General features: G+C 39.9%; 2 long non-coding RNA genes across 2 annotated transcripts; both read left to right on the forward strand.

The window, feature by feature from the left end:
• The first annotated feature begins 296 nt into the window (after window positions 1–296).
• Window positions 297–18148, forward strand: LOC129006433 (uncharacterized). Its single transcript, XR_008491997.1, has 3 exons — window positions 297–497; window positions 13554–13694; window positions 17808–18148. It is a non-coding gene; the product is annotated as an uncharacterized LOC129006433 (long non-coding RNA).
• Window positions 18149–20528: 2380 nt separating this feature from the next.
• LOC129006432 (uncharacterized) lies at window positions 20529–33013 on the forward strand. Its single transcript, XR_008491996.2, has 3 exons — window positions 20529–22394; window positions 27333–27387; window positions 29354–33013. It is a non-coding gene; the product is annotated as an uncharacterized LOC129006432 (long non-coding RNA).
• Window positions 33014–72089: the final 39076 nt, after the last annotated feature.

The raw sequence follows: 72089 nt of genomic DNA on the forward strand, positions 1-72089 counted from the left end.
TACTCATCCTTTAGGTTTTTCATTTAACACCTTTTAGGCATGGTAAAATCTGCTTGGTTTATCTTATTGTACTTTGAATCTTTCTTTTCAGAATACACTCCAATCTGCTAGACTGGAGTTTCCTGAGGGCAAGGACTATGTCTGCTTCATTTACCTTTGTATTCGTAACAGCAAAATGCTTGGCCCGATAAAATATTGGTTTGAATTGAATTTAGGATTCCTCTTTAAATGAGAGAGATAGCTTGTTGTCTGGGGCAGTCCTGGTTAATGCTGGCATTGTTTGTCCAAACTATTTCACGTTTCCATGGAAACAGAACCGGCAGTTCATGTAGGCACCACTACCTGTCAGTGCCAGGTACTCAAAGAGAGTTTAAAATCCCATTTCCTGGTCTCCAGTTGGTTTTCTCCTGCAGTGCCAGAACTTCTGCTGCAGGAGAAAGGACCCTCCATCGAAAGAGCAGCGGGAGCTGTCACTAAGAGGCTTTCAATCTAGACAAGTAAGGAGAAAAGGAGTAGAGCAGCTTCATGCATCAAACAGTACCTCCCCTTAGGTGGCATGATCTTGGGGGAAGCCTCTTTGGACAGGGAGGGAGAGAACAAATCCACTTCATGCTCCCTGGGGCCTTATTGTTGAGTTCCAGTGATAGCTAACATCAATTATGCTGTAACTACTTAATAACACCTTTGAAAACAGGGATTGCTGGCTTTGGAAAAACCCTGGAGCTTTCTTTATCTCCTGTTGTTGGAAAAGATCAACACTAAAATGAAGATTACAAGTCCAGAAGCAGTTTCATGGTTATATAACTGCTTCTAGGCATGAGAGGTAGATCCTGTACACATTTTAGGTAAATTGAAAAGCTGTGGGATGTTGCAGCTGAAGAGATCCTCAAGATTGTGACCCCCAGTCTGCATCATGGAGGCAGGTGTTGTGAAATGACCAAGCTAATTTGCTCATGTACAACCGTTAGGTCCTTTTTGGGAAATGTGTGATGTCTCTAAGGATTAGAGGCTGGTGAAGGTTATTATGGGCCTTCTGCTCACAATTTTCTACTAGGTTATGATGGAAGTAAGTTTCAGGCCAAATTTTGCCATATATAGTGACATTTAGTAGCAAGCAGGTCCCCAAATGATCAGCTCTGATCTTTGAGGTTCTCTGACTATATTTGGTATGCAAGGTCCATGAGAGGAAAATGTGGCAATATGTAGCTAATGTTATTTTTTAAAAAAATTTTTAATTTGTAACTCACATAGTTATTTTTTGAAAAATAAAAATTACATATATTTATTATGTGTAATATGATGTTTTCAAACATGTATATATTGTGGAATGGCTAAATCAGACTAATTAACATATTCATTACATCACAGACATAATTTTTAAATGGTAAGAATACTTAAATCTACTCTCTTATCAATTTTCAAGAATATAATACATTGTTATTAACTATAGTCACCATGTGTATGATAGATCTCTTGAACTTATTCCTCCTAACTGAAATTTTGTATCCTTTGACCAATATATCCCTAATCAAACCCTCCCTTTCCTCAATAACCACCATTCTGTTCTCTGCTTCTTTTTTAGATTCCACATGTAAGTGAGATAATGTATTTATCTCGCTATTCCTAGCTTATTTCATTTAACATGATGTCCTCAGGTTCACCTATGTTGTTGCAAATAACTGGATTTTTTTCTTTTTAAAGGCTGAATTCCATTGTGTATATGTACCATGTTTTCTTTATCCATTTATTTATTAATGGGCATTTAGGTTGAATCCATATCTTGGCTATTATGAATAGTGCTGCAATGAATATGGGAGTACAGATATCTCTCTGATGTATTGATTTCATATTCCATGGATATATACCCAGTAGTGGGATTGCTGGATCATAGTATTAGTACTATTTTTAATTTTTTGAGGAACCTTCATACTAGTTTCCATAATTGCTGTATCAATTTACATTCCCACCAACAGCACAAAGGGTTCCCTTTTCTCCACATCCTCACCAGCGCTTGTTATCTTTTGTCTTATTGATATTAGCCATTTTAACAGGTGTGAGATCATATTTCATTGTGGTTTTTAATTTGTATTTTGCTGATGATTAGTGATGTTGAGCACCTTTTCATATACCATTGGCCATTGGACATTTGTATGTCTTTCTTTAAGAAATGTTTATTCAGTTCCTTTACCCACTTTTAGCCAGTTTGTTTCCTTATTATTGAGTTCCTTATGTATTTTGTATATTAACCCCTTATCAGATATATGGTTTGCAATTTTTCCCCCCATTTCATAGGTTGTCTCTTCATGCTATTGATTGTTTCCTTGGCTGTGCAGAAGCATTTTACTTTAACAAAATTCCATTTGTCAATTTTCACTTTTGTTGGCTGTTTGTTGGGGGTCATATCCAAAAAAATCACTGCCAAGGCCAGTGTCTTGGAGGTGCCTATGTTTTCTTCCAGTAGTTTTACAATTTTAGGTCTTATGTTTGAGTCTGCAATCCATTTTGAGTTGATTTTTGTATATGGTGTGAGATAAGGGTCTAATTTTATTCTTCTGCTTGTGGATATCTAGTTGTCCCAACATCATTTATTGAAGAGACGGTCTTTTCCCCATTGTGTGTTCTTGGTACCTTTGTCAAAAATAAATTGACTGTAAATGGGTGGATTCAGCTAACCTTATAGTTGGATAGAGACAGCAAGAATCCCCTGAATCAGTAGCTGTTCTGTCTGCAGTCAAGCTTGGGGCACATTTCAAAAGATACAGACTAGTGCTTGTGCTAGATTTTTGGTTTTATCCTACTTGTGCAAAGAACAGAAAGAGCCTTTAAATACTTTAGCCAATGCACACATCTTGAGGACCATTTATCTCCCTAGTGAAAAACCATTGCTGATGTAGGGTCTCAGAAAACAATACCCCAAAATGAAGACCTCAGAAGCAGCTCTCTCTGACCTCCTGCCCACCTGTCTCTGGCCTCTTATTCTCCCCCGAGGCTAGCCACAGAAACTAGAATCCCTCTTCCTTAAGGTGGGTCATAGAAACCAGAACCCTTTGCCCCCAAAGCCAGCCATAAAACCTAAAAATACTGCTCTAACTTCCTTCCTGTATTTTTGTGTAAAAATTGGCACAAAGAAATCATCTGACCTACCTTGTTTGCCTGTGGGTCATAAGACCCCCATTCCAGAAAGGGTCCTACCCCACACCCAGAAGGAAGGAATGCTGTACAGAGAGGCCATGAAGAATCTAAACAGACAGGTCTTGCGGGGTTTCCCCGCTCAGTTTTCTAGCATTAGATTATACTCTTTTTGTTCAATCATAATTTCTACCTGCTGGCTATAATTTGTCGAACCTAAGCATAAAAATGGAAAGTTACTTTGTATCTTTGGGTCTTCTTTCTGAAGGCTATTGTGTCACATAAAATTATAATCAAATAATGGTATGTCTTTTCTCCCATTAATCTCCATTTGTCAGTGATTTTCAGAGAAACTTCACAGGGCAAAGGGGAAGTTTTCTCTTGGCCCTTGCACTAACATTCAGCATGTTCTTTATCCCAGGCTATGGGAGAGTGAGGGAGGAGAGCGTGGCAAGCCAAAGCTGTCTTGTTATGCAGATAAAAATCTCTCTTGTAATCTTGGAGCTGCCCTTAGCTGGAATAGACAGAGCCACTGTTTCTCTGTCAGACCTTTAAAAGTGCCAGACCTTCTGAGTTAATCTTCACTAGACCTAGATAAGGCAGTTGAAAGGGGCTTCAGAGAAAGCCTGTTTGCTTCTGCTGTTTGTTTCACTAATGTAGATTTTCTCTGCAGATCTTTGAACAGGACAGCTATTCAAAGCTGTTCCTGTGGCCTGCAGTCTCTCTGACTAGCTATCTAAAAATATGCCAAAGAAGTATATTTTGAGGTAAAATAGTCTGATTTCCTTCACTGGGATACACTGGAAGAACCCCTTTTTCAAAAATTTCCAGCCACGGACAAGCCATGGATGCTTGAAGTTCCACTGAAGGTAGCTCATTCTTCTGGTCTAGCTTTATTATCAAGCGCAGTCCACTTCAAAAACAAATCAGTGAATAAAATTGAGGCAAAGTGGGGAGAGAACTCCACAAAGGTGGTCACCTCAAGGGAATTGGAAGGAGAAATGTTTGAAGGGAGTAACAGAAGATGGTTTTTAAACATTTTTGCAGTATTATCTTACTGAAAATTTAGCTTCAACCTAGAGAAATCTATAACATCCGATTTTTGCCCACGCACTGGTGTATCCAGTTTACCTTTGTACCTGTAGGCCTGTGAATGATGCTCAGCTCCTGGCGGTGGAGAGTCAGTGGCTTCTCCAAAGCTATTCTCAAGCTCCTTGAAACTGCTGATCAGGGTCACAGCACTTCTTGGGTAGGAGCCCATACCTTGGCTTTTCTGACATGTGGAGGCAGTGAGTACTCCTCTGCAGGACTGCTATGGTGCTCAACCCCAGGGGCCAAGCCCTCTACAGTGCTCAAGGGCTCAAGGGGATGCTGTGCACTTAGAATACACCTGGACGCTGGCCCTGCCTTCCCTGGGAGCTGTTCCTGGCCAGGTTGACACCCTTCTCTTTCCTTTCAAAGGCTGCTTGAACTTTCCTCTCCTCTGGCCACTAGGTGTGTTTCCTGCATAGTCAGGAGGGTGTGGAGAGGCCTGTGCTGTCGTAGCTTTCTCTCTCTGTCTCTTTTTTTTTTTTGTCACCCAGGCTGGAGTGTAGTGGTGCAACCGTAGTTCACTGTACAGCCTTGAACTACTGGCTCAAGTGATCCTCCCATCTCAGCCTCAGCAGTAGCTAGTGCACCACCATGCGCCACCATGCCTGCCTAATTTTTAAATTTTTCTGTAGAGAAGGGGTCTCCCTATGTTACCCAGTCTGGTCTCAAACTCCTGGCCTCAGATGATCCTCCTGCCTTGGCCTCCTAAAAGTGCTAGGAGTATAGGCGTGAGCCACTGTGCCCAGCCCTGTCCTAGCTCTCTTGATCCCTGAAGTGGGGATTCTTTCTGAACCCCAGGGACACCGTCCGAAGCTGTTTGAGGGGCCAGACTGGGCAAGAATCAAAAAAACAACACACTCTATTCAGGAAAACCCTCTCTGGAGCATCTTGTTTTCCTCTACCTGGTAAACTTTTACTTATCCTTCATGACCCAGCTCAGATGTTACCTTCCTCATGACATTTTCGCCATTTCCACTGGCAGGGTTACAAGGCGAGGATCGGTCTCTTTTTTTCCGGGCATCCTTAGTGCACTGCTCGTTCTCTATAGTAAGAATAGTCACACTTATTGGTCACATCCTCTGTGTCAGGCATCTTCCCAGTGCTTACGTGCATAATCTCATTTCATCAACTCCAGAATGCTCTGAGGTGATGTGATTTTTCAGGTGAGGACACAGCCTCAGGAAGGTCAGTTTGTCTGAGGTTACCCAGCCAGTAAGCAGTAGATCTAGGATTCAAACCCAGGTTAATCTGACTCCAGAAGACACAGACTGCTTTTTCTCTGTGCTACACGAACCCACTGTGGCTTCTGCATCACTCTACATTGTAACCTAGTAGTTGCAGTCAACACAAGACCAGATCTCTGAGGTTAGAAACCATGTTCACTATCTTTGAATCTCCATAACTTAGCTTGCTGCTTGACCCACACAGAAGACACTGAGTAAATGCCCAAAGCGTCACTAATTAGCAATTCAACTGCATTAAGCAAATACCCAGGGGAAGGATGTAGTCTGAGAGGGCCTGCTACTCTTCATTGAGTGTGGGATGACTTTCATGTTGCTAAATCCAACTGCCAATGCTTCATCTCAACTTATTTGACCCATTTGCATTTGGAAACATTGTTGGTTCCCTCCTTTTAATACTTTCTCTATTTGAAGTGTGCATGCCTTTTTTCGCCTCCCTCATTGTCACTTCTTTGCTGACTTGGTGGCCCCATCTTCTCCCCTGTCCTATTGCTGGAGGGCCCTGAGCCTTGTCCTTGGTCCTTGGTCCTCTCCTTGCTTGCTCACTCACTTGGGGATTTCAGTTTACCTTATGTCTTTAATAAACACTATTTGTCTGGCCAGCTGCGGTGGCTCACACCTGTAATCCCAGCACTTTGGGAGGTCGAGGCAGGCAGATCATGAGGTCAGGAGATTGAGACCATCCAGGCTAACATGGTGAAACCCCGTCTCTACTAAAAGTACAAAAAATTAGCTGGGTGTGGTTGTGGGTGTCTGTGGTCCCAGCTACTCGGGAGGCTGAGGCAGGAGAATGGCATGAACCCAGGAGGCGGAGCTTGCAGTGAGCCGAGATTGCCCCACTGCACTCCAGCCTGGGCGACAGAGAGAGAATCCATCTCAAAAACAAACAAACAAAAAACAACAAAAACAAAACAAAGCAAAACAAAAAACCCCACCATTTGTCCATAGAATTTATATTTCCAGCCCCAATGTCTTTCCTGAATCGTGACACATATAACCAACTGCCTGGTACACATCTCCCCTCAGATGTCTAATAGCCATCTCAGTTACAATATGTTCAAAGCTGAATTTCTGATTCCACCTCCTGCTCCCCACCCCAGCCCTGGATAAAGAAAAACTGCTCCTTTGCTGACTCCCCAATTCCTGCAGTCTTTCTCAACTCTACTCTTTCTCCTGCACCTCTCATCTAATTCACTAGGAAATGCTAAAGAATCTGATCACTTCCCATCACTTCTCCACTGCTAAACTGCAATTATCTCTCACATGGGTTAAGAGAGAATAGCTTTCTAAATATTCTCCCCTTAGCTCACCACTCAAAACTCCATAAAGTTTTCTGAACACAGTAGCAAGAGTGATCTTTTAAAATATAAACCAGAGCATGTTGTTTCTCTGTTTAAAATCCAGTTACACTAAAAGTAAAAGCTAAAGGGCTTACAATGGCCCACTGCCACCCATCCTCATTGTTCTCCTTACCTCCCTGACCTCATCTTCTAGTGTCCCCATCTCTTTCCCAGCTACATGGGCCTCTTGCTTCTTCCCCAGTGCCAGTAGTGCCCTGGCCATGAGTCTTTACCCTCACTATATCCTTTGCATTTCTTTACACCCAACATATATACTTGGCCCAATCTCCCACCTTCTTTGTAACTTTTCTAGAATGTTACTTTCTCAATAAGGCTTACCAGGACCACCCACTTAATTTTGCCAACTACCTTCACACCTGCATTAATCCGTTTTCATGCTGCTGATAAAGACATACTCGAGATTGTGTAATTTATAAAGAAAAAGAGGTTTGATGGACCCACAGTTCCACGTGGCTGGGGAGGCCTCACAATCATGGTAGAAGGTGAAAGGCACATCTTACATGGTGGCAGGGAAGAGAGAGAATATGTGCAGGGGAACTCCCCTTTATAAAACCATCAGATCTTGTAAGACTTATTCACTGTCACAAGAATAGCATGGGAAAGACGTGATCTTATGATTCAATTACCTCCCATAGGGTCCCTCACATGACACGTGGGAATTATCAGAGCTACAATTCAAGATGAGATTTAGATGGGGACACAGCCAAACCATATCATTCTGCCCTGTCCCCTCCCAAATCCCATGTCCTCACATTTCAAAACCAATTATGCCTTCCCAACAGTCCCCCAAAGTCTTAACACATTTCAGCATTAACTCAAAAGTCCACAGTCCAAAGTCTCATCTGAGACAAGGCAAGTCCCTTCCACTTATGAGCCTGTAACATCAACAGCAAGTTAATTACTTCCTAGATACAAGAGGGTACAGGCATTGGGTAAATATAGCTGTTCCAAATGGGAGAAACTGGCCAAAATGAAGTGGCTACTGGCCCCATGCACATCTGAAATACAGCAGGGCAGTCAAATCTTAAAGCTCCAAAATGATCTCCTTTGACTCCCTGTCTCACATCCAGGTCATGCTGATGCAAGAGGTGGACTCCCATAGTCTTGGGCAGCTCTGCCCATGTGGCTTTGCAGGTTATAGACTCCCTCCTGGCTGCTTTCACAGGCTGGTGTTGTCTGCAACTTTACCCTGGGCACAGTGAAAGCTGTTGATGGATCTACCATTCTTGAGTCTGAAGGACCATGGCCCTCTTCTCACAGCTCCACTAGACAGTGCCCCACTGGGGATTTTGTGTGGGGTCTCCAACCCCACATTTCCTTTCTGCACTGCCCTAGCAAAGGTTCTCCGTGAGGGCCCCACCCTGCAGCAAACTTTAGCCCAGGCATCTGGGCATTTCCATACATTCTCTGAAATCTAGGCGGAAGTTCCCAAACCTCAATTCTTGGCTTCTGTGCACCCATAGGCTCAACACCACATGGAAGCTGCCAAGGCTTGGGGCTTTCACCCTCTGAAGGCCATGGCCCCTTTTGGCCATGGCTAGAGCAGCTTGGATGCAGGGCACCAAGTCCCTAGGCTGCACACAGCAAGGGGTCCTGGGCCTGGACCATGAAACCATTTTTTCCTCCTAAGCCTCTGGACCTGTGATGGGAAGGGCTGCCACAAAGGTGTCTGACATGCCCTGGAGACATTTTCCCCATTGTCTTGGTGATTAACATTTGGCTCCTTGTTACTTACGCAAATTTCTGCAGTTGGCTTGAATTTCTCCTCAGAAAATGTTTTTTTTTTTTCTATCACGTCATCAGGCTGCAAATTTTCCAGACTTTCATGCTCTGTGTTTCTTTTAAAACTGAATGCTTTAAATAGCACCCAAGTCACCTCTTGAATTCTTTGCTGCTTAGAAATTTCTTCCACCAGATATCCTAAATTATCTCTCTTAAATTCAAAGTTCCACAGATCTCTAGGTCAGGGGCAAAATTCCACCAGTCTCTTTGCTAAAACATAGAAAGAGTTACCTTTACTCCAGTTCCCAACAAGTTCCTCACCTCCATCTGAGACCACCTCAGCCTAAATTTCATTGACTATATCATTATCAGCATTTTGGTCAAAGCCATTCAACAAGTGTCTAGGAAGTTCCAAACTTTCCCACATTTTCCTGTCTTCTTCTGAACCCTCCAAAGTGTTCCAACCTCTGCCTGTTACCCAGTTCCAAAGTCACTTCCACATTTTGGGGTATGTTTACAGCAGTACCCCACTACCTGGTACCAATTTACTGTATTAGTCTGTTCTCATGCTGCTAATAGAGACATACCAGAGACTGGGTAATTTATAAAGGGAAGATGCTTAATTGGCTCACAGTTCCATGTGGCTGGGGAGGCCTCACAATCATGGCAGAAGGTGAAAGGCACATCTTACATGACGGCAGGGAAGAGACAGAATATGTGCAGGGGAACTCTTCTTTACAAAATTATCAGATCTCGTGAGACTTATTCACTGTCATGAGAACAGCAAGGGAAAGGCCTGACCCCATGATTCAATTACCTCCCACTGGGTCCCTCCCACAACATGTGGAAATTATGGAAGCTACAATTCAAGATGAGATTTGAGTGAGGACACTGCTAAGCCGTATCAACACCCCACCTTTAATCTCCCTTGCTTTTTGTTTTTTCTTTTTTCCAGAACACCTAAATATTTTTAACACATATCATTTCATGGCTCCTATTTCTAGTGGGGTGGTTACTGGGGATAGTCATTCACTTATACACTCATTCATTCACACATTTTTCAAATATGTAGTAGGTACCTACTAGTCAGGCTCTAGTGATATAGAGATGAATACATTGTGATTCCTATCATAAAAAAGTTTTATTTTGGTTGTTAAGAAGTATATAAACAGGCCGTGGGTGGTGGCTCATTCCTGTAATCCTAGCACTTTGGGAGGCTAAGGCAGGAGGATAACTTGAGCCTAGGAGTTCGAGATCAGCCTCGGCAACATAGTGAGACTCCGTCTCTACAAAAACTAATAAAAGAATCAGCCAGGCATGGTGGCCTATGCCTATAGTCTAGCTACTTGGGAGGCTGAGGTGGGAGGATCACTTGAGCCTAGGAGGTCAAGGCTGCAATGAGCCATGATCACGCCACTGTACTACAGCCTGGCTGTCACTCTTAAAAAAAAATAAATAAATAAATAAAAAGAAAAATGTGTGGTCTGGGTGCAGTGGCTCATGCCTGTAATCCCAGCACTTTGGGAGGCTGAGGCAGGGGATCACATGAAGCCAGGAGTTCAGGACCACCTGGTCAATGTGGCAAAACCCCATCTCTAGTAAAAATACAAAAATTAGCCAGGTATGGTGGTGCCTGTCTGTAGTCCAGCTACTTGGAAGGGTGAGGCAGGAGAATCACTTGAACCTGGGAGGTGGAGGTAGCAGTGAGCTGAGATCACATCACTGTACATCAGCCTGGGCGACAGAGTGAGACCTTGTTTAAAAAACAAAAAAACAAACAAAAAACTCTGAACCGGTAATTAGAGTCTGAGAAGTTTCCATTGTAGTGGAAATAGCAGAAAAGGCACTGTACAAGAGTAGCTCTTGTGTATTCCTTAGTGAATACTGAAGAATTAATGAACACCAAATTTAGCACAGGTAGAAACTGAGCCAAAGAGTGTTTGTTTCCATTCATGTATATTAGAAGTCTTAAGTTCATGCAAAGCCTCCCAAAGTTTCTATAAAACAATGCTTGAAACCTCAATCCAAAAGAGGCAACATTTTTATTTTTATTTTTATTTTATTTTATTATTATTATACTTTAAGTTTTAGGGTACATGTGCACAATATGCAGGCTAGTTACATATGTATACATGTGCCATGCTGGTGTGCTGCACCCATTAACTCGTCATTTAGCATTAGGTATATCACCTAATGCTGTCCCTCGCCCCTCCCCCCACCCCACAACAGTCCCCGGTGTGTGATGTTCCCCTTCCTGTGTCCATGTGTTCTCATTGTTCAATTCCCACCTATGAGTGAGAATATGCAGTGTTTGGTTTTTTGTTCTTGCGATAGTTTACTGAGAATGATGATTTCCGGTTTCATCCATGTCCCTACAAAGGACATGAACTCATCATTTTTTATGGCTGCATAGTATTCCATGGTGTATATGTGCCACATTTTCTTAATCCAGTCTATCATTGTTGGACATTTGGATTGGTTCCAAGTCTTTGCTATTGTGAATAGTGCCGTAATGAACATACGTATGCATGTGTCTTTATAGCAGCATGATTTATAGTCCTTTGGGTATATACCCAGTAATGGGATGGCTGGGTCAAATGGTATATCTAGTTCTAGATCCCTGAGGAATCGCCACACTGACTTCCACAAGGGTTGAACTAGTTTACAGTCCCACCAACAGTGTAAAAGTGTTCCTATTTCTCCACATCCTCTCTAGCACCTGTTGTTTCCTGACTTTTTAATGATTGCCATTCTAACTGGTGTGAGATGGTATTTCATTGTGGTTTTGATTTGCATTTCTCTGATGGCCAGTGATGGTGAGCATTTTTTCATGTGTTTTTTGGCTGCATAAATTTCTTCTTTTGAGAAGTGTCTGTTCATGTCCTTCACCCACTTTTTGATGGGGTTGTTTGTTTTTTTCTTGTAAATTTGTTGGAGTTCATTGTAGATTCTGGATATTAGCCCTTTGTCAGATGAGTAGGTTGCGAAAATTTTCTCCCATTTCGTAGGTTGAAAAGAGGCAACATTCTTAAACGGACATATCTTCATGCTGAAGTCTTCAGAATTCTGAAACCTCATCTAGTAAACTAAAAGCTGACATTATTTGAAATAAATACTCCTGTTGAAACTTGGGTTTGAAATATTCTGTTGCATCCCAGATCTGTTGATCATCTGTTGTGCCTGAATTTCTTTAGGGACAATATTTAACTTTTGTGTTAAGTGGTTCTTAAATGGCACTGTGAGGAGGGTAGTGTCACATCAGCACACTACAAAGTGCCTCTGTCTCCCCAGTGACATTTTGTTCTTTGTGAGACCTCTGAAGTATTGCTTAATGGAAATTGTTGTCACCATAGGATGGGTAAAGTATTTTGTCACAGATTTAGAACTGGCTTAGAGACAGGAAACAAAGTGAATCAGTAGAAATGCACATTTGTTTGGAAGGAAAAGGGTAAACACAGTCCTCAGGGATTGGTTTGGCTCAATCTTATTTAAAACATTTATAAATGATCCAGAGAAGGGCTCACACAGTGAAATCTCCAAAGTCTGCAGCTAATGCTGAACTACTCTGGATGTGGAAAATCTAAGTGGATGAGTACCAATGCAGGGAAAATTTAGGAGGCTGTTCTAATACGTAGGAAAGCAGTAGACATAGACTTTTATTATTTTTAGAGGAGTTTCACTCTGTCACCCAGGCTGGAGTGCAATGGCACAGTCTTAACTCACTGCAACCTCCACCTCCCGGGTTCAAGTGATTCTCCTGCCTCAGCCTCCCAAGTAGCTGGAAATACAGGTGCGTGCCACCACTTCTGGCTAATTTTTGTATTTTTAGTAGAGACGAGGTTTTACCATGTTGGCCAGGCTGGTCTCGAACTCCTGACCTCAGGTGATCTGCCTGCCTGGGCATCCCAAAGTGCTGGGATTACGGGCATGAGTCACTGTACCTGGACGACATGGACCTCTTAAGTGTGGACATGTGCAGTGTAATGCATATAGAACAGAAAAATTCAAAATATTTTAAAAGGATGAGAGGATGAGTCTAAAATATGACACAGGAAAAAGACTCCAGGGTGGAGCAAATCTGCCATCATAGAGATTCACAAATGTAATTGTTTTCTCTGTGAAGACAGGAAACCATGATAATCAGTATGACATTAGATTTTCCCAAACTTCAGCTCTTGGCCATGCATTCATTAAATTCATATTAAATTCATATAATTTATATGTTCATTAAATTAAACTCATATAATTAAAATTTATATAACCAAATAAATATATAATATAAGTAAATTCATATAATTTATATGTTTGGAGAGCACCTACTATACAAGACACCTTGGGCCACTGTGCTAGATACTGAAGAAGCCTCCAAGGGACATGACCTGAAAAGTAGGCAGTGAGAGTGATGGGAGGAGACAAGTGAGGATCTTTGACATTTGGGAACCTAGCGGTCAGCCTGGAGTGAGAAGTGGGCAAGGATCTCAGACACTCCTGGGAGCAGCTGCCACCAGGAAACTTCTAGCGATTGTGTCCAGGGAAAGGTTGCCTTTTTTGTTTATTCTAAAACATTTTAGCCAGCTAGAAGTGCCTATCATGCTATTGTGTGCTCTTAGTCTCTGCGCTATATGCTTTACATATTTCGTTTGGATAATGTTGCACTTTATCTGAGCCTGTGTTTCTGGAAAGCAGCACCTGTTAAGAATTTTGCCCATTCTTTTGTATCCAGGGAAATGGCTAACTGCAAAAGAATACCTTGTCCTCACATCTTGCCAAGGTAGAAACTGTCTCCATCCCTCCTCATGATTCAAGGATAGCTTCTTTGTCTACCCAACTCTACAAAAGCCCAGAACCCCTTCCCTTTCTTTCACAAAATGAACATTCTCCTCATTGCAACAGCCTAAATAAAATCATCTCCTTAATTGTCTGGTGAATTTTGTTTTTCACAATTTCAAGTAATCAATTATAATAGAATATGTATTTGATCACGTGTACTTTGTGCTTTTGCCATCAGGTACTGTGCTGGGCTGCAGATGTAAAGCACTGAGCAAGGCAGACTCTCTCCTGGCCCCCCAGCTCACAGGCTAGTAGGAGCATCAGATGATCAAACAAGGAATTATGAGACAGTGGATTGAGTGTTGTGATGGGTACAGAGGTGAAATAAATGAATTACTGATTGTAAAACAAAAAAGAATGTAACCCAGTATTGAAAAATGCAGTGTTTGAGTTGCCGTTAAATGCTTCTTTGACGTACATCTTGAAATATAGAAATTGCTTTTATTGAGGAACAATAAGACTCATTATATAGGGCCTGACTCAGCTGTGGGGAGGCTGGGCCATGCTTCTGTTCTGGCTGCTCAGAGGACTCCCAGAATGGCTGGAAAATGGCCAAATGGATTCCCTGGTTGAAGGTAGAAAAGGGAAGAATATGACTGACACATAAACCTGAGTTTATCTGAATTTTTGATGTTTGGCACAGGGCAGTAAGAACTTGCTAATGGTCTATTGAGAAGACAAAATGGCAAGCCAAGGCCTTGGAACAAGAAAGCTTTAGAAATATTTTCTTCGATCCTATTTTGTCTGGTGGATTACCATGGCAATGGGCTATTGGGAGGAGACAGTTAGTTCTACTAACACATTATTTTGTATGTGAAAACTTTGCTCAGAATGGTATTTGGTCTAGGACTTTGCCTGACTTCCATAGTGTGGGGAACTTAGTGTTTGAATAACATTGCCTAAGATTCTGGTGTTCAAGTGTTTTCTAAATTTTAAAACCTTACCTCAGGACCTTGAAATAGGCAATGATATGTGGAGATACAGATCCTGGCTGCTATGAGCATTTAAAAATAATAAATATGGTTAAATAATAATGCTTTAAAATAATAACAAATATTGTTTATTAAGATGATGAATAAAAATGATTAATATAAAATGATCAGTTGTAAAAATTCAGAGAAAATAAATAACAAGAATGAAATAGTATTTATTAGTATCTCCTCCCTAACAAGGTAGTTATTATTTTACCCTCATTTTACACATGAATCAGATAAGACTAAGGTTCACCACTCAGGTCCGTTTGACTGCAAAACTCACACTCTTATACTGTTTCCAATTCTTGACTGTCATATGAATTCTGGTCATTACCTTGAAACTGACTACTATAAAAGAGAAGTTGCCCCAAACCTGGTGTGGGAAGGAATCTTTTTACATGATGTAATTTGCAACCTCATTCTGAGAAGAAATTAACATTCCTGACAAAATGCTTAAGTAATATTCTGGAAAACATAAATGGACCAAAGTCTTGTTCTAGGAAACCAGTCACTTATCCACCCCACTGAATGACATTCAACAATCTAGTGACTTTTAACAAACATTCTCTTCTTTTTGTATTTTCCTATCAAATGTTCTTATGAAGAATGTATTAATATTTCTGATTGGCTTACTAGAGGCCTTTGCCCTTGAAGCAAGATTGTAACAAACTTTGACAGTGCCCATAACTAAAATGTCTGAAGGGTTTTTGTGAACACTCTAGAATGGTGTATTTGCTGTAGAATCAAACTTTCTTATCAATCCAGTGGATGTGGATCCCCTCACTGCCTACTGCTTACCAACCACCTCCTCCCTTGCTTCTTCATCATTTCTTCCACTCCTCAGTATTTCTGTTCCTTGTTGGTCTGGACTGGAGACACATTGAGATAGCCTAGGCCCACCCAGTTGGAGCCCTGTTTTGGAGTGTCTTTTTCCTTAGATGGTTGTGAGTCACTTCTCAAAGGCCAAGCGGAATTTTTCAGGAAAAATGTCATGGGAGGGATGCCTCATGAGGATAAGCTTAACTGTCCAAGATTTATCCTGAAAAGAGGGAAGGATGCATTGGGAGATAAACACCTAGCTGTTCTAAGAGGTCATTTATTCACAGTCTGATCTGGCTATCAATAGAGACTGTTTCACTGAATCCTGGAACACAAGAGAGAGTAGTTAGTTACCTTTGCAGCTTAAGAATGCTTAAGCCAAGTAAGAGAAAATACCACTTCCTCTGGTGGACAGTAAGTCAAGGGAAATATTATGAGTTTAAAAATGTTTTTATATATTCACAAATAAAAGAACCATGATTAAGAGACTCTGAAATGCTTGGAGAAACGCTGTTCCTGTTAAGATTATAGTTAGGGGCAAATCACCTCCCAAATGAATTGTTGAAGATGCTATTGGCCTGAATGGACCATTGATCCAATCCAGAAAAGTTATCATTTCTTTTTGTTTTGGCTGGAAGGCTTAGCTTTTAACATTTTGACAACAATTATAGAGAAAGAGCAATATTACTTATTTAGCATCCTGCTGAATTTCCTTATGATAAGGGGAAGTGGGACAGGTTGGCCATGAAGAGGGCCCAAATAGCACTACACACCATCACCTGAGGTCATCATCATCAAGAAAGTTGACTAGTACAGTGGCTCTGAGTTCAGACTTGAAAATCTGAGTTCACACAGCTCTGCCGTATACCAGACATGAGTTTTTCAGCAAGGCACTCACCCTCAGCCTCAGTTTCTTCTTATGCACAATAGGAGATATAATAGTACCTTCTTCATAGGGTTTCTGAGGTTAACAAGTCCTCTTTTGCTTTTCTTTGCATCATTTTCTCCTTATTTTGGTAATAGTTTTCCTTTGGGGAATAACTTTTCCTTAACTTTAGTCCCAATAGTTCAAGTAAGGCTGACCTCATATTCCTGCTCAAAGGGTCAGCAGATGACCCAAGACTGGCAATTCGAGAGTTCTTCTCACAATGATGGGCACGTGACCTGGCCAAGGCTAGTCAAAGGCAATTCTGGGACTTTTGCCGAGGTTGTTGAGGAAACCTCTCTAGGGTTGTATCTTAGCTTGCTCAGGCTACTGTAACACAACACCATAGACTGGGTGATTTAAACAACAGAAATGTATTTCCCACAGTTCTGGAGGCTGAGAAGTCTGAGATCAAGGTGCAAGCATGGTTGGTTTCTGGTAAGGGCTCTCTTCCTGGCCACTTTCTCACTGTGTCCTCATGTGGTAGAGAAAGAGAGCTCTCTGGTGCTTCCTTCTCTTATAAGGACACCCACCTCATTGGATTCAGGCCCCACCCATGTAACCTCATTTAACCTTAATCACCTCATAACTATCCCATCTCCAAACACAGTGATGTTGTAGGTGAGGGATTTAACATATTAATTTTTGGAGGACACAATTCAGTCCATAGCAGCTTGTTATATTGATAGAATGAATATAGAATATAAGTATGGAGCTAACAGCATTCGTCTCTTAGTAACATAGGGATAGCCTGAGAATAAAGCAACTTAGAAGGAAGTAGAGCTGTGAGAAAAGCAATGTCTTAATGACACTGTCAAAGCTGAGAATTCAGCCATGTCTTTAGCCAGCTGTACCCCAAGACTTCCAGACACATAAACCTATTATAAAATTTTTGAGCTGAATTTTTCCCACTTGAAACCAAAAAATTCTTGACTAATGGTGGGTTACTGAGAAGATAAAATGAGATTACACATATAAAATGCTTAACACAGCACTTGGAGGAGAATAAGTGCCCGATAAATAATAATAGCCATTATTATTATTATCTGTGATTGCATCAAGGATACAGTCAAAGGGTTTTGGATTTTCTAAGACATCTAATAGAAACACAGAACATCTTATCTGAAAACCGTTGTGAGAGTAATTTAAAGAACTTGGAGTTTGTGGAAATTCAGTTTTGAAGGGCACAGGGTTGTTAGATTACTCTCAGCAAAAAAGAAACAACCACGGGCACACACAATTCATAACTTTTAGATGATGTGATTCATCTTTTCAATGAGTTGAAGGAAAAGCCAGTGGAGATATCTTAAAGGAGAGAGCTGAAGTTACAGAAGTTGATTGCTTTCATTCTTCAAATCAATTCAACAAAGTATGATGAGTAGAAAAGAGAGGAAGAAAAATGCATAATGTTGCACCAAGCAATTTGGTTATTTGAACAAACAGAAAAAACTAGTGGTCTGACATTTTGGTTTTATACTTGGTAAATAGTATATTGGTAGAAAAACAACAACAACCCTGACATCAGTTCTGTCAAATTTGTGATTAACTTTAATCGGCATTAGTAGGTTTACTGGTTTAATGTCAGTAAATGAAAATTCTTACTGTTTTGCTTAAGGAAACATTTTTCATCCAGGTGTTTTTAAAAAGAACCTATTTGTAGTCCATTTTAAATTTAAACTGATCTCTCTCTCCCTCTCTCTCTCTCTCATTGCAGGTGAGGTGAAACTTTCAGAAAAGATTGTAGAATTTTCATCTAGAGTTTGGGTAACTCTAAAATGCTTCAGAGGTATTAACAATATTGCAGTCTTCACCAAGTGAGGAAAACCTACAAAAAAATGTGTGTGTAGGTGCAATGAAAAATTTTCAAGTCAATGTAAATGTGTTATAAGAGTGGAGAACCTGGAATTTTTGGAAGTAACTCAGCCCTAATACTTTCTGTCAAAATATAGAAGGACAACAGCTTTAGAAAATAAATACAAAACCTCAAACTTCTGTCACTTTGAAGAATAAGAAAATATGAAACATAAAAATAAAATATCTGGAAAATACAGAGACATTTTGTTTTGCATCTTCATTTTTTTATTATTGACAAATTAAAAATTTCTGTTTTGTATTAAGCACAATGTTTGCTGTCATAAAACGTTTAAGCAGTGTAATCTGGGTTTATTTTTTGGAGCTGCCATCAGGGAGGACAGATTCCTTTTTTAAAAGTTACATTTCATTTTTTAAACCTTGAGCTAAAAAGCCTTTGGAGAATTGGGGGCACTGTCAGTGAGGTGCCTAACTCCTAGGGAATAGAAATAGAATGGCCCGGATGAAATATTTTTGTAACCTTCTCAAAATTCAAAAGTGTAACTATATGAATTTACTTTCTATTTAGTCCAGTAGAAAAAAAGTGAAAGTTTGCCTTAAGGTTCAGAGTCTTGTGCTAAATTTGTTCAAAATTTGATGTGAAATAGTTACCAAATGGATACTTCCCCCACACTTATCTACTTATGGTATCTGGTATTAAAAATAAAACCAAGGGAAGAAAAAGGCTGCTAGTAATGGCAATGAAAACAGCTCATTCATTGGCTTTATTCCTTAGGCAAGGATTTCCAGAGCACATTGATAGGTCTTAAGGATGTTAGATAGTGGGCATAGAGTGTTGAGGAAGACAGGCACCATCCTTACCCTCATGGAGCCTCTAGTTTAGTAGGGGAGGCAGGCCAAAGGTGCAAAGGCCTGCAGGAGGCAGGAAAGGGAACTAAATTTGTGAAATGGTGTGAATTGATGGGAAGTGTGACAAACCAAAAAGAGAATGCACTGATTAAAGTTTTTCAAAAGAAATACTGTGTGGACCATGGAATGCATCTGTAAGCAGATTAGTCCTACATACCATTTGAATTCTCTACATTAAAGGAATAATTGCACAAATAACCATGCTAACCATGCAGGAAATAAGGACTATAAGGCATAGTCCAAGATGTTATGAGAAAGTATAGTCATGATTCCTGACTGTAATTCCTGAGGAAGTTACATTTTACCAGAGACCCAAAAGATTTGATTAGTAGACTTAGGCAGTAGGGACTGGGGACAAAAGATTTAAGGTGACTCTAACAGTAGAGGGCACAGGATATCTGAAACTTCCATGTGATTGGAACCCAGTGAGTGAGGGGGGAAAGTAGCAAGGGATGAGCTGAAGTTTTAGGAGCCAGATAATGTAAGATTGAATAGGCTATGTTGAGAATTTAAACTTACTCTAAAACTAATGGGAATTTCTTAAAGGATTGTAAAAAAAGGGAGGATTCGATCATATATATATATATACACACACATACATACATATATATATTACAAGCACGTTCTTTTTGAGGTGTGGAGAATTCAATAGAGGAAGAGGTCAAGATAGGATGTGGAGAGAACAGTTAGGAAGCTGTTGCAGCAGTTCAGGTGAAATGGGCTGGGCTTGGGTCAGGTGGTTGACTGTTGAAATACAGAGACATTTTATCATTTGGGATTTGGAGTAGCTGTAAGTGAAACTCCAAATTACAGTGGCTTGGACAGATATTTATTCCTCTCTCACATAATTGAAATCTGTACATCGTCAGCCTAGAATTCAATTGGTGGCTCCACCATTCTTAGGGACCAGATTCCTTCCATTTTTTCAATACGTGACTTCCACCTCCTCATTGAAGGTGGCTGCTTTAATTCCAGTCATGCTGTTTTCATCCCAGACAATGTGAATGAGGAAGGGAGGAAAAAAGATACATCCCTTTCCTGTAAGAGAATTTCTAGAAATTATACGTGACGCTTGCAGTTACAGCTCATTGGAAAGCACTCAGTAGCATGGCCCCATGTGATTGCAATGGAAGATAGACAATAAAATGGTTACTCTAGGTTACTACAGGTCTAGTCGAAAATCAGGAGTTCTATGACTAAGGTTGAAAGGAACAAAAAACGTTGAGAAATAGCCAACATCTGTAATACAAGTAGACAAATTTGAGACATGTTTTGGAAATAAAGTTAGCAGGATTTGATAATTGATTTAATGGGGGTTGGGTGAGGACAAGAGAAGGAACAAACCTCATTTCTACTTTTCTGAGACAATCAATGGTAGTACCTTTTTGGAAATGAAAAAAATGAGAAAAGGGGCAGGTTTAGGGCAAAGAACAAAAATTAATTAGCTGTTGGGAGCTTCCTCAAAATTATAGAGGGAGCAATTTATCAATTTTTTGTTGTTGTTCCATTCTAGAGATGATCTATGCCCATATAGGAATGTGGGTGTGCATACCTGATATGTGTGTATACACACATATTTTACTTTTACAAAAATGGTAGGGTTTAATTATACCATTATATACCTAAAATCCTTTACTTGATATATATTGGGGATCTTTCCATATAATTGCATGAAGAAGTGCCTTACTATTTTTAATCATCACAGAGTATTTCATTGTATGGCTTTGCCATAATTTATTTAACCAGTTCTTATCTGTACATTTGTTTCTGTTTTTTTTCAGATTATAAAAAATGCTGCAATGAATGTCTACACTTTAAAGTAAAATTGTTGGGTTTAGGGGCACATCATTAGAAATTTTGGTTTGCGTATTTTTTTCATAGAGGTATCAGCAATTTATACTCCCACTGGCAATATATCGGGATGCCTGTTTTCCTTCACTCTTGTCAACTCAATGTGTCAAGCTTTCTGATGGTTAAAATAATATTAGATTTTTGTTTTAATTTGCTTTTCCTTAGCATAAATGAAATAAAACACTTCACATGTTTAAAATGTTTTATTTCTTTTTCTAAACATGTCCTCATTTTTGCTATTGGATTCTTATTTTCTTATTTATTTGAAGGAACTGGTTATACATTAGATTATCTGTTTTGCAAATATTTTCCTGTTTATCCTTTTGTTTTTTCCTCACAGTAAATTTCTTATTCAACTTATTTATTATTAATAGCTTCTTGTAATTAAGTAGGTTTAATACAGTTACCATGTTGGTGTACATACTTTAACCTTTATTCTCCTCTGTAAAATACATCATTTTACAGAAATGAGCTCATACTGAATATGTGTTTTAGGTTTATGCTTTTATTCCTACTTAATAATAAAAATCTTTCTAAGTCATTCATTGTTTTAACAAATTATTTTTAATGGTTTCATACATTATTCTGTCATTTGGAGTTAACAATAATTTACTCAACCAACCCTCCCGCTGTTGCATAATTAGGTTATTTTCATTAAAAAAAAAAAAAACGATATAAGCTACAGCCATGGTAGTTTCACTATGATAAAGTCCTCAAAGTAAAATTTGGAGGTCATTGTGCAAAAGTACTCTCCTTGTGCTTCAACGCTTCCCGCAGCTAGATCGAGCTCCGCGGCCCAGGAGCTGGAGTCGAAGCTAGGGGGCACAAGGACCTTCCGGGTCCATAAGGCGGGAGGCAAGGAGGGCCCCTCGGCAGCCCCGCGCTTGCGCGCCAAACACGGCCGTTATAGATTTCGATACGTTACCAAACGGTCGCCTACAAAGGCAGAAACAGTTTAAATATTTCAGAAGGATTGATTTTCATTTTGGGTACCCGCCTTGCAAATATAATACTGATTCATTTTCTTTCTCTTCCTCCATCCATTCTACTATTGAACATAAAACGTGTCAATAGTATTGTAGTTCAGCATGTATCTCAGGATATTAAAAGGGCAGTGTGACTCTGTTAGAAAAAGGATGAACTTTCCCCAAAGATAAAGTGACGTATGCGATAAGTCCTACGGGACTTCATATCCTCATTGGAGAGAGGTTTAGGGTGTTTCTAGTTGTAGCAGGGTTAGTTGCACCTTAGGTTGAAGCAAGATTTTGCTACTGGAAATTAAATATGGTTAAAGGAGGTGCTCTCGGCTGCCAATTTGACAAGGGATGGACCGTGCTGGTTTTGTGTCAACTGGCCTAAGCTAGAACTTCATTTCCATTATGTCTCCATATCAGATTTGGCCAAAAGATATATCTATGCCAGATTTGGGAAGCAGAAGTGAAAGAGTAACCCTTACTCTGTGTAGCTGGTGCGGAAGGAGAGAAGTGTAGATGTACTGCTTGTGGGCTCTAGCTTGTCCTCGCCTGCCTCTATCTTGACTCCAGCTGGTGTCCTTTTCCGCCTGCCCTGCTGACCAACAGCAGCCCCAAGCCCACAGTCAATGCAGAGGCAACAGCCTTCCACGCACTTCTTCACCAGCTCCTGTTGTGATCTCACTCTTGCAAGTGGATGTTCCCAGTTCTCTATATGGAACCTGTGACTTTTCCTTCACTTGACTACTTCAGGAGAGGTGAGAAGAGACTTTTCTCTGATTCTCTACCTTCCAACAGGGGTCTTACTTCCCTGTCTCCTCCCACAATTGTGCAAGTTCTAATTTTTTAATCCTTAGACTATAAACTCTGTGGAGGTAGCCACCTGTTTAGTTTATAGCTATAGTCCCAGTGCCTGGAACCCAGAAGACACTCATTAAATGTTTGAAGAATTATTAAAGCCCCCAATAATTGATAGCCCTTATTATTTATGCAGTACTTAGATTCTCAAATATGAGGGTGTGGCTTGAGAAAGAGGGCACACGAACAACTTGGTTTCATTATCTGGCTTAAAAAGCTTATCAGGGAAAAAGTTTTTAAAAATATATTTTGGGCAGCATTTGAGTCATTTCCCGCACCCCCAAACCTATGCCAGTTGATAGGAAGTCTGAAATTGCCTTGAGTTCTGTAGGCAGGACACTTCAGTGGGCTGAAAAGTGTTGGGCTTATACCTCACTGCTCACTGCTCATCATAACTCTTCCCCTCTTTGCTTGGATTTTTTTTCTTAAATATGCCATGGTCAGCAAAATTTTTATTTCCTTTCTTCTGTAAAGTGACTTCTTTAAAAACCCTAATTATCTTATACTACCTAAGTTTTAAATTGTCTCAGAGAAATATTTTCTTTTCGTTTTACCTAAGAGTATCTTTTCCATTTTCTTTTATTCTCTTTTCAAAACCATATCGCTTAACCATCTACAGCTTAGTGTACAGCATTGTGGTATGAATATGTGGCTGGAAAGTCATTAGGGATTTAAAAGAACCATGAAATATATATTTTGACTTTTGGGGATAATTTTCTGGGAACAGATTTTTAAATACCTCAAGGCTTTTTTATATACTAATATCCTACCAAATATATGCCATTTTAGCAGCTCATAATAGTTTTTAATAAAATATTATGGTTGCTATTGTATTGTTTAACTCTTCCCTCATGGCTTCTCATGAAGAGCTCATATACATAACGTCTATTATATTCTTCCTTACTGACTATAACATATTGACTGTTCCTGACCCTTCTGTTTAACCAGTTTTAGCATTTTTCACTTTCCTCACTTTCAGTCATTCTTCTCTTTTTGAAGTATTCCCTGTTCACTTCCATCAGGTTGGAATTTCACTTTGGCCTCACAGTCTATCTACTCAATCTCTTTAATGTCCCATGAGCACATCTTTCATGGTATCTAAGTAGGCTACCATGCAATTCAATCATTTTTCACACTTCTTAAATGTTAAAAAATTTAATACACAAACACTTAGAAAAGTAGAAAATTCTTCATTTAATTATATTACCTCTCAACAATCCTTAAAGTTGTTTAATTGTAAATTTCATTAAGGTAACTTAGGTTCTTGTTCATAAAGTCAAAAAGTTGTATGTCATATAATGCAAATTACACCATTATCCACTCTTCTCCATCTCTGATTCTCACTCTCCAAAGGCAACAACTTTCATCTCTTTTAACTGTGTTTTTTTTTTGGTATTATTTACTGTCACAAGCCTATAATATACCTCTCATACTATTTCTTTATTTTTCAGTTTGGTTCTTATCTATTGCCTTTCTTCTACAAAAGGTGAGGAGTTGGCTGTCTTACAACTGGGCATGTAGCTTCTTCTTTCATTTCTTAATCTTGCAATATCATATTTTTAAAAATCTTATCAGTGTTTAGTGTTTATTTTGACAATGTAAATATTATTCACAGATGAACTTGTAGTGTATTAGGTTTACTTCTTTTTTGTAGACCTTTGCTTTTGTTTTTCCTTGACTATGCATTGCCTTGATTTTTCTTTAGTTAGTTTTCTAAGTAGTTATTATCAGTTCATTCTGCCAAATTCTGACAAGTCTTAAGTACCTTTTGATACATTCGAATGAAACTATCCAGTTTCTTTTATTTTCCTTTTTTTCCTGGAGGCCACGGTCCTAGGTACATTGCCTTCATGAGCTCCTTCCTCCATAAAAAATAAAAATTATTTTACAGCCACGTTGGTATAAAGGTAAATATAATCAGGGTGCATTTATTATCATATAGTCACTGTTATTATATTAATTTTATCTTCTAATTTTAAAGGAAATTAAAATGACAACATTTTTGTAAATTCCTAAGAGCGTCAAGGGCCCTCAAGCACTATGCCTACTCAGCCTAATGGATGAGTCGGCCCTGCGGAAGGCATTCTTTGCTTCTGAACCCCTCTTTTCTCCTGTTCCAGTCTGGACTACTTATTCTGTAGGCCCTGAGATGTTTTCTTACGGTTATCCTGACAATTCAATTTTTTTCTCTCATATATTGGATCCCCTATTTCTGTGAATATGTGGCTGGTTTTCTTTCTGGTAGTGTGCCTTCATTTTGATAGAGTGCATCTTTCAGAAGGCTCTGATATAGCATGTCTGGAGGTAAATATGAGGCCTTGCATGTGAGATAAATGTTTCAATCTACTCTCATAATTGGTTGTATAGAGGAAGAGTAATCATTTTCTTCAACAGTAAGTTCTTAGTTTAAATGAACTTCTGTAATACAAGACAGATCAACAAGAGAAAAACAGAAGTTTATTAACATGTATATTTCATACATACACGGGAGACACCCAGGGAATGAGTAGTTCTCAGAAGTGGCTTTGAATTCTGGCTGATATAGCATCTTCAATAATGAACAGCAAATTTCTGGAGAGGTAAAGGAAAAGAACTTTAGGAGTGTCAGGCAACTTGTGGGCAGGAAAATGCATAGCAAATAAAGGCTAGCTAGTAATGTTTGTTAATGGAGATTTCCCTGGTATCATCTCCAGGTGATAAAAGTTTAAAGTTGTCTTCTGTGGTTATCTTTTGGTCTCCCTGGTAGAAGGGAGGCAGAATACTTTTAGTTTCTGTATATCCTGCTTTTAGGCAAATAGAGGGATGGCAGAGAGCTTCTCTGCATCTGCTTCTTCTTAATTACCTGCAGCTCAATAATCCTTCATATTTTGGAGTAGCACAACAGATAGTTTGGCTGGATATAGAATTATGGGTTGGAAATTATTCACCTCCTGGATTTTTTTAAACTGCGTACATCATATATGTTCATTGTAAAGAATGAAAAACATATAGAAAGAAGAAAGTAAACTAAGCCTGAATGCTGCACCCTAAATTAACCATCAATATTCTGGGATCCTTATCGATAAGGGGGTCAAATAGTCTCACTGTTTGGAATGTACCCTGTCACTTGCTCCCTGGTTTTCAGAACAGTCTTACTGCCTTTAGGGTGACTCCGGTCCTAAAGTCCAGAGCTTTGCTGAATTGACATCTCTGGAGAATAAACCAGTTTACTGCCAGTAGGGAGTGGATATGGACTGCTAAGTATTGAGACTTCCAGTTAGTTCCCCTATTTTTCATCTTACCTGTTCCACCATCGGGCACATGCCACCTCCAATTCAGGGCTTTTGAGGGATTTGCAGCAGAAACTACTCTGTTTATACTTCTGCCACTGCTGGCTTAGGTTTTCGCTTTCTCATGTTTTCTAAAAACTACTACTAAAACATCTGCATTGTTGCTTCCAAAATTGTATTGCGGTTGTCTCTTTGCCACTTCTATTCATTCTGTGGTTTGACCTTTTAAATTAATATCTTTAGGATCCTTACAGTGAGCTATAGGAAGGAGTAAAGGTATATGTCCATGTACATTTTTTGATGATTAGTGGGAAGTGTCTCATAACATTCTTGTACACATTTATTTTTTATTTTTTTTGAGATGGAATCTGACTGTCACCCAGGCTGGAGTGCAGTGGCCCAGTCTCTGCTCACTGCAACCTCTGCCTCCCGGGTGCAAGCAATTCTCATCCCTCAGTCTCCTGAGTAGCTAGAATTACATGGACACCACCCTGCCCAGCTAATTTTTGTATCTTTAATAGAGATGTGTTTCTCCATGTTGGCCAGGCTTGTCTCGAACTCCTGACCTCAAGTGATCCATATACCTTGACCTCCCAACATGCTGGGACTACAGGCTTGAGCCACCATGCCTGGCCTTATATACATTTTTATACACCATTTTAGTGCTCTAGAACCCTTAGAGCAAAGTAACTATGTGTGTGGTATGTCTGTGTTAAGGATAAGATGGCATCAGCCCTAGAGTCTGATGCATAGTTGAGCCTTAATTTTATGGTATTACTATATTTATTTAATCAAAAACCTATCTTCCTTACTCCTTTTCCTCACATGTAAGTAGCTTAAGTTTTAAAATATATTCTTTCTTCACACAATGACAGTAAATCTATGTCAAAACAATTACCTTTCCAGGAACAAATAGAACCTGTCTTGCTTGGAACGTAAAAATAATTTTTCAAAATCCAGCAGAACATCTCTCCTTTTTGTAAAGCATGATTATGTCCTACCTACACACATTAGGAGAAACTATACCTTAAAAATATGGAAAATTTATGTTGGGGTGTGGCGATTCATGCCTGTAATCCCAGCACTTTAGGAGGCCTAGGTGGGCAGATCACTTGAGGCCAGGAGTTCAAGATCCACTGACTAACATGATGAAACCCTGTCTCTACCAAAAATACAAAAATTAGCTGGGCGTGGTGGCACATGCCTGTAATCCTAGCTACTTGGGAGGCTGAGGCATTAGAATCACTTGAATCTGGGAGGTGGAGGTTGCAGTGAGCCAAGATCATGCCATTGTACTCTAGCATGGGTGATAGAGCAAGACTGTGTCTCAAAACAACAACAAAAACAACAACAATAAACAACCTGTATATATAGAAATTTAAAATATAAAAATTTATCATAGCTGTAGACATAAAAGTTATAAAAATAAATCTACAATCATTTCAGTTTTTATTAACTCATTTACTTCTGATGCTAATTAAAAATCTCTCGTATAAGTCCATTTATAAGTCCAAATAGAATAAACAAATGTTAAGTGTCAATAATATTTAAATTTTTTTTTTATTCCAGACTCTGTTGGATACAAGTGACACAAAGTCATCTCAAACTAGCTGAAACACAAAAGGTAATTTATTTGTTTCAATACCTGGAAATTCCAAGAGTTTTTTTTTTAGCTCTAGTTATAGCTGGATCAAGATGAGTGTCAAATGATATAATGATATTGTCACTGTTTGAGTGTCTTATCCATCTATCATGTATCTACCCATACATATCTACACTTACATATATACATATATCACACATGTTTTATAAAAATTTTATCATGTCAACAATAATATTTAAACAAATACCCAAATAAATATTAATCATTGAGTTTTCTCAGAAGGCTAAATCACTCACAAACAAAATGGAATATTTTTATATTTTTATAATTTCCTTCTGGTACTGTGGATCACAGCCACAGAAGGAGATCAGTCTAGTAATGTTATAGATAGGACATTCACTGGTCCCAATCTGATTTACATTTTCTTATGGACATTTGTGAATTTTTAGGTCTGCTTAGCATCTAAAATCCAGTGTATGTTTGGAATTTTTTTCAACATTATTAGCCATAGTGTGGAGGAGAGACTGCCTCACCCAGTGGGAGATGAAAATGCCAAACTCTTGCTTGCCTAGACTTCCTTGGAGCTAGGACATGACCAAGTGAGGTACATTCCACTAATCAGATTCAGCCACGGAAGCAGGAACCAGTGACTCAAAGAAGCAGGGACTGGGAGCCTCCATTCAGACTGAATTCCTAGTGCAGCTGTGGCAGCAGAGCTAGAGGCAGTGTCACAGTGCAGTAGTGGAGGGGTTGGTGGTGCAGGCTGTAGAGTCTTTTGCTTGTTAGTGTTGGTAGGGATGTCCACATTAGGTGAGCTGTGTCATGTCTTGGTGAGCCTGTGTTTCATAGAACCTGGCTCTTCATACATGCTGGCAATGTAATCCACCCAATATCATTATCACAAACTCCTTTCCCATTGAAATTAACCTGAGTTGGTTTCTGTTGCTTGCAGCTGATGAATGGATGACCTTCTCTTCCACTGTGTCATCTCTCCTTTAGTTATGTATTTATTAACTTAAATCTCATATTACTCTCTTTGGCCTCTGCTACCTGAATCTTCTGGTATCAGCTGAAGAGGGAGTCTGGGAGGCAGAGAACAGGAAGTAAGGCCATACTGGGCCTGGGAGGCAGACAGAGTCCTACTGGAGGGCCCTCAGAAAGTGAATTCAGCAGGCACCGGCCTCCAGCCACAGGGTCCTATGCCCACACTTGCTTCCACAAGCCTGGGCCAGGCCACCATCACGTCGCCTGGACCATGGCCGAATTTCCTAGGGTCTGCCTACTCCTGTCCTTGTCCCTGTAAACACTTTATCAAACACAGGGATATTGTTAAAACATAATCAGGTCATGTCAATTCTCTGTGAAAACCTCATTCTCTCAGAGTAAAAGTCCTTATAGATGCCTAAAGGCCGTACATGGTACCCGCTTCCTCCAAAAAATCCCATTCTCTTTATTAGGCCTTCGATCCCTACGAGAACCTAAGTTCAAGAGGGGATGCTGGGCAGGGAGGGGCCACTTGCTAGGATGCCCCAGCCCCTGTCTGCTTCAAGAGCCAAGTCATTTTCTCCTGGACCCCTCTGAGCTGAAGACAGGAAGAGCCGGGGGAGGGAGATCTCTTGGTCTGCACCTCAGTTTCTCAAGAACAGCAACAGCAGAAAAATAAATTGAGAGATGAAGGGGCTACCACCATCCAAGTGGCCGCAACCATCCACTCCCATGCCGGCCTGGTGTTAGCAGACGGGCGCCACTTTGCTCTGCTTGTCCCTCCCCCCCCATGGAGGAGGACACCGTCAGGAAGTGAAGGCCAGGAAGACAGAGGGGAGAGACAGCCGGGTGGGGTGGGAGCAGTCGCTGCTGTGAACTCGCTGGAGCCCAGACGCACGCAACTAAGGGGCAGCAGTGGGAAGAGAAACCGAGGGGTGGTGGGGGAGCGGGCGCTCTGAACGCCTGTTCCTTCTCTTCAGACTAGTCTTTGTTTATTTTGCAGCGCAGGAAGGCGGAAGGGAAGGCGGAGACCGGCAAGCGAGGGGAGAAGGCCCGGGGAAGACGCTCGGGACCAAGATGTGGGGCCCGGGTGCGAGCGGCTGAACCTCTCGGCCCCCAGGCGTGGTGACCTGGGTGGCGACGCTCGTGGAGGCCGAGGAGCTTCTGGACCTGAGCTTCGGGGGACCAAGTAGAGAGGCTGCTGGAGTTGTCGCCTGAGTCCTCCCCTGGTTCTTCGCGCCGGCCTCGCCCGCGGCTCCGGGTCCCAGCTGCCACTGCAGTCTCCGCAGCACCGAGCGGGGCTTCACGGACTCGCAACCTCCAGCCTCCACCTCAAGGGCAGGGAGCGCGGCTGGGTCTCTGGAAAGCCATTTTTAAATCACTGTCTCTGTTGCCCCCATGTGAGGTCGGAGTGTCCTCCCCCGTCTTTGCTTTCAGGTTCTTTCAGGTTCCTTCGGGCAAACCCGCAGCTAAGAGTCCAGCCTGTGAACTTGAACCTGAACTTGCTGAAGAAGCTCCCGGCGGCCCCCTGCTGTCTGCGGCCTATGTTTGAGGGAGAGGCTGGAGTCACACGGTTGGGCCGCATTTCCGGGGCCGGCACCTGTCCGGCTGCCAGGCCGCGCCTACCTGGTCCCATCGGGGGCTCTGCTCTGCCCCCTGCGCTGATGACGCGGGTGGAAGGGAGGTAGCACGGACACTCTGGGGAGCTGTACCGGGCGGGCACCCCCAGCTGCTCTCCGTGGGGTACGACACTGAGACCTGGTTGGGCTGCAAGGAGACCGACTGGGATTCCCGGGCTGGTGGCCGGGGAGACGAAGGCGGGGGGTGAGAGGCAGGAACCCAGGAGGCCCCAGGCCCAGCGCTGTGGGGCTGCTGTTGTCGTTCTGGGTGGAGGTCTGGCCAAACTGGCTTTTGCCCCGAGTGAGGAATTCCTGCTCTTTTTTGGTGTTGGTAAGAGGTCGCTATTCACAGAGGGGGCGGGGTTCGTCCCCTCCAGGCGAGTACGGAGCTGGCAGGCGCAGTGCTGCCTTTCTGCTCTGTCTCTTGATCCTGCTCAGGATCTTTGTGGCTCCTCTGAGTCTTCTTAGAGAGGCCGTGAAAGATGGGAGAGGTAGGTTGCTGAAATGCTGCTGCTTGGGGCCGGCAGAGACCCTGAGCTGTACCTCCTGGTATGGGGAAGGTGCACCACTGTGGGTCAGATCAGTTGACAGTGGGGGTTTTAGGTGATGGGGTAACCTTGCAGTTCGGATCTCTTAGAACCCAGGAGCAGGTAGGCGATCGCTGCTTCGTCACACTTCACAGGGAGTCCTGGATCTTTCTGTCCGTAACCCATGGACGCCATGATTCAGTATGGCGGAGGTCCAGGGCTTAAGTTCCTGGTGTTCATGCTTCCTAATCATTCATGAACCCATCACAATGTGCTCTGAAGGGCCTCTCTTGCTGGGATTGAGAAGGATACATTTTTTGAGCAGGTTTTTATACTCAATGGACATGTAGAAGGGAATATATTCTACTCAGTACCCCTCCTGCAGCTCCTTGAAATTCTGTCCATCAAAGGCAGGGATCTGCTGACCAGAGGTGACTGCCACAGAAGGTACCCAGTTTGTAAAAGCTGAATTTGTTGCTGAAGCCAGAATTTGCAATCTTGATGTTTGTGTTAACATCCAAGAGCGTGTTTTCTGCCTTTAAATCGCTGTGGACAATACGTTTCTGGTGACAGCTTGCACAGCAGACACTTTTGGTAGAATTTGCTTCTGTCCTTTTTTCTTTCCTGCTGCCATGAGCAGGTATTCACAAACTTCTCCTCCTGGCTACTGTACTTCATGACAAAGCAGAGAGACTCCTCAATATCGATCACAGCAAATGTTTCACTATGTTGGGGTGATCCGAGCCTTCATGGTTCCTACTTTGTGGGTGGTGTCTGGAGGAGATCTGCTGAGTCTCATCAATGAACTTCACAGCTGCTGCTTTCCCAGTTAAGAGGTCCCAGGCCAACCTTACCTTAGCCAGGTTGTCCTTGACGATGGTCTCAAGGATCCTAGCTGCCAGTAAGGGCCCCTTCTCAGCAGAGATGGCTGAGAGGCCCTGTGGCATGTGGGACTTACTGCTGGGCTTGGAGTCAAGGTGTCCCAGGTCAGCTTAATTTTGGGAAAAGCTGGTGAGAAGCTTGGTTCAAATCACTTGAAAAGAAAATCACTTGCATAGTTCACCTGAAGAATGGATCTCTGTAATGGAATTAAAGCACAATGCTGGACAAAAAGTAAGAAAAAGCAACAAACTGAAAAGGAAAAATTGAGTAAAAAGAATAAAGAACTAGAACTGGCAACCTCAGCCACGCCAGGGAATTACATACATCTTGGAATTCCAAAGCAATGCTTGCCTATGAGGTCATACGAAGAAATAAATCTAATAACAAGGCTGGGATTAATTCACATGGTTTTCTCACATTTTGGTCTCAAGAACTTTTTACTCTAAAAAAATTATTGAGGACCCCAAAGAGCTTTTTATGTGGGTTATAGTTATCAGTATTTACTGTATTAGAAATTAAAACCTGTAGGATGTTTCAGTGGTCTTTTCTAGTTTGAAGGGTTTAATAATTTTTGGCTTTTAAAGAGCCCATAGTCAAAATATTTTATTTTCCTTTAAATTGTAAATGATTGGTCTCATAATGATGCTACAACTTAACTGGCATTACAATACTATACACATATGTTCTATTGTATAAGTCACAATAAGGTACATTATTAACTCTGTAACATTGAGGGGAAGATAGCTTTTATCATATTATTTAAAGTTTTGCCTAGTTTCTTTGTAGTAGACTTATCTTTTCCACGAGCCAGAGAACCCGCTATATCAGTTTCAGTATTTTTAAATGTAGAGATTGCAGCTGTGTGTTGAGAAAGCACGTTTCACTTAGCATGGAATGGGGACTTCGAGGTACTGGATATATCACTGGCACCTCAGGGGAGGAAACCAAGATGCCCCTATATGATTTTAAACACGCTTTATTAAAGCGTGATACAGAAAAGTGCACAAATTGTCCACCTACAGCCTGGTGACTGTTCACAAATTGAACTCATCTAACCAGCCTCCAGAATAAAGAAACAGGTGTTTACACACCCCCACCAGCCTCCCAATCCCCTTTTCAGTCACATTCTCTGCAGTGATAACCACTATTCTATATTCCGACAGCATAGTTTCACTTGTTTTTGAACTTCACATAAATGGAATCAGACAGTATTGAATCCTTTGTGTCAGCTTCCTTCACTCAATATTTTCCTGAGATTTTTCTATATTGTTTATTCTAAATGCCCATTGTATGACTGTAACACAATTTGTTTAACCATTTTACTATTCTTGGGCATTTGGGTAGTTCTCACTGTGGATGCTAAGAAGAGTGTTGCTATCAACATTCTTAGTCAGGTCTTTTGGTAAGCATATACGTGGCTTTCTGTTAGCTATTTATACCTAGAAATAGAGTTGCTGGCTTATAAGATATGCATATTTTTAGTTTTATTAGACATTGCAGTTTGTACCAATTTACCCACCCACCAATATGAATATCTAATATTGCCTGCCTGTCTGTACGTGTGTACTGGTATAGCATTGTGGTTTTAATTTGCATTTTCCAGTGCCTAATGAAATAAAGCACCTTTTAATATGCTTATTGGACATATTTTTCTTCTGTGTTATGCCTGTTTGGTATTTTGCCCATTTTTCTGTTGGGTTGCTGGTATTTTTCTTATTGGTTTATGGGTATTCTTTAAATATTTTAAGTATTCTTTATTTGATATGTCCCTATATTTCCTCTCTCCTCACTCATCCCTGTTAACTCTCTGATGTCACTTCCTGCTATTTCACCCATGGATCATCCCTTTCTAGCTACTAGAGTTCTTATTCCTTGAACATGCCAGCCATATTCCTACTCTAGGGCTCTGCACTGGCTCCATCTTATGCCTGGAATGTTCTTTTCCAGCGGTCCACATACACAAAATTAGAAATATAAATACATAGGATATTAGTATAAAGGCCCTTCTTCGGGTATCTATCATCCGACACCAATAATTATCAACATTTTGCAATCTTATCCATAAATACTTCAGTATTCATCTTTAATAGATAAATATCTTTTTTAAACACAGACACCATGCCGTCATCATATCTAACAATAGTACTGTATAAGACCAGTCCATATTCAAATTTCCCAGTTATCTCAAAGACGTTACAGTTAATATGTTTGAATAAAGGTGTAAACAAGTTGTACGTGTTGCTTTTTTTTCTATGGCAATATCACTATTCAAAATACTGTATATTTTACTTATTAAATTTGCCTTAAAATTTTTTAATATTATTTTTATTTTAGGTTCAGGGGGTACATGCGTGTGTTTATTACATGGATATGTTGTATAATGGTGGGGTTTGGACTTCTAATGCACCCAACACTCAAATAGAGAATTTTTCAACCTTCACCCCTCTCTCACTCTCCCTGCTTTTGTAGTCTGTGTCTATCTATTATTTCCATCTTTTATGTCCATATGTACCCATTGTTTAGCTCCAACTAATAAGTGAGAACATGTGATATTTGGCTTTCTGTTTCTGAGTTACTTCTCTTAGGATAATGGCCTCCTGTTCCACCCATGTTGCTGCAAAAGGCATGAATTTATTCTTTTATATAGCTACATTATATTCCATGGTGTATATGTACCACATTTTCTTCAATCTGTTGATGGACACTTAGGTTGATTCCATGACTTTTCTATTGTGAAAAATGCTGTGATAAACATATACTCGCAGTTATTTTCTTATATATGTATTTTTTTTTGAGACAGAGTTTCGCTCTTGTTGCCCAGGCTGGAGTGCAATGGCTCGATCTCAGCTCATCACAACCTTCGCCTGCTAGGTTCAAGCGATTCTCCTGCCTTAGCCTCCTGAGTAGCTGGGATTACAGGCATGCGCCACCACACCGGCTAATTTTGTATTTTTTAGTAGAGATGGGGTTTCTCTATGTTGGTCAGGCTGGTCTCGAACTCCCGACCTCAGGTGATCCACCCGCCTCAGCCTCCCAAAGTGCTGGGATTACAGGTGTGAGCCCCAGCACCTGGTGGCAGTTATCTTTTTTATGTAATGATTTCTTTTTGGCGGATACTCAGTAGTGGAATTACTGAGTCAAATGGTAGTTATATGTTTAGTTCTTTGAGAAATCTTCATACTGTTTTCCATAGCGGTTATACTAATTTGCATTCTCAACCAGAGTGTATAAGTGTTCTCTTTTCTCCACATCCACACTAACATCTACTATTTTTTGACTTTTCAATAATAGCCATTTTGAGTCGTGTAAGATGATGTCTCATTGTGGTTTTAATTTGCATTTCTCTGACGATTAGTGATGTTGAACATTTTTTCATATATTTGTTGGTTGCTTGTATGTCTTCGAGAAATGTCTGTTCTTGTCCTTTGGCCACTTTTTAATAGGGTCATTTTTTTTTCTTGTAGAGGGGTCTGAGTTTCTTGTAGAGGCTGGATACTAGTCCTTTGTTGGAGCCATAATTTGCAAATTTTTCTCCTATTCTGTGGGTTTTCTGTTTAATCTTTTTTTTTCTATGCAGAAGCTTTTTAGTTTAGTTAAGCCCCATTTATCTGTTTTTGTTTTTGTTGCATTTGCTTTTGAGGCCTTAGTCATACATTCTTTGCCTAGGCCAATGTCCAAAAGAGTATTTATTTTCTAGGTTTTCTTCTAGGATTTTTATAGTTCCAAGTCTTACATTAAGACTTTGTTCATTTTGAGTAATTTTGTAGAAAATGAGAGACAGGAGTCCAATTTCATTATTTTGCATATGGCTAGCCAGTTTTCCCGGCACCTTTTATGGAATAGGGTGTCCTTTTCCCATTGCTTATTTTTGTTTACTTTGTCAAAGGTCAGTTGGTTGTGGGTATGTGGCTTTATTTCTGGTTCTCTATTTTGTTTCATTGATCTATGTGTCTATTTTTATACTAGTACCGTGCTGTTTTGGTTACTACAGCCTTGTAGTATGATTTGAAGTCAGGTAATGTGATACCTCCAGCTTTTTTCTTTTGCTTAGAATTGCTTTGCTAATCTGGCTCTTTCCTGGCTCTGTATGTGTTAGAATTGTTTTTTCTTTTTCTGTGAAAAATGACGTTGGTAATTTGATAGGAACTGTACTGAACCACAGATTGCTTTGGGCAATAAATTATTGCCATATTAATGATATTGATTCTTCACAATCCATGAGCATGGAATATTTTTCTTTTCTTTTTCTTTTTTTTTTGAAACACAGTCTCACTTTGTTAACCAGGCTGGAGTGAAGTGGCACAATCATAGCTCACTGCAGCCTCAACCTCCCAGACTCAAGCAATCCTCCTGCCTCAGCCTCCTAGGTAGCTGGGATTACAAGTGTAAGCCACCATGGCTGGCTAATTTTTAATTTTTTTTTTGCAGAAACAAGGTCTCTCTATGTTGCCCAGGTTGGTCTCAACTTCCTGGGCTCAATGGATCCTCCTGTCTTGGCCTCCCAAGGTGTTGGGATTACTGGCATGAGCCACTGTGCCCAGATGGGATGTTTTTCTGTTTGTGTTGTCTATGATTTCTTTTATTGGTGTTTTGTATTTCCCCTTGTAGGGATCTTTAACCTCTCTGGTTAAATATATTCCTAGGTATTTAATTTTAGTTTTATTATATGTATCTATTGTAAATGGAATTGAGTTCTTGATTTGGTTTTCAGCTTGAGTGTTATTGGGGTATATAAATGCTACTGATTTTTGTACGTTGGTTTTGTATTCTGAAACTTTATTGAACTTTACTGAAGTCAGTTATTATGTCTAGGAGTATTTTCAAGGAATCTTTAGGGTTTTCTAGGTATAGGATCATGTCATCAGTGAAAAGAGATAATCTGACTTTTTTTTTTTTTTTCCAGTTTGGATGCCTTTTATTTCTTTCTTTTGCCTGATTGTTCTGGCTAGGTCTTCCAGTACTATGTTGAATAGGAGAGGTGAGAGTAGACAAACTTGTTCAGTTTCAGTTCATAGGGGAAATGCTTTTGGCTTTTCTCCTTTCAGTACGATGTTGGCCATGGGTTTGTAATGTGTGGCTTTTATTATTTGGAGATATGTTCCTTCAATGTCTAGTTATATCATGAAGGGATGTTGGATTTTTATCAGATGCTTTTTCTGCATTTATTGACATATGTTTTTTGTTCTTAATTCTCTTTATATGGTGAATCACATTTATTGATTTACATATGATTTACATATGTTGAACCATCCTTGCATCCCTGGAATAAAACCCACTGATCACTGTAATGAGAGGAACAGGGTACCTCAGTTGGGAATGCAGAAATCATCCACCTTCTGCGTTGGTCTCACTGGGAGGTGCAGACTGGGGCTGTTCCTATTTGGCCATCTTGCCAGATCTCTCCCCTAGTTCCCTGATTCTGTCAACAAAGACCCAGTGCTCAGATGGGAAGTGACTTGTTTAAGGTTACACAAACATAACTTGAGCTTTAAGTAAGTGTGAGCCTTAGGAGAGGAGAGAGGAAAGAAGAGAGAGGCCGGGGGTGGCAGGGGTGGTGGAGTGACTGTGGGAGAAGGCAAACACAATTTATGAAACAGAGTGTGTGTCATACATTCAGGGAAGGAAGCAGGCCATTTATCTGAGGTGGATGGTTTGTGTAATGGAGTTAGCCATGAGACGAGATGGGTAAGAGGTTGGGGCCAGATTATGGAAGGCCTGTGTATGAAATGAGGAGCCGTTGAAAGTGTTTGAAAGGGATGCTAGGAGATCACAAGAAATAATAACTGAGAATTACAGCTGATCCTGAGGTTGCTCAGAGGGCAGTGGCTTTCATTCTACTTTAACAATAACTTAACAATAAAAAATACATTTTACACTGAATCAGCACATGCACACACACACACATGCACACACACACAGAAACTTAAGCTTGACAAGACAAGGCTTAACCTATGTGTGCTATACTCTATTTTCCACTTCATTCCACTAAATTCTAAGCCTCCCTTTTTTGGAGACTGAATTTATCCAGGGGAGGGGACTGGTGGACGGCATCCTAAGTGAAAGGCGTAGTGTGACAAGCTCAGGGAGCTTTGAGGGCAAAGTGTGATCTGGGTAGGGTTTCCAGATTTAGTAAGTAAAAATAGAGAACACTCAGTTCAATTTGAATTTCAGATAAACAATATTCCATAGCTTGGGAAGAGCAAGACATTCTGTGTGGCTGGAACACAGGTGGGTGTGAGAAAATGGCAGAGGCGAGTCTGGCGTGTATTGGGATCATGTTGTGAATGCTTATGAGAGAATAACGATCTTTTCTGTAGCCTCTTGCTCATATTGAAGGATAATTTGAGAATAATTATTGAATGCTTGAAAAGAAATTAAAAAAATACAAGCAGAAAATATGTAACCCTTGAGTCCCTAGCTCATTAACAATAAAGGTGGAATCCTCGTGTGTGGGTGGAATGATTATTAATTATTAACCATTGCATCTGAGTAATTCTTTCTTTTATCCTGCTGATTTTAATTGTTTCTAAGATGCCTTTGTCCAGGTGTTTAGTTGAGAAGGGGGAATGAGCACATTTTGCCACATATACTTCTTATTATATTCCAGCCTGAAGCAAGAATTTAAGTTATTAATAGTAATGGAATTAATAACGTGTGTGTGAACAACTAAGCAAGTCTTTGTTCTGTTTAAGTAGTTTTCCAGATGTCATCAATGCAGGTTGTCTATATTTCATCCTCTCTTCCCTGTTTGTGGAACCTGATCTTCACTATATCATAGACATGGCTCCTGACAGGCCAGGGAAGCCACCTGACCCAAGCTGGACCAGGCAGAATTCAGTCTCATTTGTGGTTTTACTGATAACTCAGGAGTTCGTGGTAGCCATGTTTTTTTTTTTTTTTTTTTTTTTTTTTTTTTTTTTTGGCCATATGCAAAATCAGAGAAAGCCAGTCAACACTATGGAATTCACTGAAGAAGCAATTCAGTGAAGATGGGGGAGAGTATATGCAGTTGTGTTGGAGGAAAAGCATGCTAGAATTAGAGAATGAAAAGTGAAGACAAGTAAAGAAGGGAGAGAGAGAGAGTGACAAGAAGGGGGTGAAAAGGAGGAAAAGGAAGGAAGGAGGAGGAAGGGGAAGAGGAGAAGGGAGAAGGAGGGAGAAAGGCTGACAGCCAAGCCTTACCAGTTGTACAATCCCTGGGTTCATTATCTTCCTAAAGTGACTTGGTTGCATTCTATCTGGGTTTGTGAGATGACCTTTTACCTTCTGATGAATTGCCTTTATGCTTAGGATCACTACAGTGGGTTCTGTTACTTAAAACAAGAGTACTAATTAATAAATCAGATCACTGAAGTAATATTGACCCACTGTTATGTGATTGTTATGGTTTGGTGGTGATTATGAGAAGGATATTTACTCAGTAGGTAGAACTTGGCCATAGAGCTCCTTCAAGGCAAATAGGAAGAAGCATGGCTTTCGTTAAACTGAGCGCATGCATTGCTGAGCATAACATAAACTACCCTGGTGCATAGTTTCCCTTTTCCATCTAGAGCTTGTTCTGGATTTGTTCTAGGAAAAGCCTATGGGTTTAATTTGGAGCTGGTTTATTTCAGTTGATTGGGGAGTTGTTTTGTGGTACTTTTAACACTACTCAAACAAATGTTTCCCAAGGTGAATTCTCTGTTCAATGAAACTAGCAGTTAGACAGTGGAAAAAAGAAAGAAGGTGGTTCTGCGGTCAGGCCATGTTTGGTTTAACTGCTTTGTAGTACCTCTCAGAGCCTTTACTATGCTAGTTTGCATTGTAAATTTCTAAGAGGCAAAGAGTTGATGTAGCATTTCCTGAGTTCACTTGACCACAGAGCGGGGTATGTCACTGGACTAGTGTCTCCCAGGACACACTGGGGATAAGACAGATAGCTGAGCACATATGAGTGGACGGCTACCACTCCAGTGTGCAGGACCGACAGTGAGAAGGACCTGTCCAGTAGCTGCTTCTTACACATTGACCTTGATTTTAAGGTGACAAGAAAATGATCTGACTGCCAGTGATTCTCCAATACTCTTGACATTTCTAAAGAACAGGTTATTAAAAAAACATCTAACACTAAAAGGGAAGCTTGGCTCAGTTTATATTCAGATCAAAGAGACTATGGACAAGAGATCTGTGGAGAAAATTCAGGCAGTCTGTGAATTCGAATGGGAATAAAAATTGCATCTTTATTTTCATTAACTTCAGACTGAAATTTAGCATTTCCTTCAGCTATTAATGTAGCAACAGACCTCATAGTTTGAGCAGCACCCATTACTTTGTCAGTAATAGAAATCTCAAATGTATTCACATTACATCACAGTTCCTACAAGTTTCTCTAAATATTTATGCTTCTTGTTACTTTGAAATTATAGTTAGGCCTACCACTAGGTCTTGTTACTCTTCTTCTTATTTTTTTGGGTGTGGAGATGAGGTCTTGCTATGTTGTCCAGTCTGGTCTTGAACTCCTGGCCTCAAGCAATTCTTCTGCCTCAGCCTCCTTAGTAGTTGAGATCACAGGCAAAAGCCACCATACCTGGCCAAACAAAATGTTTTTGATGATGGCCACACATTAAGCACAGTGCATGGCCCATGATAGTTCTTAATGAATATTAACTGATGTTGTTAATGAGTTAATCATGACCATCATCATCGAACTAGGCTCCCATATTTGTTGAGTGTCTTAATTTAGACCTAACATCAGGGTATGAGGCAAAGTAGGCATTTTAAAAATAAATACTAGTGAAACTAGATAGAATTATCTTCCTTGTCATTTCTTTTGGGTATTAATTATACATCAGAAAATTTCAGGGCTGGGTGTGGGGGCTCATGCCTTTAATCCCAGCACTTTGGGAGGTTGAGGCATAAGGATCACTTGAGCCCAGGAGTTTGAGACCAGCCTGGGCAACACAATGAGACTCTGTCTCTTCAAAAAATAAAAAAAAATTAGAGAGGCATGGTGGCACATGCCTGTAGTCCCAGCTACTTAGGAGGTTAACGTGGGAGGATCTTTTGAGCCTGGAAAGTCAAGGGTACAGCAAGCCATGATCATGCCACTGCACTCCAGCCTAGGGGACAGAGTGTGGCCCTGTCTTAAAAAAAAAAAAAAAAAAAGGAAGTAAAGAAAATCTCAGGGCTTTATGAAAACCATTAATTTGTTTATTAATTTATGCAATCATTTGTCAAATATTTACCTGCTAGGTACTCTATCTTGGTCTATTTCTTCAGGTGATTTATGCAGGGTTTGAGTGGAGGTGCAGGGGCTAGTGAATGGGAAGAAGTCTTTATAATCTGTTTGTTCAAACTTCATCTCTCCCAGTCCTCTCTGTTTACTCCAGAAAATTAAAAGAAATGCTGCCATCTGTTTCTAGCACTGTGCTCTGTGCCTCAGGATGCTTAGAGAAGCTTAAAAACAGTTCAGGTGGCAAGGCGCAGTGGCTCACGCCTGTAATCCCAGCACTTTGGGAGGCTGAGGCAGGTGGATCACGAGGTCAGGAGATCGAGACCATCCTGGCCAACATGGTGAAACCCTGTTTCTACTAAAAAATACACAAATTAGCTGGGCATGGTGGTGCGTGCCTGTAGTCCCAGCTACTCGGGAGGCTGAGGCAGGAAAATCGCTTGAACCCAGGAGGCAAAGGTTGCAGTGAGCCGAGATTGCACCATTGCCTTCCAGCCTGGTGACAGAGCAAGACTCCGTCTCAAAAAAACAAAAATAAAAACAAAAACAAAACAAAAACCCAGCACAGACACTGTTTACAGTGTGCTTTTCACTTACCTCAAGAGACAGAGGTATCCTCTCTTTCAGGTTATTTGGGGGATCTAAGGGCCTTTGGTATAATCTTCCTTGTGCTGGCTCAAAGAGAAAGTGGAGGATCAGGTTAGGTGAGAATACATTCTGCAGGGTTTAGTAGACAATACATTCTGTAGGGTGTAGGTCCTGAAAGATATGCTCCATTCCTAACCTCTATGCCACATGCCTGTGAATGTGACCTTATTTGGAAATAGTCTTTGCAGATGTAATTAAGGTAAGGATCTTGAGATGAGATCATCCTGGATTTAGGGTGAACCCTAAATCCAATGACATTGTCATTATGGCAGAAAAGAAGACAAAGGGACCCAGGGAAGGAGGTCATCTGAAGGTGGAGGCAGAAAGCAGAGTAGTGCAGCCACAAGCCAAGGAACCCCAGGAGCCATCAGAAGCTGGAAGAAGCAAGGAAGGACTCTTCCCTGGAACCTCTGGAGGGAGAGTAGTCCTGATGAAACTTTAATTTTGGACATCTGGCCTCTAGAATTTGAAAAGAATAAATTTCTACTATGTTTGTGGTAATAATTAGGAAACTAGTACATTTTCCTCAGTCAGCAATGAAGAGACAATACCAGTGCTCAGCCAATCTGATGGTTTGCAAGACAAACATACATTCAGAAGCAGCATCACCACGTTTTCTACTGATCCAGAATCCAGCCCAAATCCTTTTGAGCTTCATTTATCTATTTCTTCTAGCTTTCTTACCCCCTTTTTTCTACTTTTATGGTAGAGTCAAAGGCGCCAAAATGCATTCAGAGGGTCAATGAGTCAGTCTTATTGGAGTGACAATTTCTATCTGATTTGATGCTGTATAAACAAGTTTCCTTCCTACTGTGACAGCTTAGGAAGCTGGAATCTGGGGGGAGATCCATGCGATGTCAAGTCAAGAGTTGGAGGTGGAAATAATTCATATAGGAGAAAAGTCAGTGTATGTGTGTGTGCACCTGTGTGTATGTGTGTGTACCTGTGTGTATGTGTGTGTGTGTCTAGGAAAGAGGCAGGGTGGTGGCTTAAGAACCTAAGCTGTGCTAAGCTGTCTCTGACTCCACTAGGCTATGGGGGTATTCAAGGACAGTGTTGGTGTCTGGCATTTAATCCGATTTTGTGAATCCTACAGAATTTTTAATGTTAGAAAAGAGGATCTTGTTCCCAGAAAAGCATGTAGTTGAGAATTCATACAAACTTTTCTGTTTTCTGGGAACATGTGCAGTGTTTAACCTACACTAAAGAAACTAGTGTGTTTCACTGGGTCCCTGAAACGTACAGGGATAGTGTTTGGAGTGATAGCCTTTTGACACAAACTTTTGTGCCTTTGTCTCTGCTCAGGGTGGTAGTGGGTGGTCACAGATGGTGGTTGACTTTCTTTGGAACTAGGGAGGGAGACCCCTTCTTTCTCTGGGCATTATTCTACTTTCATTCCTGAGAATCTCACCCCTCCTTGTTCAGATCATTTTCCCTTACTGGCAGGAGAAAGGGGACTTTGATATGCAGCAGTTCAAGAAAGGAGGGCTTCCCATGGAGGGCACATTTCTGGGTTGCTCTGCTGCATGGAGTGGTGCCTTCCTGGGAGCCATTTATAGAAATGACTGGAAACCTGTTAGGAAGGAATTTAAGATAAGAAAGGAGAGAATGCGGGAACACAAATTTGGTCCAAGGAAAATGGCTCAGTGTGAAACGGGAGGGGTGGCTTTTGCACTCCCTCCCTACTGTTCCTAGAAACTTGTGCCAGAATCTTGAGTAGTGGAGACGGAAAGAAAAATACGTTGAAGCTCTTCTGTCACCGCAGTTTTCAGAGGGTCAATGCAAAGCCCACATCCCTGGGGAGCAGAGCAGCCTGGCCAAGGCCCAGAGCAGCAGACAGCATGGAGCAGGGCGGCAGCCTGCTCCACAGAAGCAGGTGGAGCAGGGAGGAGAAATCCCACTGCACTCCAGGGGCCTCCCAGGAATATTTGGGAGGTGGGGTGGGCCAGGGCAGGGCTAGATTCTGCTATTGTGGGTGGGAAGCAGATCCAGGGAATCAGGGTTTTGTTTCTGTTACCTGTTTCTATTTTCTATTATGGTGACCTTGATTTTGTATCTAGGCTGGAAAGACCTGGTAAACACTGGTTACACAGGATTATAAAGCCTGTCACATCACAGGGAGGGGAACATCACACACCAGGGCCTGTTGTGGGGTGTGGGGGTAGGGGAGGGATAGCATTAGGAGAAATATCTAATGTAGATGACAGGTTGATAGGTGCAGCAAACCACCATGGCACGTGTACACCTATGTAACAAACCTGCACGTTCTGCACGTGTATCCCAGAACTTAAAGTATAATTACAAAAAAAAAAAAAGAAAACACCTATCACATTTACTGAAAGCCTGTCATTGCTGGTACCCATTGAAAAACAACAAGCTCTCTTTAAAAAGTCATTAAGTCAATGAAAAGAACTTATGAGACTTGTGATTTAGTGAAATTGATTAATAAAAACAATTTACATAGATGTGAATAATAAACTTGAATTATGAAATAAATATTCAGAGTTAGATCCCATTAAGGGCACCATTTTCTTTCTTCTATTCCCACGATAAACTTGCTGTCTTATGGCCAAAATCTGCACCTGTAGCGACAAGATGGTTTGGTCCCACCCACCCTTGCTGCCTGGAACAGCTCAGTGATGAGGATAGGTAATGCTGGTAGGCCAGAGCTAGACTCAGTTCAGCCTCCTTCCTAATTCTTCAAGTCAAGGTAGTGCTTCAGAGAGCTTCCAGGAAATGTGAGTCTCTGCGGTCTTCTTTACTCTCGATCTCTCTCACCCATCTCAGATCTATTAGTCAGGAGGTTTCCACTATCTAGGGACATTTCAACATCTCCACTCAGGCCTCTACTGACCCTACAGCTGCTCACTTCCTGAAGCAGCTGAGAATACTGAAGATCAAGGACTCTCTCCTGGTGGCCTTTAATTGTGAGGAAATATCCCGCCTTTTTAATCCAGTCCTGCAGATACTGAGTTCTTCTGTGCTAGGTAGAGGAACTGAGGACTCCAACACATACACCCTTAGGGGTATTGGGAAGATAAAACTTACACTGAAATCAAAAAGGACAGAAGAAAAAAACAGGAAGGACAGTGTCATGTGATGGCTAAGAGCTTGGGCTCTGGAGTCAAAAGAAATTATATTCAAATCTTAGTTCCCAAAGAAACTTCGGAAAAGGTATCTTAACTTCGTTATGCCTCTAATTTCTTTTCTATGAAATGGCAGTCATGACACTACTTGCCTGAGAGGTAGGATCAGACCGAGGTTGTGCAGGCTGCAGGCAAATATTACTGTGGGCCCCCATCTATATAAACAATATGAGTCTCCCTAAATGAGCATGCAAGCACCATTCTGGAGGCCCAATCCTACAACATCCTGCAAAAGAAGTATAGCTCTGGGCAGTGGGAAGGATTTGTTCAATAGGCCACCCTTCATGAACCAGAGCCTGGCCAATGGCCATGGAACAAGAAATACAGCTCTGGTGTCATGGCACCTGGTTGACCCCATGCTTATGTAAAGGCACTGCCAGCCCAGTGGGTCCTAGGAACTTGTAGGGACCTAGTGAAGCCCAAGGAAGGAGCTTCAGAAAAGCACAGGTTCCCTGTGGTGAGGCACTGGCGCCTGGCCCTTCACCTGCCTGTGTCTGCTCCTAGGTTGATGTGAGGATGAAAGAGCTAAGTCATGAAAAGCATCCAGACAATAAGCACAGCAAGCACAGAAAATACTCTCAGAAATGGTGCTGTTATTATTACCAATAGCAATAAGGCCCAGACTCCTCAGGATGGACAGTAATTCCTGTGGGGATTTACTAGCAGCAGGAGATTTAGGGGAGCAAGAGGCTACTGGAGTGGATGTACCATTGGGCAGACAAGCTGTGAGATGGCCTTGAAGATGCCATCAGGACATCACCAAGTGACTGGCCCTGGAACCGTGGGAGGCAACCTTCATTAAAGGAGTATGGGATGAGTCCTGCAGTCAGACGAGAGTGGAAGATTTTTCAGTGTGCTGGTTTAAGGGCAGCGTGAAGTCTGGAGAAAGCCAGGCCCAAAGCCCAGAAAGGTCAGGCGGTGTTTGGGGAATGGTAAGTAAATTCCCTCCAATCCCAAGTTGGAGCAGAGAGACAAATGCAACAGAAGGGTTGATGCAAACTGTAAGATTGAAGACAGCAGTCTTAGGAGACTTTGGTGAGGGAAAAGAAAGCTAAGAGAAGAGAAGAGAAGGGCACTCCCTGGAGGCCAACAGGGAGCACAGGAAGGAAGCTCCCTGGACAGTGGGGAGAGGACAGGGGTCTTCCCAAAGCAAGACTCACCAGGCGAACTATTTGATATGGTTTGGCTCTGTGTCCCCACCCAAATCTCATCTCGAATTGTAATCCCCATGTATAGAAGGAGGGACCTGCTGGGAGATGATTGGATCATGGGGGTGGTTTCCCCCATGCTGTTCTCCTGACAGGGAGTTCTCATAAGATATGGTTTAAAAACGTCAGTTTCCCTTGAGCTCTTTCTCCTGCTGCCTTGTGAGGAAGCTGCCTGCTTTCCCTTCACCTTCTGCCATGATTGCAAGTGTCCCGAGTCCTCCCGGACATGTGGAACTGTGAGTCAATTAAATCTTTTTTTCTTTATAAATCACCCAGTCTTAGGTATTCTTTAGAACAGTGTTACATCGGACTAAAACACTATTTCTCCCAGCCCGAATGCTGGAGTGAGTGTATATGCAACTGATATCCCCAGTAACTGGGGGCTCCCTTTGGCTGCTAAGTGAATGGCAGGGAGGCTTGAGGCTGCGCTGTTCACTTTAGGAAACAGCGAGGTGTCTGAGCTAGGGAATCCTAAAAAGGATTACTGTCACAAATTGAATTGAAATTTAAGAAACACACAAACTGAAATAAGACCTTTTAATTTCTAGCCCCAAACAGGCAAACTGCTCTGTTGAAACAATTAAGCAGCTGTGACGAGGAGGGGCAGCAATACACAGCAGCTGCCCGGATTTCCAAGGAGGTTACAGAGAGTTCACGGACTTAGAACCACTCTAGCTCACCTGGCTCCACACGGCGACTCAAGGCTCTGCACCCTTCCGGCCGCTAAGACAAGGCCTCAGACACCGGGTTCTGCCCTGTTTACTGTCAGCAGAGCCAAGCTGAGAAGGATGGGCCTGAGAAAAGGTAATTGGCTTTAAAGGGTGGGGATGCAGGTGACCTTCGCAAGGGCAGCTTTTGCTGACCCTGTAGGAGCAGGAGGCGCACTCACCAGGCCGCGCCACTAAGGGGCGCGCCGGGCAGACTCCCGGCCCTTCCTGAGCCCGGCTGTGGTGGGCGGCCCGCCCTTCACCCTCACGAGGGAGGGCTCTCACCAACACCATTTCCATTGTGTTTTTTAGTTGTAAAGGAATACACGGAAAATTGGGAAACTACAGAAAACCACAAAGAAAAAAAAATTCCAGTCCCTAAGCACTGGAATTCCTCTAACAGCCTTTTGGTGTGTAATGAGTGTTTCATCTTTTAATTTTTTAATTAAAAAATTTTTTTTAAAGTAACAGCTGGTATCAGAATTCCTTTTTGGGTGAAATTACTTTTTTTTCCCCTTTTTTCTTTTTGATAAAGACAAGCTGATACATTTTCTGGCTTTAGGATGGGACAATATACTGTCCCTTGGTACAGGAAGAAGAGAAAGGAGGGGATGGGGCTGGGTGTCCTCTGGAAAAAGGCAGTCAGAGGTGGCTGGTGACACAGAGGAGGCATTTGTGGCATTTCATGGTGGATATTTTTGGGGTGCTGTGAAGAGGCATTAATGTTGAGTCTAGGTCAATGCAAGTAGCATAAATGTGTCAAGGAAGCAGGAGCTCAGGAGGAGGTGAGCACTGAGACCCGTGGGAAACTGCAGAAATCTTGGGGCAGGGTTTGGGATTTCCTAAACTGTGGCGGAATTATGGGAGTGAATCCACTATACCTGGAAATTTGGGGAAAGGAAGTCATCCCCCTGGGTTGTAAGTGTTCATGCTATAAATTTATTATTGGATTCATATTGGTATTTTATATATAAACTGCATATATATATGTGCAATTTTTATTGTTATAATCTTTGCTGTATATATGTATGTGTGTGTATATATATATATATTTCTTTTTCTTATCTTTTCTTCTTCTTTTCTTTTTCTTTTTTTTGAGATATATGCAATTTTTATTGTGTTATAATCTTTGCTGTATATATGTATGTGTGTGTGTATATATATATATTTCTTTTTCTTATCTTTTCTTCTTCTTCTTTTCTTTTTCTTTTTCTTTTTTTTTTTTTTGAGACTGGGTCTTGCTTTATTGCCCAGGCTAGAGTACAGTTGTGTGATCACAGCTCATGGCAGCCTCGACGTCCTTAGCTCAAGTGATCCTCCCACCTCCGCCCCCCAGAGTAGCTGGGACTACAGGTGGATACCACTATGCCAGACTAATTAAAAAATTTTTTTTTTGTAGAGATGTGGTCTCATTATGTTACCCAGGCTAGTTCCTTATATTCTCAGAGAACATATGCATGTGTGTATATGTAAAAATATGTATGAAATTAAAAATACTTACTTAAACATTATAATATTTTGTCATTTAGATGAAATACTAATCCCTAAATTTGGATGTTGAGAGTGTTTCCGTGGAAGTTACTATTAAAGAAAACTTCCCTTACCTGTTTCGAATTCAGGGGGACTGAACATTCACTTCAAAAATAACTTCCAGGCACATCGTTGACTGTTCTCGCATTGTGCTGGGCTTTTTAGTTGTGTGTTTCCATTTCCTCCATTACAAAGGGAGCTCCATGAACTCAAGACACTTCTTATTTCATCTTCGCAGCATGGTGTCAAACATCTTATATGAGTTCAGTGCATGTTTTTAAATAAACATGAGATTTTGAGTCAATGGGCAGAGATAGGCACCTGGTGAAGCAGTATTCTAAGCTGACAGTTAACTCTACACCCCACAATGCTCACGGGAGCCCTGAGGGAGGGCAGTGTTCATGGTTCCTGCATCCAGGTAGCTGGATTTACACAGATTATTTTCTTGTTTGACACCTAATGGGTTTTTCCAATAATATTTTGTATTGCCCATAGTTCTGTTTTCTGAAGCTGAAAGTGAGTATGGGGAGGAGTGGAGGAGATGGGAGAAGGAAGGCGAAGGAGCAAGCACAAGTTTCCCACTGGCCTGCCTTGATATCCTATTATTATTTCGACTTTAGCAAGGTAGACACTTTAAGAATCAAATTTCAGTCCCAAAAAGAACACTAGAGAAAAATGTGAGAACGAATACTATGTCTTCCTGTTTTGAATTTGAATGGATACACAGTTTCACCTAGACTTTGAGTTTGTTGGCTTTGTTGTTTCTAACATTTCAGATACCTGTAGAATTGAGCTGTTAACTGAAAAAAAGCCTCCTTTTTATTGGCAGTTGAGAAGAGAACTATCTTCCAGAACTAACAGATTCTTTGGGAAATAAGGGTTTCCTTTGCTTTTTAAAAAGCAAATGTCCTCTGCTTTTTAAAGACTTCTGTTAAGAAAAGGTAAGTCCTGGTGTATGTGTCAGGGCAGTCTCAATGGCAAGGAAAATAAATGGAATGGCCCTAGGCAAAGTAATTCCTTTCTGTCTTTCTGGCCGACTTGCTGAGGATAATGCAATACATATAGTAGGCTCAGAGGAAAGGGAAACTACAGGTGCTTTTCAGAAATTTTCTTTCATCCCAAATTGGCCTTTTCCAATTTTTTTTTCTCTTTCACCTTTTAATGACTTTAACAAAATTTCAGTGAGTTAAGATACTCAAGACCAAATCAAAAGCATGGGCTCTTATACTTTCAACAAAATAAAAATGCAAACGTCAAGAACTCAGGAATAAATGATGTCTTCAGCACAAATACATGTTCATCAGAGTACCTTATCAGATTAGCCCCGTGTGTCTTAGACATACTACCCACCCTATGAAGGAGTTTTCCGGATCGTGCTTTGATAGGTGACTGAGGGCTTCTTATATCTGCTTCCAACTTATCTCTCTAGCTCCAAACGGTTACATGCATCGTGAAGTTGAGCCAAATGGAAGGATCTCTGGTCCCCAGATAAAGCTGACAATTTTTGTATTGCTGTGTAAGTCTTTGGAAGTCTCCAGCAGTGCTCCCGTCTTTAATAATATTCCAGGCGTTCCTCAATGAATTCTTAAGATGGGCCTCCGCAGCAGTCTTCTAGCCATTCACGCCTCCAAGAATTTCTTATGTGCACTTTTCATTTAAATCCTTACAACTCTGCACCATTTAATAAACCATAGCAGGTGTTTTGCCACCAAAACTTTTTTTTCAATTTTATTTTAAGCTGTTTTAAAATTTTATCTTGGCCAACATTTTTGGGTTTCAGAACATCTGGATGAAATGTAATAAAGAGTCAGCTAATCTTTCCCATGTTGGACCACCTAGTGCCAAAGTAGTCTGAAGTTTTTTCATTTTCCTAGATTTAGTTAGAATTTTATATTTTTCTCTTTAGTGTGAATTCATTAATCTTGTTTTCATTGCTCCAGTCAAACCTGTATCTTAGCAACTATTTTAGAAGCATTTTTCAGTAGAAGATGTTTTTGTGGGAAGGTAGAGATAACTATATCTTTCTCAGAGCATAAAAAATGTATAGCTACAGGCTCACTCACATGGTGATCACAAATTTCATGGCAGAAACTCACTGACATCTCCATAATATTATTAATCATGATAAAGTAGAAGTCAGGATAAGGCAAGTCTCTTCTAAGGATGCTCAGGTTATGGTTTACTGAAAAAATCCTACTGCATTATATGGCAGTCTCAGCCTTGGAAGCCTCATGTCTAAATATTGCCTTATACTACAAGAAGCTTTCCACAAATGCAGGACTGTGGCATGAAAAACATTCTGAAAAATAACAACTCCCTTGACTTAAAAAAGAACCTCATCTACATTGTATGTGTCATGTAAACACAGACTTACTTTGATAGTTACATGTCTGATTATTCTTATTAGTACTAAATCATAGCTCTCTCAATTTCTTCCTTAGATTTAATGCTAATTTCTTCCTCTTCAAGCTGTCAGCTTTCTCTTTTTCTGTCTTCAGTGAAACTGGCTCATGGCTAACTACCATTGTTTATGTGGTGTTCTTTTATGGCTTGAAAATTTATAGTCACTTTCCACTCCTCTAACTGAAGCAATTCCTATTCTTTTAATCTCTCCTCGGAAAGCCTGTTTAATTTCTGTTTTTGTTGCTCTCCTGTGGATCTTCTCTGAGTTCTCTAGATTTTGATACAGTCTGTGTTGAACAGAGAAGCTTAGCAAAGACTGTTTCTCATTGTTCCAAGGTAGATCATTTGATGATACCCTGATGGGGAACTGATAGGTGACACTGCATGGGAAATTCCTTTGAGAACCCTGAAGTACCCCCAAATGAAAGAGATGATTATTGCTTGGTTGTACATCTTGGGCAGAGTCTTTATTTCTGGAAGTAGAGTTTAAATATTTTTTTCTCTGTTCGGTCACTCATTCATTTTTTCAACAATAACCTTTTTTTAGCAAATTTGAAGTGCTGGACAAAGCATTGAAAGTTGAGCAATATCTGTCTGTGGTAGATTTACTTGCTATTTCAGTTTTCATATTTCTCTAGTAAGAAAAATATGAATATAAGGAAATGTCCTCAGTTTGATAAAAAGCATCTATGAAAAGCCTACATCTGCCATTGTACTTAATAATGAATAACTGAACACTTTTCCACTGAGATTGGGGACAAGGCAAGGATGTCTGCTCTCATCATCTTTTTTTCCTATACTGTCCTGGAGGTCTTAGCCAGTGCAATAAGGCACAAAAGGCATACAGATTGGAAAAGAAGTAAAACTGGCTTTGTTCACATTTGGTGTGATTGTCTGCAATGAAAATTTTAAGGAATCTACCAAAAGTGAAAAAAAAAGTGAAAAATTGAAGCAGTAAGTGAATGTAGCTAGGCCTCATGGTTCAAGATCGTGATGCAATTAATTGTAATTCTATATACTAGCAATGAACAACTGGAAAATAACCTTTAAAAACCACAACATTTGTAACAGCATAAAAAAGTACTGTAGGACAAATTTAATGAGAACTATGTAAGAGCCTTCTGCTAAAAAGTAAGAAATATTATAGAGAGACTTAAAGAAGGCCTAAATAAATGAAGAGATATTATAGCATGTTCATGAATCATAAAACACAATATTATTAAGATGTCCATTCTCCCCAAATTGATCAATGCAATCTCAATCAAAATATCAAGACTTTTCTTTTTAGAAATTAACAAGCTGACCTAAAAAATTATGTAGATATACAAAAGACCTAGCATAAACAAATTTTGAAAGACAACAGAAAAAAGTTGTTTTAAAACTTACCATAAAGCTTACAGTAAACAAGACAGTGTAATATTGATGTAGGGATAGGCAAATGAATCATGGAATGGATAGAAATCAGAAATAGACCTACATTAATATAGTCAACTAATTTCTGAATTACCAAAAGAATTTAATGGAAAATAGTGCTGGAAGAAATGACTATCTCTCAAGAAAAACAAAATGAACCTTGCTTCCTACCTCACTTATACCATCCACAAAAATTATTTCAAAATGGATCATAGGCCTAAATATGAAAACCAAATCTTTAAATTTCTAGAAGTAAACGTAGGAGAAAATCTTCATAACTTGGGTTGACAAATATTTTCTGGAAAAGAAAAGTCACAGAAAGCAGAATCCAAAAAGGACAAAATTGATAAATATTCGTCTTCAGAAAAATTTAAAACTTCTCTTTATCAAAAGACATCAATAATAGGAATAGATATGTCATTAACAGGGGAGAAAATAGTAAAAAATATTTAGTAAAAATCTTCTTTTGGGAATATGTAAAGAACTTATACTTCTCAATATTAAAAAAAATAAAAACAACCCTCCCAAACTGCAAAAGTCTTGGCCAGAAAATTCATAGTAAAAAATATACAATGACCCATAAACACATGAAAAATTCTCAAATTATTAATCATCAAGGAAATAAAAATTAAAACCCCAGTGGGGTATCACTACACATGTAATAGAGTGGCAGAAAGGAGAAACTGATGACGCCAATGTAATTAAGAATGTGAAGCAACTGAAACTCTCAGTGTTGCTTGTGGAACCATGAAATTGCATAACCTCCTTGGAAAAAGTGTGTCAGTTTCTTATAAAGTTAAGCATATACCTATCCTTCGACTCTCCAAGGCATTTACCAAAATAAATGGGAGCACAAGGCAACAGAAATGCTTACAGAAGAATGTTTGTAGTTGCTTTATTCATACTAAAAAAGTATTAGCAACAAAAATATTCTTCAAACAATAAGAAGAAATTGCAATATGATCATACAATGGACTACTATTCAGCAATAAAAATGAAGGAGCTATTGATACATGTGACAACATAGAAAGACCTAATGATAAATGTTTAACTAGCTTTAAATTTATTGTTGATAACTTTAAAAAGTCCTTATTTGTAGTGTTTGCTGATTTCCATGCTGTAATAACTCACACTATGGCCCATTTCAAGCTACCTATGAAACGTGGAATTGGGAAGAGGTGCTCAGTAGCATACCATTATACAGATATAATGGTTGTAAGTAACTTCAAGAGAATATGTAATAAAATGTAGGAAATACTTAGGAAATAATGTCTTTTGATTATTATTTTTGTTTTTAAAGTGTCATTTAATTGTAAGTTTATATAATTTAATTTTTGATGATAGTTGTTTTTAACAACCAGCTCTAAAAGTTTTTGAAAATTTAGCATTCAGCTCCTGTGAACTGGTATGAGCCACTGGATGAGTCTCACATAGTATGCTGAGTAAAAAAAAAATGGTCACTAAAGAGTAAATACTGTATGATTCCATTTACATGAAGCTCCATAGCAGGCAAAATGAATCTGTGGAGACAGAAATGCAGACTACTAGTTGTCTCTTGGCTTAGGGTAGGGGATGAGACCAATGGGGAAGGGATATGAGGAAACTTTCTGGGGTGTTGGAAAAGTTTTGTCTTGATAGAGATGTATGTTTTTTAGCAGATGTTTTTGAGCTGCACACTTAAGTTTAGTGCATTCCTCTGCATGTAAACTCTATCCGAATAACAAAGAAAAGGAAAATGAAACCAGCCATAGCAACAATAAGTTAATGAAACGGGGCCAATGTGTACACACACACACACACACACACAGACACACACACACATACACACACACAGACACACACTATCAGGCAAGCCAAAAGGGAAAACTGATCATGGGCAAAGAATATTGAGGTGTGAAAAAGTCCAAAATATTTGGTAAATTCTATTGGTTCTATATGTCTGGAGCATAAGATTTACTGAGGAGATGGCTAGAAAGGTAGGTTAGGGCCTGATCAGCAATAAATTTACATAGTGATCCATGATTGGGCCCCTGCTATCCTGGTAAAGGACTAGATAGGAAATATGTTAGGCTTTGCAGGTCACATACAGACTCTGTCACATGTTCTTTTTCTTTTTTCTCCTCCTCCTCTTTCTCTTCTTCCTTCTCCTTCCCCTTCTCCTTCTCCTTCTCTCTCTCCTTTTCCCTACTCCTCCTCTTCCCCCTCCCCCTCCTCCTCTTCCTCCTCCTCCTCTTCCCCCTCCTCCTCTTCCCCCTCCTCCTCTTCCCCCTCCTCCTCTTCCTCCTCCTTCTCCTTCCTCCTCCTCCTGCTCCTCCTTCTTCTTTCTTCTTCTGCCTTTCTTTTTTTCTTCTTCTTCCTCTTCTTCACAACTCTTTATAAAGACTATACTTAGTTCAAGGGCTATAGAGGAACAGTGGGCCAGATTTGGTCTGCACACTGCAGTTTGCCGACCCCTGTGCTATACTAAGCACTCTTGATGTATAAAAGAGGTCCCTCCAACCAGAACCAATACACAAGGGCTACAAGAGATATTTGGTGTGTTACAAACTGTTTTGAGAGCACACAGAAGATGAGAGTGACTCATTCCTCCTGGGGGAAGTCTTCTCAGAAAAGGTGGCATTTGTGTTGGGTTTTGGAGGATGAGAAACAGCTCACAGGGAGAAAAGCAAGTTATAGGAAGAGCTGTGCCTAGCAAGAGTAAGGCTCTGGCATTTGGTAGTCATGTTATGTGGGGTAATGCTTGGCTGGTTCTGAGTTTATCTTTAGGATAGGTATTATTATAGCTATCCTTTTAACTTGGGAAGAAGTTCAGTGAAAGTTAAAAAAACAAAACAGAGCCCTACTTGAAAAAGTTTAAAGTGCCTTAAAAATGTGATTGTTACCTCAGACTCTTCATCTTGCATGAGCTGGGATGACTCATGCCACTTATGTGTGCACAGTAATTGCTGAGATTACTGGGCTTATGGCAGGGTGTTTGGAGCCTAATTCTCAGCTCTCAAGAGGGGATGAAAGTGAGTCAGGAACAGACTTTGACTCCTTTTTAATTGTTATGTGAGTCATTTGCATATTAATCTAAAGCTTAATTTGTTCAGCTCCCTGCTTCTTAAAAGTACATGCCAAATGACTGTTTGGTGCTTTTTAGGGACAGTGTCAGGGTCTGTTCCCAGGCATTGGGAGTTGAGAGAGGGAGAAGTTGAGATAGGACGAAATATAAACAACTAAGATAGAGTTTTTTTTCAATAGGCTGGAGGACCTCATAGTAGCATCTCTGGGTGTGCTGTCCCCTTATCATTTCACAATGCCTGACATTCCAACACAATGGATTCAAGTCCTTCTTTTTAATTTTTATTTATTTGTTTAATTTCAATAGTTTTGGGGGTACAGGTGGCTTTTGGTTACGTGGATAAGTTCTTTAGTGATGATTTCTGAGGTTTTTCATGCACCCATCACCCGAGCAGTGAACACTGTATCCAATATGTAGTCTTTTACTACAATATGTAGTCCTCCATCCTTCCCTGCCAAGTCCTCAAAGTCCATTATATCCTTCTTATGCCATTGCCTCCTCATAGCTTAGCTCCCACTATTAAGTGAGAACATATGGTATTTGGTTTTCCATTCCTGAGTTACATTACTTAGAATAATGGCCTTCAACTCCATCCAAGTTGCCGCAAAGGCCATAGTTCCGTTCAATTTTAAGGCTGAGTAGTATTCCATGGTGCATATATACCACATTTGCTTTATCCACTCATTGGTTGATGGGCATTTAGATTGGGCCCATGTTTTGCAATTGCGAGTTGTGCTGCTCTAAACGTGTGTGCATGTGTCTTTTTCATATAATGACTTCTTTTCCTTTGGATTGGTATCCAGTAGTGGGACTGCTGGATCGAATGGCAGCTCCACTTTCATTTCCTTAAGGAATCTCCATACTATTTTCCATAGTGGTTATACTCATTACATTCCCACCAGCAGTGTGAAAGTGTTCCCTTTTCTCCGCATCCATGCCAATATCTATTATTTTTTGATTTTTAAATTATGACCATTCTTGCAGGAGTAAGGTGGTATCTCATTGTGGTTTTAATTTGTCTTTCCCCGATAATTAGTGATGTTGAGCATTTTTTCATATTTTTCTTGGCCATTTGTATATCTTCTTTTGAGAATTGTCTACTCATGTCCTTTGCCTACTATTTGATGGGATTATTATTATTTTTTCTTGCGGATTTGTTTGAGTTCCTTGTAGATTCTGGATATTAATCCTTAGTTAGATATATAGTTTGCAAATATTTTCTCCTACTCTGTGGATTGTTTTTTTTACTCTGCTGATTATTTCTTTTGCTGTGCAGAAGGCTTTTAAATCAAGTCGTTCTTTAAAATGAAAATAGCTTTTGAGGGGAAAGGGGTGGGAAGTGGGACACCATAAACTAGTTTTTGGTCAGAGAAATGATTTAGTGTATCAGTTCCAGTAAATAATGATGGTATAGACATTGGATACTGAGCAGATTACCTGAGTCCAAATTCTTTGTGCAAATTCTTTAGCCTTTATGTTTCTCCATTTATTATACTGACATGAGGATAATGATGATGCTATCTAGTAGTTGCCATTAGGATGTAATGCACTACGATATGTCAGGAACATAGTGCAGTGCCTGCCTGGTAGTAATAAATGTTAGCTATTATTATTATTTCTCATTAATGTCAAGTGGCAATGGAGGAATAATTTTATAGCTGGAGCTGAGAGTGGCGAGAGGGAAAAGTTGACATAGGACTAAATATAAACATCTAAGTTATAGTTTTTTTTTTTTTTTTTTTTTTCCACAAACTAGACCTAGCATCACTGGGCATGCTATTTCTTACTGTGTGCCAGTATTTCAGACCAGAATGATAGAGGCCTCCTTCACCCCTCTCTGGACTAATGGGTGATAAAGATTTTGTAATGAGACATGGAGAGATTGTTCTGTTTCCTATCTACTGCATCTGGTGTTTGCTTAGTTGACTGTCTTTTGTTCTCTAGGTAGTAAGTTACTTGAGGACACGGACTTTGTTGTATCAATCTTTTAAATATTACCACTAGCACAGAACCACTGAGAACATATTTATTTCTAAATAAAATATTCCTTGAATGAACAAATAAATAAATCTTCATATTTAATTCTTGAGGAAATTAGTTGTCTATATGTGTAGGCAGATATATTTAGATATTTATGTTCACAGCTAAATTTTTAAATAATCAAGATGATGCTAAGTTCTATGTGCAAACTTGAGCAGATTCCAGAAATACTTACTCTGTTACTGGTAAGTGAAATTCACTTCTCCTTCAGTTCTAGAGAAAACAAAAATCCCAAGCAAAATGATACAAGCCATTTAAACTCTCAAAAGTCTCAAAAAGTAGAAATGTTACCCACTGGAGCATAAGATAAACCAATTGAGGATGAAGATTCGAGAAATAAAATGTTTCATTTTTATTGACAGTGAGCCAGTATGATATTAAGACAAAAGACAGCCCTTGGTGAAAGAGGCAGTCAATTCTATCTTTGAGAATTCAGTTTAAAAAAAAACAGATTAACTGGTGATTTTCCTGAAGTGACCTGTCAATTTGTTCAGAAAGGTTAATTTGGTAGAATCAGCCTCAAATTGGTTTTTCAGGGTGTACCTTAATTGTATTACTTTTCAGCAAAATATTTCTGTCAATCAGAAAATGTTTTTAGAATTAACCTGCTTGCAATGCTGAGGTCAAGGAGAGCGGATCCTAAGGACAGCAGGGATCTATATATATCGTGCACTAGGGAGAGAGCACCCTATGTGGAAATGTGGGTCTTGAAAATTCAGGGAGCATGTTGGGCAGTAAGTTCATATTGATATGTTTTCTTTTAGGAGAAATCCTGGTGCATCTGGAAGTGTAAAAAGTCATGAATTCTAGTCTTGGCTCCCCCAGTTTCTTTATTTTGAAGGTTTATGACCTGAGGCAAGACACATCTTCCTATATCACTTTCCTTGACTAGAAAGTGTAAGAGCTGGACTGGTTGACACGGGAGACCTTATTTAACCCCAACCTTATGTGAGTATACAAATTATACTCCCGAATCCGTTCCTGAGACATTGGGAGCTTTTAATGGCTTCAGGGATGTTTACAAAGTCAGAGCTATTTATTATTTCAGGAGCAGAGCTGTTTCCAATCCAGGGGCTATCTAAGGTGCTGTATAAAACATCTAGCCTTGGGGATGGGGGAGCAGCCAGGAGACTCGGTAAAGATGCATGAGGGTAGATTAGAAGTCTTTCCCCTAGCTGTGGTGGGCCCATTCTGAGGTGACTATGTTAATGTTTATGCTGAGGAAAACCTATACCCAGAAGATAGTGAGAAGCAGGAAATTTTGTGTGTGTGTGTGGGGGGAGAGGGCTGAGTGGTAGAAGATTCTGGAAAGATTTCTGCTTGAGGGAAAGAGAGATACACAGATAGATCTCAGCCTGGGCCATAAGCACCTATTCAGTACCTGGTTTGTCATCAACACTCTGGATATATTTGATATCTGTCTAGAACAGATGAGGTTCCTGCTTTCATGGAGGTTGTACCCTGGGACATGCAAGGGACCATGGGAGCACATAGCAGGGACATCTAACACAGGTTTAGGGAGCTTGGAAAGTTTTCTAGAGAAAGAGATGTTTAAGCAGAAACTAAAAATCATACGGGTAAGGAAAGTGAAGAAAATGTTTAAGGCAGTGCAACCAACATGCACAAAGGCCTGGAGGTGAGAGACAGCAGGACATGTTCAAGGATCTCAAAGTAGTTCGATATGGCTGAGGGTGTGAAAGGGGCAGAGAGAGAATTGGGGAGAGACCACTGAAGTGAGATTCTAGAGGCCTTCTCTAAGCCATGTGAAGGAATTTGGTCTTTAATTTAAATGCAGTGGGAGCTTCTGAGTGACTTCAAGCAGAACAGTGACCTGATCAGTTGTGTGTTTAGAAAGATCCTCCTGGCTATAGAGTGGAGAAAGGTTTTTGGGGGTGGGGGGCAGGGGAAGTCTAGAGATGGGGAAAGGTAGGAGAGAGGAGTAGAAACTTTTGGAATCTAGGTGAAAGAGAATAGTGGTTTGGATTATGATGGCGGCATGAGATTGGAGAGAAGTGATAGATTCAAGAGATGTGTAGGGGGTAGACTAGGCAGAATTCAATGAATCATGTGATGTGAAAAGTAAGGGAAGGAAAATAATTCAAGATGGTGTCCAAAGTCTCTCTTTTAGACATCTGGGTGATGATGTTCCACTCTTTCTGATTTGTGCATGACATTGCAGTGGATGTGGCTGCCTGTTCTATGCTGGCTGTCAGAAACTCCAGCCCTAGACCTCTCACCTGGCTTCCTGTCCTCCCTTTTTCATCTTCATTGGGAAAGTGCTTTTGTAAGAAGGGTAGTGAAGCCAACCTGGCTTTCAAAGGCTGTAAGGCTGTTAGAGAAAGGCCATCCATTTTGACCTACTTCCCCCTCTGGGACATGATAAAGGCTATTGCTACAAGAGGTTGTTTTGTTTGTTTGTTTGTTTTTTGATAAAAATCTTTCTAGAGATGATGAATCCCCATGGGAACTGGACCACTGAAGCAGTCTCTTATTTGGTTTCCTCACTTTTCTCCAAGCAATCAGCTTGTTGCCAAAGGGCTCTCCTTAAGTCACTCTGTTTTATGGTCTCCATTAGTTCACATTTCTGTTTTTAGCAAAATATCCTATAAATACCTCAGGGATGGGAGTCAAAGAGGTAAAGATGGATCTTTCACCGACAATAATTCTTTTTTTTTTTTTTAACTTTTTAAGTTTAAATTATCATGGGTACATAGTAGGTGTATATGTATATAGGTTACATGAGATATTTTGATCCAGGCATCCAATGCATAATAATCACATCAGGGTAAATAGAGTATCACCTCAAGCATTTATCTTTTGTGTTTCAGACAGTCCAATTATACTCTTAGTTACTTAAAAATGTACAATTAAAATTTTTCTTTTCTTTTTTTTTAACTATACTCACCCTGTTGTGCTAGCAACTACTAGGTCTTATTTATTATTTCTAACTTTTTTTGGTAGCCATTAACTATTTCCCTAGCCCCTTGCCCACCCTGACTACACTTTTCAGCCTGTGGTGTCCATCCTTCTGCTCTTTTTAGCTACCACAGAGAAGTGAGAACATCCAGCAGTGGTTTTATTAATTATTAGAAGGTACCTCCATGGGTACCTGTTCTCCCATCCACTGTTGATTCCAGGCAAAAATGCTCTTGGAAAAAGAGCTTGCATCAAGTGTGAACTTGAACATGTTCCTTTTGCAAGGGGTGCTTTTATTATGTATTTTACTTGACAATGGAAGTATTTGCTCCTAGCTTAAGGGATCTCTCTCCTTCGGTAGGTTAGAAAACAATTTTTTTTTTTACTTTTTGTTTATTTAGGGTCTTTCTTTTTTATTATAATTATGCAAGAATTACCCATTTAATGTTGGAAAAGTGGAGAAGAGTTAAGTAAAAAGAAGAAAAAAGGTAAAAGTCACCTGTAATCCTACCTCTTAGAGGTAATAACTATTAACAATGAGCATGTGTCCTTGAGTCTTGTTTCTAAGTACATATTTTTTTCAGAGGCTTTTCTGAACCTCAGTATGCAGCTGTCTCCTGGGGTTGGAACTAAGCTTAGTGTGGACTGCAACCATGTTCATCTTATTCACTATCTGAAACCTGGCACCTAGCATAGATCCTGGCACATCAGAATTGTCAGGACAGTATTTGTAGAATAAATGAATTTGTGTATTTATGTTTGCATGTTGGTTTTTAGTTCACGGTTCCTGCAGTTTCCAGCTTGGTTCATATGATATTCCTTACCTTTGAGTCAGCAGGGAGGAGAAAGTGTGTTCACTTTGCAGTCAGAGGTGGTATGATAATTTTCACAGCGTAGCTTTACCAACTTGAGAGCCTGGTAAGTTCTCAATTAACACATGTTGAAGTACCTAGTGCACAGATTCTTTTGGAATTGCTTGTGCAGCTGAGAAGCTAATAAACATCTCTTTCTTAGGGAATTAGCCTTCTCTCTCTTTCCTCCATGACTCATAAGGATATGTTTCCATGCTGCAATTTTTGTCTGTGTGACCCTAGGTCTCTTGTTCTGGGTTGACTGAATGAAGTATAGAAACTTAACCTGATACAGATGGTCCCCAACTTATGATGCTTCTACTTAAGATTTTTTGACTTTATTATGGTGTGAGACTGCAGCAATTTTGACAAAATCTGCAGTATTCAATAAGTTACATGAGCTCTTCAACACTTTATTATAAAATAGGCTTTGTCTTAGATTATTTTTCCCACTGTAGGCTAATGTAAGTGTTATGAACATGTTTAAGGTAAGTTAGTCTAATGTTTGGTAGGTTAGGTGTATTAAATGCATTTTTGACTTAAAGATATTTTCAACTTATGATAGGTTTATCAGGATGTAACCCCTTCATAAGTCAAGGAACACTTGTATGGAAAAATCTCTTAGGAATTTAGAAATGAGACTGTTTACTTGGCTGGACCATTACTTGTTAACTTGGGAGCTGCAGGGTAGATATATTTCTTACCATGGGGATTGGGAAGCAAAGAAACCCAGTGAACGGAGAGAATCATGAAGGTTGTACAAAGATCAGCACAAATGAGAGATGGAAAGAGAACCCTAATGCCCTTCCTGTCTTTCATCCAGTTCTTTCTTCAGACCCAGCTACACTATGGATTCCATGATGTTCTCTTGTATCTCTTAGCAATGTCCCCTCATGTCTTTTTTTCTAGCTAGCTTGAGTTGGTTTCTGCTACTTACACCCAAAGAGTCTGAGTAAAACACATAACGCACTAGCTTCCTGGCAAAACAAAGATCCCAACATAGTTTTCTTTTCTGTAGAGCCTGAGAATATAATTCTCTTTTTCATGCTCACTTGGGTGTGCCATTTTATACAGACGCTTTCTAGAGGTGATGTCCAATTAGCCTGGTGGTGGCTCTGGACAGCTATGCTTTGGCCATTACTCACAGGGCAGCTTTCTTTCTTGGTAGGTATCAGAAAAAAGCTTAGAGATAATTGCATCCAGTTCCCTTCTGAACTAAAGCTGTTATGACTTGGTATTGTGCCAAGCATAGCAGCTCAGCTCTGATGAATTCAATTCTTCTGAGAAACATATGACTAGAATCAGGAACACTGATAACATTTTATAACCTGCTGAGGGCAATGTTTTCCTACAAATAATGCTCATAAATATCTTACATTTTCTGTAAATCCAGCTCTGAACCCAAGATGTTTTGGCAAGAATTACAGAGCATTTTGGGACTTTCGTCACATGCTGTTCTCTGAATTTAGTAACTGAGTGAATGCATTATGTACCAAATTCTTACTTGTTTAAAGACATAAAGAACTATGTTTTCAAATTGAAGTCATTTTAAGGTTTTGCATCTGTTAAATTGAAGAAAAAAGAAACCCAACCTAGCCATATTTGGGCTGAGTCTATATAGCAAAGGAAAGTCAGGAGTTGAGACAATTGACTGATCAAACGATTAAAAGGACTTAGAAGAGAACAAACTACTTCATGTTTAAGGGACGTGGCTTTTGAGTTAAAGGCATGTGGGTTGGAGCCTGGCCCTGTTCTTGTCCACCAGATGGCTCTGAGCACATTTTGTTACCTTTTTACACTCCAGACTTGTTTTCCATAAAATGGGATTGAAATAGTACCTACTTCAGAATTATTTGTGAAGATTAAATAAGATAGTGCACATAAAGCACCTGGCATAGTGATGGGACATGGTAAAAACTCATCAAATGTCAAATGATTATTTATATGTAGTGCTTGGGTAAGGCAGATTGAGGGTGAGTGTGTGCATGATAGGATGGGCTGCTGTTAATTTAACAATTCTTTGGAAAAAGGTGGAGTAAAGTATACTCCTGAGAGCCAAATCTGGCTAGCGGCCAGTTTTTCTCTGGCCCACAATCTAAGAGTGATTTTTAAGTCTTTAAAGGTGACAATGTGGAATGAACTTCACATCAAACCCTCTTCTGGGCAAAAGCAAATATTAAACAATCTCTGCACGCTTTTGTTTTCTGAGGCGAATTGCAGATGACCAGCCTACTCTGAGATATTCCAAGATAACACCTGTTTCCACCCTTCCTCAAAACTACCGTAAAACTCAAGGATGATTCCTTTGTTTACCTTGTTTACCTTGTTTACCACAGGTCCCTTTCTCTTTCTCTCTCTTTTTTTTTTGAGATGTTCTTCATGAAGTAACATTGACCTTATTCCAATAGCTTGAATGAAATCATTGCCTTAATTGTCTGGTGCATTTTGTCTTTGACATAGGGCCATTCGAAAACAAAAGCAAAAACAAAAATATATGCAGCATAGACTGTATGTTGCCCTCAATGCCTAAAATATTTAGTATTTTGCTTTACAGAAAAATTTTGCTGACTCCCGTGTCTGGAATGAAAGGGTACCAGCCATAGACCCTCCTTTCTACACCTGTTGAACATGCTAGGTGATTCCCCTTCTAATTCAGATGCACCATAAGATGAGTGGTTCAATCAGAGCATTGGAACAGGAGGAAGGAGATTGTATGATTGGAAATTATAGCAGATGAAGAATGGTCAAAGGTATTTATGCTGTACATTTTTGTTATATTATCTCATTTAATTCTTCACAATCTTGCATTTATTTACCATCATTATTTAAATGATGAAGATAAATGATTATTTGTCATTTGGTATTTATTATTACAATTTCACAGATTATATAATTGAGTTTATTGAAGTTAAGTCATGTTCCCAAAGTTACAGAGCTAATAATTGAAATGTGAATCTTAAGTGACTCTGACTCCAAAGCCATGCTTTTTTCTCCTAAAATTGCATTATGTTTAAGAATTTGAAGCTCTTTTGTGTAGAATAATGAGTACACTTAGGAGCTATACTAGGAAGATGAAACTAGGCAGATTTTCCAGCTCATTAAGCAGGAGAATTTTTAACAACTAGGGCTTCCCACCCAGGGGCCAGGTCTGTGTGATGTTTCCCATTTAGTACTTTGTATATTTAAAGATATGATTCCAAGATTTTAAAAAATCTATAATTCTTGCTATAATATGTTTTGGTATATACAGTTTGTTTTGCAGGATTTTGATCAGTGATTCTCAAGGGCAATTAGTATGTGAGAATACGCCACCTAGGAGAAGGGCATATCAGAATCACTTGAGGAACTTTGTCATTCTAAATATTCTTATAGGTTTTAATACCTTTGAGATCCACTCTTACATTTGGAAGTGTGTCCTTAGGTTTAGACATGAAAAAATATTTGAGTACCACTGTTTAGATACTTTTGCCACAAGTGATAATTTACAAATGTCAAAACTCTAAGAGCATTTCACATCCTAATTTAGAGTATTAATGGTATTGTTTTATTCCATTTAAACATATTTAATTTTTTTTAACTTTACAACCCTGAAACCATTTTTGAGGTGGAGATAATTTTTTTCTCTACCTGCTCAGCAGTTGCAAGGCAAATAACTGATTTGAATTTAATTATACCATTTCCCACCCCTAAAAGCACCCCAGTGTAGGTTTTCTTCAAGCATTTCAAATTCATGAAAAGGTTGACTTTTTTTCCTGTTTCTCTATGTAAATTATCTATATTTCTTGTTGTGACTTGCTGACCACCTACACTGGGATTTACGAGTAAACAATCTGCTTTCACTAATCTTTGAAATTGGTGATTAGAAGTATGTCTTTGCAGAAATAGCATGCTGTTGGAATATTGGCTCTGAAGAACAGAATAATATCTTTTGTTTTTAAACATGAAAGTTTATTTTTGAACTACAAGGTTAATGATTTATAATATTCTGAAAGCGTTTAATATATGTGAAGGAATTATTTGGGTTTAAAATTATTCTACTTTAACATGTTAGAAGAGGGTCTGTTAATTTTAGGTAGCTGGTGCCTTATGTAGAGAAATTTCTTTGACATTCAAAGGCGGTTTAAAAACAGTTTGTCTTCTATGGATGTAACTTGACTGGAGTTACATTAGCTTAAAGAAGTTTCAATTTAAATAAAAATGACTGGAGATTAACACTCAACAAATGCCTGAAGGTTACAATTGGGAGCCACATTTGTCATTCTTTTGAGTGTTTTTCTTAAACAAGATTCTGGTTTTAGTGTAGTAAAACCCATGAAAAATATGAGTTAAAACACACAGAAACTTTACAAGGAACACACACACACACACACACACGCCCTGAAATAGATTTTCTCTGTAAGTCTTTTACAAAACTCAATATAAGTAGCTTCCATTTATTTAACTAGTTGGATTTTTTTAGTATCTGCTATGTGCCAGACATTAAAAACTAAGTATATTTATATATATTGTCTCATTTCATTCTCTTAATAATTCTTTAACATATGTCCTGTTACCTCCATTTTAGAGACAAAAAATGAAACACAACAAGGTTAAATAAATTGCCTAAAGTCATAGCTTTTTGCCTGCTGGAAAAAGATGGCATTTGACAACAGTTCTGACCTGGGTGTTCCAGTTCTTTTGGCCACTAGTCAGCTGTCATCAAGGCCAATTAACATTATTTTATCAATATACATAGTGGACTAGCATGATGTTCTGTAGAAAGTAAAGATAATTGACTGGGCGCAGTGGCTCATGCCTGTAATCCCAGCACTTTGGGAGGCCGAGGTGGAGAGATCACGAGGTCAGGAGATCGAGACCATCCTGGCTAACATGGTGAAACCCTGTCTCTACTAAAAATACAAAAAATTAGCCGGGCTTGGTGGCGGGCGCCTGTAGTCCCAGCTATTTAGGAGGCTGAGGCAGGAGAATCACTTGAACCCTGGAGGCGGAGGTTGCAGTGAGCCGAGATCACGCCACTGCACTCCAGCCTGGGCGACAGAGAGAGACTCTGTCTCAAAAAAAAAAAATAAAATAAAGATAATCAATGTCCTTTTTGACTCTATTGAGGTAGGATAGGTAGTTAAGGAAGTAACCATGTCCTTGGGACAACCATGGTGACCTTACAGTGAACACAATTAACCTCAGCATTTGCATTGTAGTCAAGCTCATTCAAGCAAAGCTATCTCCAGTAAGGAGTTTCCCCTGTAGAAAACACACACATATTGATTTTACCTGTCCTCAAACTGACACTTTGCTCATTATAATAGTAAAAAACACACCCCTGGGTGGAGATTTAAGATGTTAATGAGACATGCAATATATGAACATGCATGTACAGCTACTATGCATGTACACCCAGAGGACCCCCCATAACATGCTTACTAGCAACACCTTTTCCCACCCCCTTATGAATAATTATGTAAGGCTCCCATAAAGGAGCCTTCCTAGTGTCAGTCTTTGCTGTCTCATCCTTATGAGCAGCCTGCCCTGAATCCTTTCTCAGGGTGTACTGTCGATTCTGCCATTAACTTTCAAAATATTCTTTCTCCTTTGCAATCAATTGCTCTATGCTTCATCTCCTTTGCTGTGTGTCTCTTGTTTAAATTCTTTTAAACTGATAAGATGTATTAGTCCATTTTCTTTTTCTTTTTCTTTTTTTTTTTTTTTGAGACAGAGTCTCACTCTGTCACCCAGGCTGGAGTGCAGTGGCATGATCTCAGCTAACTGCAATCTCTGCCTCCCAGGTTCAAGCAATTCTCCCGTCTCAGCCTCCCAAGTAGCTGGGACTACAGGCACGTGCCACCACACTCGACTAATTTTTGTATTTTTAGTAGAGATGGGATTTCACCATATTGGTCAGGCTGGTCTCGAACTCTTGACCTTAGGTGATCCACCTGCCTTGGCCTCTCAAAGTGCTGGGATTACAGGTGTGAGCCACTCCACCCAGCAGTCCATTTCATACTGCTATAAAGAACTGCCTGAGACTGTGTAATTTATAAAGGAAAGAGGTTTAATTGACTCACATTTTTGCATGGCTGGGGAGGCCTCAGGAAACTTACAATCATGGTGAAAGGCAAAGGGGAAGCAAGGCACCTTCTTCACAAGGAGGCAGGAGAGAGAAGTCCTGAGCAAAGGGGGAAGAGCCCCTTGTAAAACCATCAGCTCTCATGAGAACTCATTCACTATCATGAGAACATCGTCGGGGAAACTGCCCCCATGATTCAATTACCTCCAACTGGTCTCTCTTTTAACACTTGGGGATTATGGGGATTATAGGGATTAAAATTCAAGATGAGATTTGGGTGGGGACAGAAAGCCTAACCATATCAGAAGACAAGAACCAAGGTTTCACAATAGCCATCAACACTATTATGACAGTGTAGGAGTTGACTTGCTTGGGGACAAGACAGTGAATGTACAGTGCTGTACTTTCCACCAAAAAGCAAAGCAATTTTGAACTCCTTATCAACAGGGATTGACAGAAGCTCATATGCCACATCAAGAACTTCATAATAAGTTCCAGAATCCGTGTTGTTTTGTGCCGGTTAGGATAATTCATCCCTCATGGCAGCTGTAATTGCAGGTACCACAATGTTCCACTGTCATTTGCCATGATTCATTTTTTAAATGTGCTTTACAGTGAAGTTAAGTGGAGCTATCATGTGACTACCACCTTTGCATCCTTTAACTTTTGATGACGGCTTCAATCTCTGAAGGTACTCCTACAATATAGTATTGATTTTGATTTGGTATTTTGGCTTGGGAGAGCAATTACATGAGCTTCTGTTTGGCTCTTCCTAGCATGGTGGCCCTTATTTTACAAAACAAAAAACCAATGTGAACTTTCTGTTAGGCACTGGGTATATCTAGTTCCAACTATACACTGAGGTATTGGAGAAATAGCCACAGGACGGGTCTAGACTCTCTGTGAGGAGGATTGGGTCAGAAAGTCATATATCACCTGGCTTCCATATGTGCCTACTCTAATAAGCAGGTCATTGTATTTCAGGTCCCCCTGTGTGACCCAGATCTTGCATCCCAAATCCTGAAAAGGTCTCACTTCCCTTCCTGCCCCCACCACCATTCATTTACTCTGGTCACAGACCCATTGAGAAAGGATTGGAGGGATTTTCAGTGTGTATACTTTTGTTGGCATTCCAGGGTTCTTCAAGGGGGTTCAGATTCTTTTTCAATCAATATGCTCTGGATCTATCAATAGGAAAATGGGTGTGGTAACTCGATTTTTTAGTGACAGCTGATACCAACTTTCTGCTGGCCAGTTTCTGATTTTTTTTTTCAGTTGACAGACAACACCATAAAAAGCTGTCTGTCTATCTTGCCCATAGGAACACCATGACCTACTGGCCATTAACACAGACCTTGAAGGTCAAGGTACTGGCTGCCACTCTGACCTTGCTGTTCATAGTGGTAATAATGTTCACTTTTCTTCTTACATTTAGGTGCTGCCACTGGGACTCTACCATTTTATAGTCCTGTCATTCCTATTGACACTAAGAAACATGATTCTATGACACCGTTTCCTACAGTGAACTTTACAAAGGACAGTTGTCACTGACCTCACTGGAAGTGAGTCCTTCTCACCAGTGCATTCTTTTCAATACTTTAAAGGTGTTACTCTACAGTCTTCCGGCTTCCATAGTTTTTCACATGAGGTCTGTTGTCCGTCTTTGTGTTTCTGTACATCTTCTGTCTTTGTGCTCTGGCTGCTTTTAAGATTTTCTCTTTGTCACTGGTTTTCAGAAATTGTATTATAAAATATTTTTATTTCCCTTCATGCTTCCCGTTATGGTACTCCTAATATATATGTTACACTGCTTTATAATGTCCCAGTCACTGATGATCTGTTTATTTCATTTTTTCTATCTATGCTTTATTTTAAATTGCTTTCATTGCTCTGTTTTCTTTTTTAATAGCAGAATATATTTATATATGAGTTCCTTATAGGGAAAGCCTTCGTAAACAAGTAACAAAAAATCTCACAAAAGAGAGGAGAAATATATTGTATCACCTTTAACTATATAACTACTGTACAGGATAATACTCCATAAATATAGTTAAAAGATGAGCCACAGACTCAGAGAAGATATTTACAACAAAACAAAAAACTGGTATCCAGAATCTCTTTACTATATTTGTGAGATAGTATATACTTGTAATAATTTGCTAATATTGTTTTATATGATTGTATAAAGTCCATATAAAACAGAAATTCAAAGAAAAGTGGGTGATGTGAATAAGTTCACAGAAGAGGAAATCAGAATGGCCAATAAACATTAAAAGAGGCTTAGTCTCACTAGTAATCAGGGGAATGCAAATTAAAATCAGATACCTGATTTTTAGCCAATCAGATCAGAAATAAAAAAAGTTTAATCAGGCATTGGGGTAATTCCTGTTTCATAAAATATAAACTTGTGGCCTGGCACATGGCTCATTTCTGTAATCCCAGAGCTCTGGGGGGCCAAGGTGGGAGGATCTCTTGAGGCCAGGAGATCTTGAGGCCAGTCTGGGCAAAATAGTGAGACCCCCATCCCTACCAAAAAAAATTGAGAAAAGATAAACTTGTGATTGTATTAACTACACATGCATTCACTAACTAGACTATAAGTAACTTTCAATAAGCAAGCAGTATCTTACCTATTCCACAAACCTAGTGCAATTCTGGGTGCACAGCAGACCACTAGTAATTATTTGTTGATTTAGGGATTAATCCATAACAGCTGAAAAGGCATGTCAAATATTAGAAAACCTCAAAAAACTTTTAAAAATAAAAGAGATTACCACCTTTCAGATTATTATTGTGCCAATAATAATAAACCACCATCCTCAAAGAGGGAATTGGCATCTCAGTTATTAAGCACTGTAGCTTTACAGCACCAAAAGATGACTGTCCCTTTCCTGCTGCCTGAATCCATTCACTGGCTGCATCTTTGTGTTATCTACAGGTGTTACAGCCTCAAAAGGGCTCTGTGGGCCAAAGCAATTACTAATCATTCAAACAAACTTAGCCTATTATTTTTAAATAAAGGGCTTCTCAGAGATGTTAATATGTTAAGGTACATTCTCTGAGAAGATAATATAATATGCAATGATTTTCAAAATTATTTGAACCAAAAACCCTATTTTAATTTTCAGAGTCTCTGGCAGGACTTGTATTCAACACTTTGGGAAATCCTATTCTAGGAGAGCTTTGTATTTATTGAGTTAAGAGACTGGTTTCTGTGCATTATTAAACAAATAAAAATTGTGGCAGTAGTTTCAAGTAAATACAAATTAGTTCAATTATTTTGGAAAACTTTTTAATGTTATTCATTAAGGCTGGACAGCAATCCTCCTCTAGGTAGAACACTCAACATTAACGTGTATGTACATAAGGACATCAAGAAATGTACAAAGGAGGCCCAAATCCTTCTGATTGAGGCCTCACTTCAAAAAATATACAAGAAAGTTCATTACGATATACTTTTCATGACAGCTCCAACATGGAAACAACCCAAATATCCACCCATGGTAGAAAGAAAAATTTATATGACAGTACATTATTCAAAGTGAACAAACAACCACCTCATAGGACATCATGGAGAATCTCTCAAATCTCTCAACTATAGTGTTGAGTGAAAGAATCCAGGCACAGAAAGAATAGACACTATGATTCCATTTACACAAAGTTGAAAAGTAGGAAAACTAATCTATGTTGTTGGAATTTAGGACATTAACTTCTAGGGAGAGGGAGGAAATATAATTGGGAGGGGTTAAGGGGACTTTCTGGGTGCTGGCCATGTCGTGTTTCTTGACTAAGATTGTGGCTATAGGTGTGTATAGGTGTGATAATGAATCTTATGACTTATGCACTTTCCTTTTCATATGTCAGACTTCATTAAAAACATAAAAAACTCAGCAGTCCAGTCAGTCATTCCATGTATTTGTTATTGTGCGCACTCAGTATTGACTGGTGTCATAGTGATCCCAGGGTCCAGCTGTGGCAAGAGCAACAGTAACTGCTCCCAGTCACCAGCTCATGTAATCTTCATGAGAGCTCCACGAGTTAAGCTGCTTTTAAAACACCTACTATCCCCTTTCAATAGGTGAGAAAACTAAGGCTTAGGGAAAATCAGTTTTCCCAAAGTCACAGACTCAAATGGTGGTGACAAATTCAAACTGAACTCCAAATCTCATGCTCTTAGCTGCTAGATCCTAGGGAGTGTGCTGCCTGCCTGCTATGCTTCCTGTGCTAAGGAAGAAGCCCTTCTGACCAGAGGTGCTTTGAGTGGGTTTTAATTTCTTTGTTTTTGATTTTTAATTTTGGTGGGTACATAGTAGTATATATACCTATGGGGTACGTGGGACATACTGATACAGGCATGTAATGTGAAACAATCACATCAAGGTAAATGGATCATCTATCATCCCAAGCATTCATCTCTTGTGTTATGAACAATCCAATTATACACTTTCAGTTATTCTAAAATACAAGATTAAGTTATTATTGACTATAGTCACCCTGCTGTGCTATTAAACACTAGGTCTTACTCAGTCCTTCTATTTTTGTGTACCCATTAACTATCCCCACTTAACCACTCCCCACTCTGACTACTCTTCTCAGCCTCTGGTAATCACCCTTCTACTCTCTGTCTCTATGAGTTCGATTGTTTTAAACTTTAGCTGCCACAAGTAAGTGAGAACATGTGAAGTTTCTTTCCATGCCTGGCTTATTTCGCTCAACATAATGATCTCCAGTTTCATCCATGTTGTTGCAAATGACAGGATCTCATTTTTTTTTCATGGCTGAATAGTACTCCATTGTGGATATGTACCACATTTACTTTATCTGCTTATATTTTGATGAACATTTAGGTTGCTTCCAAATCCTTGTTATTGTGAATACTGCTGCAATAAATGTGGGTATGCAGATATCTCTTCCATATACTGATTTCCCTTCTTCTGGGTAAATACCTAGTAGTAGTGTTACTGGATCAAATGGTATCTCTATTTTAGTTTTCTGAGGAATCTCCAAACTGTTCTTGTGGTTGTACTAGTTTGCATTCCCACCAACTCTTGTGTACAAGAGTTTCCTCTTCTCCACATTCTTGCAAGCATTTATTATTGCCTGTCTTTTGGATAAAAGCCATTTTAACTGGAGTGAGATAATATCTCATTGTAGTTTTGATTTGCAGTACTCTGGTGATCAGAGATGTTGAACATCTTTTTATGTGCCTGTTTGGCATTTGTATGTCATCTTCTGAGAAATATCTATTAGATCTTTTGCCCATTTTTTAATTGGATTATTAGATTTTTTTTCTATAGAGTTGTTTGAGCTTCTTATATATTCTGTTTCTTAATCTCTTGTCAGGTGGAGGGTTTGGAAATATTTTCTCCCACTTGGTGGTTTGTCTTTTCACTGCATTGATTGTTTCCTTTGCTGTGCAGAAGCTTTTTAACTCTAGTTGATCCCATTTGTCCACTTTTGCTTTGGTTGAGTGTATTTGTGTGGTATTGCTCAAGAAATTTTTGCTCAAA

This window comes from Pongo pygmaeus, chromosome 8 (assembly GCF_028885625.2).
Source record: "Pongo pygmaeus isolate AG05252 chromosome 8, NHGRI_mPonPyg2-v2.0_pri, whole genome shotgun sequence".
Classification (NCBI taxonomy): Eukaryota; Metazoa; Chordata; class Mammalia; order Primates; family Hominidae; genus Pongo; species Pongo pygmaeus.